Source organism: Triticum aestivum, chromosome 4B (genome assembly GCF_018294505.1).
Source record: "Triticum aestivum cultivar Chinese Spring chromosome 4B, IWGSC CS RefSeq v2.1, whole genome shotgun sequence".
Lineage (NCBI taxonomy): Eukaryota > Viridiplantae > Streptophyta > Magnoliopsida > Poales > Poaceae > Triticum > Triticum aestivum.
In genome coordinates, this window is record NC_057804.1 from 629,518,790 (window position 1) to 629,590,666 (window position 71,877).

At 45.9% G+C, this 71,877-nt stretch overlaps 3 protein-coding genes across 4 annotated transcripts; 2 read left to right on the forward strand and 1 right to left on the reverse strand.

The window, feature by feature from the left end:
- The first annotated feature begins 17,341 nt into the window (after positions 1 to 17,341).
- Positions 17,342 to 21,990, forward strand: LOC123093701 (uncharacterized). Of its 2 annotated transcripts, XM_044515713.1 has the most exons (3): positions 17,346 to 17,650; positions 17,756 to 18,162; positions 21,323 to 21,990. In XM_044515713.1, exons 2-3 carry the CDS (start codon positions 17,891 to 17,893, stop codon positions 21,378 to 21,380), a joined length of 330 nt encoding a protein of 109 aa, XP_044371648.1. In that variant the 5' UTR covers positions 17,346 to 17,650; positions 17,756 to 17,890; the 3' UTR covers positions 21,381 to 21,990. The 2 variants fall into 2 exon arrangements, with proteins under 2 accessions (XP_044371649.1, XP_044371648.1); XM_044515714.1 differs by having other exon boundaries at positions 17,342 to 18,162.
- Positions 21,991 to 22,335: 345 nt separating this feature from the next.
- On the forward strand, positions 22,336 to 24,142 carry LOC123093700 (eisosome protein SEG2). Its single transcript, XM_044515711.1, has 3 exons — positions 22,336 to 22,636; positions 22,761 to 23,778; positions 23,867 to 24,142. Exons 1-3 carry the CDS (start codon positions 22,473 to 22,475, stop codon positions 23,876 to 23,878), a joined length of 1,194 nt encoding a protein of 397 aa, XP_044371646.1. The 5' UTR covers positions 22,336 to 22,472; the 3' UTR covers positions 23,879 to 24,142.
- Positions 24,143 to 26,578: 2,436 nt separating this feature from the next.
- LOC123089481 (protein unc-13 homolog) lies at positions 26,579 to 30,334 on the reverse strand. The gene is made up of 3 exons (XM_044511154.1): positions 29,518 to 30,334; positions 28,124 to 29,437; positions 26,579 to 28,028 (listed from the first exon to the last, which is right to left on the reverse strand). The coding sequence occupies exons 1-3, from the start codon at positions 30,244 to 30,246 to the stop codon at positions 26,826 to 26,828; spliced, it is 3,246 nt and encodes a 1,081-aa protein (XP_044367089.1). The 5' UTR covers positions 30,247 to 30,334; the 3' UTR covers positions 26,579 to 26,825.
- Between the last annotated feature and the right edge of the window lie 41,543 nt (positions 30,335 to 71,877).

The following is a 71,877-nucleotide window of genomic DNA, read 5'->3' on the forward strand; positions in this document are numbered from 1 at the left end:
CGCTTTGACAAGACATGCCAAGGAAACCGCCTCGCTAAACGCGCTAAGGTGGAACGGTATAATGAATAAAAGCCTGGCTGTGGCGTGATGTCACGTTGTGTAATACGTCAGCAGATCTGATTGGTGCAAATATTATTCTCCCTACGGTGGAATGTGGAACTTATTTTGCAGAGCCGGACACTATCATGGTGTTCAACATCTTCTATGAAGTATTCGGAGGAGGAACCCGCCTTGCAATGCCGAAGACAACTTGCGCGCCGGACTCGTCGTCATTGAAGCCTGGTTCAGGGGCTACTGAGGGAGTCCTGGATTAGGGGGTGTCCGGATGGCCGGACTATGACCTTCGGCCGGACTCCCGGACTATGAAGATACAAGATTGAAGACTCCGTCCCATGTCCGGATGGGACTTTCCTTGGCGTGGAAGGCAAGCTTGGCGATACGATGTGAAGATCTCCTCCCATTGTAACTGACTCTGTGTAACCCTAGCCCTCTCCGGTGTCTATATAAACCAGAGAGTTTTAGTCCGTAGGACGAACAACAATCATACCATAGGCTAGCTTCTAGGGTTTAGCCTCTCTGATCTCGTGGTAGATCCACTCTTGTACTACCCATATCATAAATATTAATCAAGCAGGAGTAGGGTTTTACCTCCATCGAGAGGGCCCGAACCTGGGTAAAAACATCATGTCCCTTGTCTCCTGTTACCATCCGCCTAGACGCACAGTTCGGGACCCCCTACCCGAGATCCACCGGTTTTGACACCGACAGGTGGGCTGGCGGGGCTCCGCCTCGGCTTATAAGGTCGGCCGGGTCAGGAGTCCAAGTCGTACACGGCCCGGTAGGTCGGTAACTTTTTTTTAATAATTCTGACGCGCAGAAAAACAATTAAAAGAAATACTAAACGGACTCCAAAAACCCTGAAATAAATTTTCACCGTCCTCTAAAAATATAATGGACAAAGTGCACTTTTATTTGGGCCTCTAATGCAATTTTGAAAAATGCATTTTTTTCCTAATTCAAATAAAATAGGAATAAAACTCCAAATAAAATTCTTATTTGATTTTAATATTTTTCTTCCAATATTCCTTTATTTTGGAGAAGTAATTTTATCCCCTCTCTTTTATTTTCATATTGGAATATTCGGAGAGAAAAATAGTTAAAAACCAAATGATCCTCTTTTCAAAATTTGAGAAAACTCAAATATGAAAAATAACAGAATCCCCAACTCTCTCCGTGGGTCCTTGAGTTGCTTAGAATTTCTAGGATCAACCAAAATGCATGAAAATATGATATGTAATGATGATCTAGTATATAACATTCCAAATTGAAAATTTGGAATGTTACAAACCTACCCCCCCCCCTTAAGATGAATCTCGCCCTCGAGATTCGGGTTGGCTAGAAAATAGGTGTGGGTGGTCCTTCCGTAGGTCTTCCTCTCGTTCCCAAGTTGCTTCCTCCTCAGTATGGTGGCTCCACTGAACTTTGCAAAACTTGATAACCTTGCTACGTGTGACTCGACTGGCAAACTCGAGAATCTTCACTGATTTCTCCTCATAAGTGAAATCACTATCTAACTGAATCGCTTCCAGTGGCACTGTATCTCTCAGGGGAATATCGGCCATCTCTGCGTGGCACTTCTTTAACTGGGAAACGTGAAACACGTCATGAACTCCTGAGAATCCTTCTGTCAATTCCAGCTTGTAAGCAACCTCTCCCATATGTTCAAAACTTTGTATGGTCCCACAAAACATGGTGCTAACTTTCCCTTAACTCCAAAACGCTTAACTTCTCGAAGTGGTGACACACGGAGATATACTCTGTCTCCGACTTCGTAAACTGTCTCTTTGCGTTTAGAATCCGCATAACTCTTCTGCCTAGACTGGGCTACCTTGAGTCTATCGCGAATAAGTTTAATCTTCTCTTTCGACTCCTTAATCAAATCTGGTCCCAACAATTGACGGTGTCCAACTTCGTCCCACAATAACGGTGTCCTGCACCTTCTTCCGTACAAGGCTTCGAAAGGGGCATCTTCAAGCTGGCTTGATAGCTGTTGTTGTAAGAGAACTCTGCATACGGTAAATTGTCATCCCAACTAGATCCATAATCTGGCGCACAAGCTCTCAACATGTCCTCCAGAATCTGATTGAATCTCTTGGTCTGTCCATCCGTCTATGGATGAAAGGTTGTACTAAACTCTAGCCTAGTATCCAAAGTTTCATGCAACTGATTCCAGAACTTTGAGGTAAACTGGGTTCCTCTTTCTGATACAATGGTCCTCGGAACTCCATGCAGACATACGATCCTGGTCATGTATAACTTTGCCAACTTCACACTTGTATAGGTGGTCTTCACGGGGATGAAATGAGCTACTTTCGTCAAGCGATCGACTACAACCCATATCGAGTCATAGCCTGAACGAGTCCTAGGCAAACCCGTGATAAAATCCATGCCTAGATTGTCCCGCTTCCATTCGGGTATCGGCAATGGCTGTAACAATCCTGCTGGTTTCCGATGCTCTGCCTTTACTCTCTCGCATACATCACATACGGCTACATACTCTGCAATATCCTTCTTCATTCCGGTCCACCAGAAACTTCCCTTCAAATCCAAATACATCTTGGTGTTTCCTGGGTGAATCGAATACGGTGAATCATGAGCCTCCTGCAGAATCAACTTCCTGATCTCGGGGTCATTAGGCACGTATACGCGATCTTCAAACCATAAAGTATCGTGCTTATCCTCACGAAATCCTTTGGCCTTTCCTTTTCTCAGTCTTTCCTTTATCTCGACAATCTCCTTGTCCGTCTTTTGAGCTTCTCTGATCTTATCCATCAAAGTGGAATGAATTTCCAATGCTGCTACATAACCTCTCGGAAATCTCTGGTTATGAGCGTGTTGACATAACTCTTGTGACTCAATGCATCTGCTACTACGTTAGCCTTTCCGGGATGATAATGCAACTTCATATCATAATCCTTAATGAGCTCCAACCATCTCCTTTGCCTGAGATTCAACTCCTTCTGTGTGAAGATATACTTCAAACTCTTGTGATCCGTGTACACCTCACAATGGTTTCCGATGAGAAAATGTCTCCACGTCTTCAACGCATGCACTACGACTGCTAACTCCAAATCATGGGTGGCATAATTTAGCTCGTGAGGTTTAAGTTGTCGTGAGGCACATGAAACAACTCTTCCCTCTTGCATAAGCACTGCTCCAAGTCCTCGACGTGAAGCATCGCAATACACTTGATAATCTTTATGTTGGTCTGGAAGAATCAGCACTGGGGCTGTAACCAAACGCTTCATCAACTCCTGGAAACTGGCTTCACACTCTTCAGTCCAATTGACTTGGTCGAATAAAACCTTTATCCAATAACTCCTTAATATGCTTCTTAATCTCCTCCAAATCATGTGCGGGCATCCGATACAGTCTCTTAATATTGGCCCGGTGCCTGGCAAAAGTTCAATCAAAAACTCAATGTCTCTATCCGGTGGCATGCCAGGCAACTCCTCTGGAAATACATCTGGATAATCCTTCACCACGGGTACTTCCTCCTGTACAACTCCTGATAAAGAATTCACTTGAGTCCTCTTCGGCATATGTCGGGATACATACTTAATCCTTCTTCCTTCTGGGGTGGTGAGCATAATCGACTTACTGGCGCAATCAATGTTCCCTCCATACTTCGATAACCAATCCATGCCTAATATTACATCCAGTCCTTGTGACTCCAATACTATTAGGTCTGAGGGGAACACATAGTTACCAATCCTTAAGGGTAACCGATCACACCATAGGCTGGCCATATACTCTGCTACTAACATGGGTGACCTAAGGGCTTGGGTTGGCAACTTATACTTATCCACAAATTCCCTTGATATGTATGGATGCAATGCACCAGTATCAAAAAGAACGATTGTAGTAAATGACTTAACCAAAAACTTACCTATTACTGCATCCAAATGTGCTTCAACCTCCTCCACGCTAACGTGGTTCACCTATCCCCTGTTGAAAGGGTTGGGTTTCTTCCCAGAGCTTCCATTGCCATTTCCGTTCTTTGCTTCAGAACACTCCATGGTGTAATGTCCATTCTTCCCGCACTTGAAACAAGTAATGTGACTTAGATCCTTTTTGGCGGGCGTTACTGGGTTGGAACGATTCTGACCATTGCTTCCTCCATTCCCATTCCCATTCTTGGGGCCACTATGGTTATGAGGAATTCCTCCATTAGAATTATGGACTCCATGGTTATGGTGAATGTGTGCTCTCGAGTTCGGGGTAAAAATAGGGTCTCTGGTGAGCTCCAGAATTGTACTTCCCTTGTCCATACTTCCTCTTGCGGTCGTCTATCTGCTGCTGCTTCCCTTCAATAATAAGAGCTCTATCTACCAACTCCTGGTAGTTGTTGAAGGTTGCCACCATCAACTGCATGCTCAACTCATCATTCAGTCCCTCCAGAAACTTCTCCTGCTTAGCAGCATCTGTACCAACGTCGTCCGGGGCATAACGTGCTAACTTACTAAAGTCATCCACATACTGGCCCAATGTGCATCCTCCTTGGCGCAAGTTGCAAAACTTGCGCTTCTTCATGGCTATAGCTCCTGCTGAAACACGAGCAGTGCAGAAAGCCTGCTGGAACTGGTCCCATGTAACCGTGTCAATGGGGTAAGTGGCTGTGAAATTCTCCCACCATGATGTTGCGGGTCCATCAAGCTGGTGTGCGGCAAAACGCACTCTCTCCGCATCGGTGCATCCTGTAGTGGTCAGCTCCCTTCCAATCTTGCGGAGCCAATCATCTGCAACAATCGGCTCGATGCTACTGGAGAACACCGGCGGATTCAGCCTTAGGAAACGGGCTAAGTGATCAACAGGTGGTGTGGGGGTGGGTTGTTGTTGTTGTTGTTGCCTTGGTTCTGATTCTATACTGGTAGCTGCATCAGGGTATTCTGCTGCTGGATCCACTGGGTGAGCTCCGGTGGGAAGGCAAATCCATTGTCACATCTCGGTGGCATCTGATGGGTTTAGAAAAGATGAGAAAACAGAATAGAAATGAGGGCTAAATGGGAAAACACTACCCATATGCACATGAGACAAACGCAATCAATATCACTTCAATCAATTCAAACAAGGGCATACAATCGGTCTAACTATCATTACAAAAGTGCTCGGACTATACTATATACATGGGGGAATACTACTACTGATATGGTGGTCAACTAGAAAGTTTGATCGGTGGAAGACTCCATGATATCCGCTCCAGCTTCATCAACATAGTCATCATCGCTATCGTCGGGGTCTGAGTCGGTGTCGTCAATGATGATGTAGTCCTTGGATTCGTCGTCACTCCTCCTGGCGCAAGATCTCCCATGAATACTCCTAGCTTCCTTGTCAGGTCGTCATTCTTCTCCACTAGTATCGTCATTTCCTCCTCATATCCGTTGCGTGTAGACTTGAGTTCCTCTTCTAGTTTCGAAACCCTGGTCATTGCCTTCTTCTGGTCTATCATGCCTGCACACATCTGGTTCTCCTGGCGGCGAATGTGTTGGTTTAACTCCTGGATGAAAGCTGCAATGGACCTATCCCTCCTGGTGCTAATCATCTCACATTGCTCATCTCAGCGCCCACATATCTGGTAGATAGTGTCCTTGAGATCCTTGTGGTAAACTTCTCCAATGTGTCCCATGGCGATGTGGGTTGCCATGCTCTTTCCTAGACTCCAGGTTGGTGCATCAAAGGAAAACTCTATGGGCTCCGTGACTGGCATGAACGTCCTTCCCGGAACTTAAACTTGAATCATCCAACGCTCCTCTTCTGGTAAAGTGGCAATGTAGGTCCCGGTGAAGCTTGGTATTCCTATGTTCAGGTACCTAGTGACTTCCTTCAAGTGTCGTCCAAAAGGGGTATCTTCATACAGTTGTGCAAACTTTTTCCTTGCATCCTCCATCCTATAGAGTATAAAAGGGAGAGGAGTCAGAAATGAGTAGAGAAGAGTGACCTATGGTTCAACTTAGTGGCCATGTCCTACAGTCAGCGTGTGCTCTGATACCATCTTGTAGCGACCCGACCCGAATGGATCAAGTCTTTGTGCATCAGTGTCATCCCTGGATCAGTAATGCTGACATGCACAGTACTCAAGGATTTATAACAGAGTGGCAATCACACACTTATTACATCGAATGTCTCAAAAGAGAACTTATTACAATAACATGGCTTAAGACCATCTAAATACGATAACATCGAAAGGCTTGGAAGATAAAGTGAGTTCATCGACTCCAATGGCATAGCTGAGTGAACGACAATGACCTATGGCATCTTACTCGTGGTCTGAAAAGTCTGCAACATGATATGTTGCAGCCCAAAACGGGCCAGCACATGGAATATGCTGGTAGTGTAACACAAGGAGTAATGAACAGAATAAATGCTATCACTAAATGCAATATGGCTGGTGGAAAGCTCTATGGTTACAGGTTTTGCATAAAGCCAATTTTTCCCTACAACAAAGGAATAAATTTTATTTAACTATCATGGTGGTTGTTAAACATTGAGAAGGTTCCTCCAACTCAATCCCAATTAAGCAATCTCAATTACCCAACAAATTAATTTAGAGGATGAGATCAACATGATAATCCAAGAACTAGATACTCAAGAGGTCCATAATTGGGGACACGGCTAACCATGATTAGTTTATACACTCTGTAGAGGTTTACGCACTTTTCCCCACAAGACTCGATCTCCTCCGTTGAATTTCTCGCACTTCATGATGTTTGAGAAATGGATGACCGAGACACAGTCTTTTAGAAGCATTAACTATTTACTCTGGGTAGACAGTACCACCTACATCCCCTACATCTGCTAGTCTACCACTGAAAGAGGTCACACAACATACTCAACTATGCTAGAGCCCATAATAGCTTGTGGCTGCACACGGAAGTTTCTAGCATGAATAATCTTATGATCCCTTTGAGCCTGGGTGGCGGACCGTAGAATGATCACACGGGTTCTCCGGGATATTCTAGGACAACACTGGATTCTCCAAGTGCCCTAACAACCACTGGGTACTCCAGGGTGCCTCAAGCAATCCACCCAGATGTGTATTTAAGTAGCCATCTTAAGTTAACCATTAATTAACAAAACTCACATCTGTCATGGATACACTCATCCAATCCACGTCTACGAGCGTAGCATAGCAATCCTAAGCATAATGTAGAAGTAACTCCCAAAGGCTTGATAATAAAAGGAAAATAGGTTCTACCTCATCATCTACTTCCCAATCCCACATGTTATTCAGATCCTAATCATGCAATGTTTGAGGGTTGAACTAATGCATAAAAACTGGGTAATAAAGGATATGATCAAGTGTTACTTGCCTTGCTGATGATCCACAAAACCTAGAGACTCATAGTAGCATGCTTCGCACTCCGAGATTTCTATCGCAAACAAACAATTGCATACAATAAGCACTCAACTAAATGCACGGGTAAAACTCAATAAGAAGATCTAACCAGAAAGTTCAACTGAAGAACTCCGGTTTGCAAAAAGAATCAAATCAAATGGAGCAACGAAACTCAAACTATGAAAGAAACAAGATCTGATTACTAATCTAGACTAAAGTCAAATTTTACAGTATCAAAATCTTGTTCAAGTTGGTTAAACAGAAAGAGGGCTTCAAAATAAAGATCTAGTCACTTGAATCACCTGATTCCGATAAACGAGCGAAAAGATAAACTAAAACGAAGATCAGGGCAGAAATCACGATCGAAAATAATCATGGAAAACCCTGGAAAAAGAAAAATAGACGCACAGGCTAACGAACGAATGTTCGCTGTTCGTGCTAAACATACGAACAACGTTCGTTAAAACGAACGTACGGACGAATGTTCGCAAATTAACTAAACCGAAAAAACAAAACCGAACCGATCTCAAAAATAAACCTAGGGTTTCTAAAAAACCGAATGGTTTTTCTAACAAAACCGGCGGCGGCGGCGGTCATACCTCTGGCGAGGTCGGGTTCGGCGGCGGGGCGGCCGGACGGCGGCTCCGGCGGCGAGCGGCGGCGACACGGCTCCGGCGGCGGTGGTGGGTGGCGAAGGCGGGACGGGGCGGCGGCGGCGCCGCGGACGGCGGCTGCGCGCAGCAGCGGCGATGTCGCGGACGGCGGCTGCGCGCAGCGGCGGCGGAAGGCGGCGGCAGCGGCGAGTGGCGGCGGCGGCTAGGGTTAGGGGTCGGGTGGGCTGGCGGGGCTCCGCCTCGGCTTATAAGGCCGGTCGGGTCGGGAGTCCAAGTCGGACACGACCCGGTTAGGTCGGTAACTTTTTTTTTAATAATTCCAACGTGCAGAAAAACAATTAAAAGAAATACTAAACAGAATCCAAAAATCCTGAAATAAATTTTTACCGTCCTTTAAAAATATAACAGACAAAGTGAACTTTTGTTTACGCCTCTAATGCAATTTTGAAAAACACATTTTTTTCCTAATTCAAATAAAATAGCAATAAAACTCCAAATAAAATTCTTATTTGATTTTAATATTTTTCTTCCAATATTCCTTTATTTTGGAGAATTCATTTTATCCCCTCACTTTTATTTTCATATTGGAAATATTCTGAGAGAAAAATAGTTAAAACCAGATGATCCTCTTTTCAAAATTTGAGAAAACTCAAATATGAAAAATAACGGAATCCCCAACTCTCTCCAAGGTCCTTGAGTTGCTTAGAATTTCTATGATCAACCAAAATGCATGAAAATATGATATGCAATGATGATCTAATATATAACATTTCAAATTGAAAATTTGGGATGTTACATAGGTGGAGCTGAACATACGCTTCAACGAAGAAAACGATAGCGTAGGATCATGGTGAGAGATTATATGCGGACGCTATTAAATCTCATGCCTTCAAAAAAATACTTACTTGATTTGTTGGACGCAAAAATCATGGCCGAGCGATTCTCCCACGATCTAAAATTCACGGCCAATCAAGCGTTTTCCCCAGTTGATGGCCTACGTGCGTGCTGTGCTGAAATGGTCACTTCTGCCATGGCAGTGAAACCCACAGCTAGAACGTTGCCAGCGCCAGGTCGAGAACTCGATATTGTCGGCGGTGCATGCACGACATCAGCGGCGAGAGGCTATGGCGCATGAGGAGGAGAGGGGAAGCTTGACGACATCGAGGTTCACCCAGGGGCTGCCGCTCGCCGCGTCGACGAGGAACGGGCTGTCAAATTTGCAGGCCGATTATAGCAGACCGGACCATCCATTTCCTCTAGCGGTCCAGGACCGAGCGTGTAAGATTGAATAAGCCACGAGCGGGTACGTCCAGCCCTGCCCGCTGTCGAGGCGAAGCTCCTACGCCACGTGAAGCTGATCGGGCCGTAGCACTCGTTCGACAGGAGCCACGTGCACGACATGGTGAAGGGCTGAAGGCAGTGATCGAGGGTGAGACCTGGATGCTGGCGGCGCAGCTCACCATGGAAGTGATCTTCACCGGCACCAAAAAGTTCAAGTTGGAGGTGTTCAACAGCATGCAGAAGGAGCTAGACCAATTCGGCCTCTTCATCTACAATACCACCATGAAGCAGCTGGTGGACGTGCCAGGGCACGAGTACTTCTCCTACCTTGGCCAGAAGACACGATAGGAGGCAGCGGGCAGGGCCAAGGTGGATGTTCATATTTTTTCAAAAGTTTTTGATGCCTTTTAAAAAAAAGTACTTAGTGGGTTCAAAAAAGTGTTCACATTCTAAAAGAAAAAAATCACTTTAACTAAAAAATTCATATGTGTGTTTTTCAAAGAAAAATGAAAAACAAACATCAAACCTATAAAACCAAAACAATATCACAAGAAAATCGATAATATAGCTTCCCTGAAACAAGGGAGCGTCACAGTTTGTACGGGCGATATAATGGTCACTCTGTACTCATCTTGACAATGTGACACATGGTCACACTTTTCCCCACAAGACTCGATCTCCTCTGTTGAATTTCTCGCACTTCATGATGTTTGAGAAAGGGATGACCGAGACACAGTCTTTCAGAAACATTAACTATTTACTCTGGGTAGACAGTACCACCTACATCCCCTACATTTGCTAGTCTACCACTGAAAGAGGTCACACAACATACTCAACTATGCTAGAGCTCATAATAGCTTGTGGCTGCACATGGAACTTTCTAGCATGAATAATCTTATGATCCCTTTGAGCCTGGGTGGCGGACCGTAGAATGATCACACGGGTTCTCCGGGATATTCTAGGACAACACTGGATTCTCCAAGTGCCCTCACAACCACTGGGTACTCCGGGGTGCCTCAAGCAATCCACCCAGCTGTGTATTTAAGTAGCCACCTTAAGTTAACCATTAATTAACAAAACTCACATCTGTCATGGATACACTCACCCAATCCACGTCTACGAGCGTAGCATAGCAATCCTAAGCATAACGTAGAAGTAACTCCCAAAGGCTTGATAATAAAAGGAAAATAGGTTCTACCTCATCATCTACTTCCCAATCCCACATGTTATTAAGATCCTAATTATGCAATGTTTGAGGGTTGAACTAATGCATAAAAACTAGGTAATAAAGGATATGATCAAGTGTTACTTGCCTTGCTGATGATCCGCAAAACCTAGAGACTCATAGTAGCACGCTTCGCACTCCGAGATTTCTATCGCAAACAAACAATTGCATACAATAAGCACTCAACTAAATGCACGGGTAAAACTCAATAAGAAGATCCAACCAGAAAGTTCAACTGAAGAACTCCGGTTTGCAAAAAGAATCAAATCAAACGGAGCAACAAAACTCAAACTACGAAAGAAACAAGATCTGATTACTAATCTAGACTAAAGTCAAATTTTACAGTATCAAAATCTTGTTCAAGTTGGTTAAATAGAAAGAGGGCTTCAAAATAAAGATCTAGTCACTTGAATCACCTGATTCCAATAAACGAGAGAAAAGATAAATTAAAACAAAGATCAGGGCAGAAATCACGATCGAAAATAATCGTGGAAAACCCTGGAAAAAGAAAAATTGACGAACAGGCTAACGAACAAACGTTCGCTGTTTGTGCTAAATGGACGAACAACGTTCGTTAAAACAAACGTACGGACGAATGTCCGCAAATTAACTAAACCAAAAAAATAAAACCGATCCGATCTAAAAAAAATAAACCTAGGGTTTCTAAAAAACTGAATGGTTTTTCTAACAAAACCGACGGCGGCGGCGGTCATACCTCTGGCGAGGTCGGGTTCGGCGGCGGGGCGGCCGGACGGCGGCTCCGGTGGCGAGCGGCGGCGACAGGGCTCCGGCGGCGGTGGTGGGTGGCGAAGGCGCGACGGGGCGGCGGCGTCGCGGACGGCGGCTGCGCGCAGCGGCGGCGGAAGGCGGTGGCAGCGGCGAGTGGCGGCGGCGGCTAGGGTTAGGGGTCGGGTGGGCTGGCGGGGCTCCGCCTCGTCTTATAAGGCCGGTCGGGTCGGGAGTCCAAGTCGGACACGACCCGGTTAGGTCGGTAACTTTTTTTTAATAATTCCGACATGCAGAAAAACAATTAAAAGAAATACTAAACAGAATCCAAAAATCCTGAAATAAATTTTTACCGTCCTTTAAAAATATAACAGACAAAGTGAACTTTTGTTTAGTCCTCTAATGCAATTTGAAAAACACATTTTTTCCTAATTCAAATAAAATAGCAATAAAAGTCCAAATAAAATTCTTATTTGAGTTTAATATTTTTCTTCTAATATTCCTTTATTTTGGAGAATTCATTTTATCCCCTCACTTTTATTTTCATATTGGAAATATTCTGAGAGAAAAATAGTTAAAACCAAATGATCCTCTTTTCAAAATTTGAGAAAACTCAAATATGAAAAATAACGGAATCCCCAACTCTCTCCAAGGTCCTTGAGTTGCTTAGAATTTTTATGATCAACCAAAATGCATGAAAATATGATATGCAATGATGATCTAATATATAACATTTCAAATTGAAAATTTGGGATGTTACATAGGTGGAGCTGAACATACGCTTCAACGAAGAAAACGATAGCGTAGGATCATGGTGAGAGATTATATGCGGACGCTATTAAATCTCATGCCTTCCAAAAAATACTTACCTGATTTGTTGGACGCGAAAATCACGGCCGAGCGATTCTCCCAGGATCTAAAATTCACGGCCAATCGAGTGTTTTCCCCAGTTGATGGCCTACGTGCGTGCTGTGCTGAAATGGTCACTGCTGCCATGGCAGCGAAACCCACAGCTAGAATGTTGCCAGCACCAGGTCGAGAACTCGATATTGTCGGCGGTGCATGCACGACATCAGCGGCGAGAGGCTATGGCGCATGAGGAGGAGAGGGGAAGCTTGAGGACATCGAGGTTCACCCGGGGGCTGCCGCTCGCCGCGCCGACGAGGAACGGGCTGTCAAATTTGCAGGCCGATTATAGCAGACCGGACCATCCATTTCCTCTAGCGGGCCAGGACTGAGCGTGTAAGATTGAATAAGCCACGAGCGGGTACGTCCAGCCCTGCCCGCCGTCGAGGCGAAGCTCCTACGCCACGTGAAGCTGATCGGGCCGCATCACTCGTTCGACAGGAGCCACGTGCACGGCATGGTGAAGGGCTGAAGGCAGTGATCGAGGGTGAGACCTGGATGCTGGCGACGCAGCTCACCATGGAAGAGATCTTCACCGGCACCAAAAAGTTCAAGTTGGAGGTGTTCAACAGCATGCAGAAGGAGCTAGACCAATTCGGCCTCTTCATCTACAATACCACCATGAAGCAGCTAGTGGACGTGCCAGGGCACGAGTACTTCTCCTACCTCGGCCAGAAGACACGACAGGAGGCAGCGGGCAGGGCCAAGGTGGATGTGGTGGAGGTGAGGATGAAGGGTGAGGTGGGCGCCAAGAAGCAGGATGGCCTCACGCGCCAGCATGCCGCCAATGTGGGCGCCGAGAACAAGGTGCTCTCTGTGCGGCAGTAGGGCGAGGCGCTCAAGGAGGAGGCCAAGCTCAAGGCCGATCAGCTCAGCAAGGCCACCGTACACTACGACACACAGGTTGGTTATGCAATAAGCATGCTTAAAAATATAGTACCAAGGACAAGATAAATTCATACTTATTAATATATAGAGAATAACCACTCTCTTGACATCTGCATTTTATATTGTAGAAAACATTAACTAGTTCTGTGGGAAACCTTAAGATATAGAGAATAACCTTAACTAGTATGAATTTAGGGGACAAGATAAATTCGTACTTATTAATATATAGAGAATAACTAGGAAGGGGACAAAAATTCACCAATTGTTTTACAACAAAAAGATGTGCAAGTGATGATATCCCATAACAACGATGCACTTGAAATAAAGCAACCCGACTGGAATTATGTCAATGTTTATTTTCGACTGGTATTCTAATAATCATGTTCAACGATGTTCACATAAGAAAATATTTTAAAAGCTCATGGCAACGCACGGCATTCTATTAGTACATATTAATAAACGAATGTGTGTTTCTTTGATTTTTTTTCCGTTCACCATATAGAATTATTTTCTCCCGTACCTATATGAGGTAGTACTGAAATTTTCATCTGTCCACACATAAATAAAATTTTGGGTTCAGCCTCCAAATCATTTAGTCAAGGGGTCTGCTCCGCATTTTTTCTTTTGAATGGGTTGAAGGGAGTGGTCCTCTACGTGGGCCAAGGGGCCTGCAACACTTCGAATAGGTCGGCTGCAATTACATAACGCATGTTGCGTTGGGCCTCTGCTAGGCCTAAAAAACACCAACTCAATATTCAGATCTTTCTATTATCAATAAATAGTATCACATCGCCCTTTTAGAGCCAAAACCACCAATTTATATACATCTTCGAGTTACCTATTATCGATCAACTCAATAAGTAGGCTTGAGAGTCAATAAGTAGGCTTGAGAATCAATAAGTGGAGGATGGGGATGATGCCATGAGAAGAAGAGAATGAGTCCCACTAAAGGAAGAAACGGATATGATGTCCTATGTGGGCTAATTAAGTGGTGCGCAATAACGGCTTTCTGCATAATTAAAGAAGGTTACACGTCATGCATATTAGGATTTAGTAAGTGATGTATAATTAAATGGAGGTGGACGAAAGACTATATTGATGAAGGGCGATGTTAGGCGCCGGCGCACCGGCCCAAACGGCTCGGCCGGTCCAACCCCAGCCACCCGATCCAGCGAGCAACCGTCCGATCTGTGCGTTGACTTCTCTCTCTCCTTCATCCTCTCCGCGCGCAGCGCGAGCGCGGCTCCCTGTCGCCTGGCTGCCCCCTGGCCCGCCGGCCGCTACCCCCTCATCTACAACCCCTCTCTCCGCCACTCCCGTGCTGCTGGATGCCGCACTCGCCGCCGGTCGCCGCCGTCCAGATCCACGCATGCAGCAAAAACTTCGCCTGTGGGTTGCAGCTCCTCCTCGCTGGTGATGGCCGTGGCTCCGGCAACACCAGTCGCCGGTTGCAGCTCGACGTTTGCCGTTGCCGCTGGCATATGGCTCCCATGGCGCCCGTTGCAGCTTTCTATTGCACGGTCGTAGCAAACGGGGAAAACGGTTGCAGCAAAAAAGTCTGTCACCGTCGTCGCCGTTTGTAGCTCATCGTTGCACGTAGCAGCCATTGCGTTCTAGAAAAAGAATTGATGTCGCAAAACGTGTTGTCGGTTGTAGCAAAAAGTGATGCTAGTTGTAGCAAAACTGCGACACCGGCTATGTGTTGTAGCAAAATGCGATGTCGGTTGTAGCAAAATGTTGTGCCGGTTGAAGCATTTAGCAAAAATTGCGACATTAGTTTTTTGCTAGGAGCAGCGCGGCCCCATCCTCGCCGTCCAGCGTGTGCCCTGTGGTTGTAGGCTTACAGCTCTGGTTGCAGCACCCCGATAGATGCTTTCGTAGCTTCACCGGCGGGGACTCGAAGTTGTAGTTGGGCGGAGGCCATGGCTTTCTGCATAATTAAAGAAGGTTACACGTCATGCATATTAGAATTTAGTAAGTGATGTATAATTAAATGGAGGTGGACGAAAGACTATATTGATGAAGGGCGATGTTAGGCGCCGGCGCACCGGCCCAAACGGTTCGGCCGGTCCAACCCCAGCCACCCGATCCAGCGAGCAACCGTCCGATCTGTGCGTTGACTTCTCTCTCTCCTTCATCCTCTCTGCGCGCAGCGCGAGCGCGGCTCCCTGTCGCCTGGCTGCCCCCTGGCCCGCCGGCCGCTACCCCCTCATCTACAACCCCTCTCTCCGCCACTCCCGTGCTGCTGGATGCCGCACTCGCCGCCGGTCGCCGCCGTCCAGATCCACGCATGCAGCAAAAACTTCGCCTGTGGGTTGCAGCTCCTCCTCGCTGGTGATGGCCGTGGCTCCGGCAACACCGGTCGCCGGGTGCAGCTCGACATTTGCCGTTGCCGCTGGCATATGGCTCCCATGGCGCCCGTTGCAGCTTTCTATTGCACGGTCGTAGCAAACGGGGAAAACGGTTGCAGCAAAAAAGTCTGTCACCTTCGTCGCCGTTTGTAGCTCGTCGTTGCACGTAGCAGCCATTGCGTTCTAGAAAAAGAATGAATGTCGCAAAACGTGTTGTCGGTTGTAGCAAAAAGTGATGCTAGTTGTAGCAAAACTGCGACACCGGCTATGTGTTGTAGCAAAATGCGATGTCGGTTGTAGCAAAATGTTGTGCCGGTTGAAGCATTTAGCAAAAATTGCGACATTAGTTTTTTGCTAGGAGCAGCGCCGCCCCATCCTCGCCGTCCAGCGTGTGCCCTGTGGTTGTAGGCTTACAGCTCTGGTTGCAGCACCCCGATAGATGCTTTCGTAGCTTCACCGGCGGGGACTCGAAGTTGTAGTTGGGCGGAGGCCATGGCTGAGATCCGAGGGGTGTAGACGGCCATGGCCGCGGGGAGCTAGCGGGGATACAAATTAAGGAGGAGGATGGCAGAGGGGCTCGCCGGCCATGAAGGAGGGGCGGTGTTGCGCGCCGTCGCACGCGAGCACTCGCCGCCGATGAGAGCTTCTGGAGGTTGCGAGCAGCCTGGGAAGGCTGTGTGGAGGAGCAGAGCTGCGATGGATGGGCTGGAGGTGGAAGAAGAGGAAAAGTCGTGCGGGACCCACCATGTACACGCGTCTCACGCGGGGATGGTTGTTTGCGTGTTCGTGTGAGCCAGCGTGGCCCGCGAGCCGGCGCAAAGTTCGGCCGGCGCACCGGCTCCAATCGTTTTCCATTGATGAATACGAGTAAGAGACAAATAGGAATTGCCGTATATGTGAGCAGACTTGCTTGCACGGAAAAACATGGCTCTGCTCCCATAGTCTCACAAAAATAAAATAAAACCAACCACACAAAAGAAGTCTTCCAAGTGACCTAGCACAATAGCGGCATTTATTTGAGAAAATAAAAAGCGAACGGGCGTTATTTCTACGGAAGAGACCCATCCATATCCTTTTTTTTTTGCAGGAGAGAGACCCATCCCTATCATCGCCAATCATTACGTGGTTGTCACGAGCTTGATCCTAGCATATTGCTAGTTCTTAATATTCACTAAAACACTAGATTAGATATCAAGGGCATTATAAAAATAATTAAAATCTTGATAGAGGTAAAAAAAAGAGGCGAGCAGGTCGAAGGTAATGCACCATGTTCTTACAAAAAGTTACAGATGTATTTTTTTGCGCTTGTAAACACCTCCATCATACCCTTTCATATTTGTGCCTCTCGTGACCCAGCCGATTAGGGTTCCTTGCCTTCCGACCGCTGCATCGCTGGTCTACCTTTGTCTCCCGACGTGCGTTCGACCCCGGCCCTGGTCGGCAGAAGGGCTCCTGCTCCTTTTTAGGTATATTTTTGTGTTTGTTTAGGATTTGTGTCCTGAAGGACTCCCTGGCTAGCACCCGTTCCGGGGGTGTATCTTTTGTCATTGGACGACATGTGGAGGTTGTCTCCGGTGGATCTCATGGAATTTAATTGGTGTCTTGGATTGTGTCTTTGTTGGTCTGCATTTGTGTGTCTCCATCTACTTTTTTATGTGAGCGTTGCGTTTATACCGTGTTTAAAAAATCAGCATCCTTTTTTATAAGAAAATAATAATAATATCCTAGTGTCATTCATATATCAGGATCATATAAAGAAGGGAAGTTGACAATGATGATATGATTGCCACCCTGGTGATCTTGATTCAAACATGTTGCTCCCTCGTGGGAGTAATTTTTTATACAAGTAATAAAGTTGGATACACGTACAAGAATATCCCCATCATCAGCAATAAAAAGAAAACCAGTTATAAATAAACAGGAACTAATAAACGAGATGGTAACAAAGAAGGGAAGAGACAGGGGAGGGAGGGAGGTCCGGTCGGGTCCGGTGGTTATTTGGCTGGGGGAGCCAGCCAAGGAGAGCCAAGGACGCGCAGGATCGGGTCTGCCGTCACCACCACCGGCTCCGCCCGCCTGCGTCGCTCTCCGGCCCCGTGCCGTCCCCCGCCCCCACCCCCACCACCACCATTCCTCCTCTCCGGCCCCTCCAATCCAATCCCGCCGAATCCACTCCTCCTCCTCGTCGTCCCCCTCCCGCGGCCTCGCCTCGATCCGGAAGGAAGGAAGGAATCTCCCTCCAATTCCGCGCCCAACTCCCCAGGTCCGTTCGCTCTTCTTGCCGTCCGCAGATTCGTTCGGTTCCTCTGCTCGTTTCCGCCCCCGAGATTCACCGATTCCCGTCTCCCTTTCCGTCTTCGTTTATCAGCTTGGGGGCATTTCGGAATCCTCCTCCTTCGAGGCGTCTGTCTCGGCCCCAAAGATCCAATTTGGTTGGATTTCTGCTCCCGAGCCGGAGCCCGGCCGGAGGCGCACGACCTTCAGGAGTTGATGCCACCCGGCGATGGATCGCCGAGCCTTCAGGAGTAACTCGTGCAACAGCAAGAACCCGGCGCCTCCCTCCTCGCCCTCGGCGGCGGCGTCGGCGGCGGTGTACCGGACGTCCTCGGCGCCGGTGGGGGGCTCCAAGGACAACGTCGGCGAGCGCAAGGCGCTGCTGCCCCGGCGCCCCGAGGGCGGCACGGCCCGCAAGGCCTACAAGGGGCCCAAGCGGCGGGTGCAGTGGAAGGACACCCACGGGAAGAAGCTCGCCGAGGTCTTGGAATTCCAGCCTAGGTAAGCAAACCAAGCAACCTCCGTGCATCATTTCAATGTTAATTTTTGTGCTGCCGTAAATGTGCTAGATAGACGCACCATGCTTCTTTTGATCCTGCACTACATGATGCCGATGCCGATGCCGATGTTTCCTTGTTTGGCTACCCAAATTAGCTGCATAGGGGGTTGCTTGGATAGTTGGAACTCTTAGGTGGGCGTCTCTTGTCAAGCAGGAAAGGGGGAAACGATTGCTCTAGTCACGAGGTTCGGTGATCAAATGATATGTGTCCTGCCAGGATACCACTTTAGAACATGTGATCATGTGATCCATTTGGGGTGTTACAATCTGCCAATTTCAGCTAGCTAGGTGAACTGAATTATTGTGCCTGGGGGCTTTTCAACATCCAATTCAAGTAACTGGGGTCTATGCTTCCCTTGAACTCTTCCGAAGTAACATGTGGCTATAATTTCAGTTCTAGTTTGTCGTTTACCTAACCTATAAATTCACCCCGAGTCCGCTGTGAACTGATTAGACAGAAACATGTTCTACTTGTGGTGCCGTAAAAGTTAAGTACGAACCGGTGTTGCAAAATGATCGCATAAAGTCTTAGGCAACTAATCCATAATCGTGCTGGTGCGCAATTATGGACCATTTGTTGGAGTAGAGATTGGTCATTATTGATGTATCAAGGACTGGAAATGAAACAGCCCTTCAAAGTGGAAAAGGATGAGAATTTATGATGAGGCTGCTTCATTTCTTGGCCTCAGTGGCAGTATTATGTCTCCATTAGCCTATAAGAAAAACTGTGTATTGGTCTACTATTACTTTTGGTACGCTCTTCTTATAGGGATACAAATGATATGTGCTGTCATATGTGAAGGTGGTTTGTATATGTTTCTCAGTTGATACTGTAACTTTTGGCAATATAATTCAATCTGTATGCTAGTTCCTTATTTTTTTAACTTTAGTTCCTGATTTCTAGTCAAGCCATGATCAGTAGACTTTTGGCGATTTTATTTTCTGAGAGTAGACTTTGGCGATTTGATTAAACAAATTGTTGAAATTTTGATCAGTATCAGTAGACTTTTGGAAATTTTATTGAAAATTTAGACGAGTTAAACCTCGTCATTTATCAAAATTTATTTATTAGTTATGCATGTTGGGGTGGGGCTGCACATGTTAATGCTAATTAGCAGTAGATTATTGAACATCTGATTCCTCAAATTTTCAACTAATAAATGTAGATCCAAATGTAATTATTAATGTTGATTATTATGATTTATCTTCAGTAAATTGGGCAATTATACATTATACTGTTATGAGCTAAAGTGGAAACCTATCCCGTTCAGAAGCCACTCTTCCACGTCAGGGGTTATCCCTGTCACTGTTTTCTAGTGCCCCATCCTTGCTCTTCGGACCTTTACCCTACCCATGACGTAGACTTCGTTAAAAACCTAGCATTGATGACACATATACGTAACAAGGAAACAGTAATTAAAGTGGCAATACAGTATGGTTTATTTATTTCATTTCATAACAGCTGTAGTTATGTAACTTGTTCTAAGGCCTCCTGCATTGGAACAGGAAATGTTGAACTTATCCGTAACATTTCTGGATGCAAAATTCAGTTACGCTGCAAGCAAGTTTAGTAATATGGTAGTCTAATTGTCGGATTGAGGTAATATGTGATATCTGGCGGTTCAGGACTGAGGACTTGAACCACCCCATATGAATTGAAGACAGTTCACCTGAAAATGCCCTGTTTCCGCCTACACAAGACCATTACATTAGTCCAAATTAATCTGCATCGGAACATTCATTTATTTTAACAACCATGAAATTACACAACTGTAATCTGATCTTAGTTGAACAAGCTTAGGTAAGCTCTGTTACTTTCATATTGATATTAGGAAACCCTTGTTTATGTTCTTCACAGTTGCAGTTTGATTAGTCCCGTGATGGTACCCTACCCTACCCTACATCTTTGTTCGGTGTAAGTTCAGTTTAACCAAGTGAAACTTGTTGGCACATGACTTCTTTTGTTCACCTTTTTTTCCATACGACCCCCAACCAGGGACAGGGTTCTCATTTGTCGCACTGTGTAGCAATTGCTTACAGTTCCAAATTGCTTATTTTTACACGAGCAGTACCTTTTATAGGATTTGGAGTTGCAGAGGCGTAATGAATAGTTTGTTTTATCAGTCTGTAAGTTACAGTGGACCTTAATCTTTACTGCTGAAGTATACTTCTGTAAGAACTTCAATTACCTCAGGTTGTCTTTCTTTGTACTGGCATCAGCTTTACAATAGAACTGACATGAGGTGCGATGATATGTGTTAATTGAAAATGTTGTTCTCTTTTGGGATGCTAGATGTTTTTAAAATATTTTGAAATAGACCTAATACAATACATAGCCCCATGCATCTAATGAGGTTGTATTTAGATTCTAGAAATCTCGAGTCACAGTTTCATGGGGCCAGTATAATCAGAGCAGTATTAGTATATTACACATTAATTATCCCAGTGAAACTTGCTGGCATATGATTTTCTCTCTCTCTCTCTCTCTCTCTCTCTCTCTCTCTCTCTCTCTCTCTCTCTCTCTTCTCTCTTCTCTCTCTCTCTCTCTGTCCTCTCTCTCTCTCTCTCTCTCTCTCTTCTCTCTTCTCTCTCTCTCTCTCTGTCCTCTCTCTCTCTCTCTCTCTCTCTCTCTTCTCTCTTCTCTCTCTCTCTCTCTGTCCTCTCTCTCTCTCTCAGTATATTTACTTCACCTGACTGCAGTTGCATATTTGTTGCACCCTTTAGTCCTCGGAGATCAGTTTACAGTTCCAAATTTTGCTTATTTTTTAAAATGACCAGTACCTTTATAGGCTTTAGAAGTTGCAGGTGCGTAATAAATAATTTGTTTCATCAGTCTTTCTTTCTGCTGCCATCAGCTGACAGTAGAATCCACATTGGGTACAATGGTATGTGTTCATAGAAAATGATTTCTTTTGGGATCGTAGTATCTTGGCCGAGATACAATACGTTAATAACCCCATGCATCTAAAGAGGTCGTATCTAAAAAGGGCGCGTTGAACTGTAATTATGTTGGTAGTTCAAGAAAGTCCATGCTGACATTTGCTTGTCTTCTTGATTTTCTTCCTCTAATTGCTCTGCCATTTTTTTTGTGACAATTTGCAGTGATTCAAGTGACTCGGATGATGATTATTTGGATACTTGCATATGCTCAGTCATGTAAATATCGCAGGGCTGAATCTCCGGTGCATCTTGCGCAGGTGGAGAGTATGAGTGTTTAGCAAGAGCTGTATCTTAATGTTATGCATTGGCCTAACAGTCTTGTATAGAAAAAAGGTTCACTCCAACAGGCTCAAACTATCTCATGTAGTGCAAGTCAGGGCTGCGACCTAGCAAGGACTGGCGACGACGAGCCCATATAATCTGTTGAGTGCGCAAGCAGCTGGAAGTTGCGTCAGAATTTTGAGATATCGCCACACATCAGACTAGAAATGGAAAAAAGTGACCCGCGGCGTTCGCAGCAGCAGCCTTGCTCTTATGTGTGATAAGCAAAATGCTCTTAGAATCAGACACGGGCATTTTTGCGGGGCTGGAATTGCGACCGATTTTTTGTCAATAGTATCTGCCTCTTGGCATGTTAACTAACTAGCTGATGTTCCTGTCTGTCAGTCTGATGCTGTCATCGCACGCTTAACATTATTTTTGCATGAATTGATGCCCAATGGATGGTGTGATGGCAAAGTGCAAGGTTTGTAACATTCTTGTGCCCTGTTGGGCAGTTCACTGTCATCAAAAGGGACCTCTTTATTTTCGGCACAAGATGAAGTTGCTCAGAGCCCAGTACTACCTTTTTTTTTACACCCTTTTCAAACATTTTGTGTATTGATTCTTTTTTGTTAAAAATCATCACTTCCTGCCATGTGCACGACAAGAAAGCTAAAGTCTACAAATTTACTGTTTCCTTGTTACGTATATGTGTCAGCAATTCCCGCCACACACACACACACACACACACACACACATACGACGGCCCGGCCCATTCTGGTCTCGGTCCCCACGGGTCAGGAGCCTCCGTCCTCGGATCCCATCCGTTCCGTCCGCCCATCCAACGGTCACATGCCAGCTGGGTCAACACGACCGTTACCACTCGGGCTCTGCCCTTTTCCCCCAACGGCAGCCTCTCTCCTCCCCCAAATGCCGCGCCCCCTTCACTACTACTCCTAGCCGCTGCCGCTGCCGCTTCTCCTCTCTTCTCCCCGAAACATCCACCTCACCGCCGCTTCTCGCCGCCGACGACCGACGCGCCAGGCCAGCCATGGGCTGCTTCCTCGGCTGCTTCGGGGGCGCCAAGTCCAAGAAGGAGCGCCGCCACCGCCGCCGCAAGCAGCGCTCCCCCTCCCACTCCCCCTCCAAGGCCGCCCGCGACGCTGAGGCCGCCGCCGCCGCCGCCCCGCTCCTCGCCACCCTCCTCGAGCTCAGGTTCGTTCCTTGTCCCATCGAGGGTTACTGCCAGACTCACTCACTGATTGATTGGCCGTTGTTGATCTGCTTCGTGATTGATTGATCGATCGATCTCGGTTTGATTTTCTTCCTGGTTGATTAGGGATTCGGCCGATGACCTGTGCCTGGCCGTCGTCGCCAAGAAGAAGGTGACGTTCGACCCCAACGTCACGGCCTACGACGCGCCGCCCATACCCGAGGGAGGAGAGGAGGCGACTGAGGCGGAGGAGGAGGAGGGCCGCGCCGCGGCGAAGGCCGAGGAGGCGTGGACGCTGCTGGGGCCCGAGTGCGCCAAGTCCGAGGCGTTCCCGCTCAACCACAGGTACGGCAACTGCGCCGGCGCCGACGACGACAGCGACTACGAGGACTGCTACGACGACGACGACGATGAGTACGAGTACGAGGACGACGAGGAGGAGGAGGACGATGATTTGGACGGCATCGACGAGTGCGCGGTGGACGACGACGAGGAGCACGGCGGGCTGCTGGGCATCGCGCGCGGCGAGGAGGACGCGTGCGACTCGCTCTTCCTGCTCCCGGCGCCCAAGACGTACGCCAAGGACAATGCCGCTACCGGCGCCGGCCAGACTGGTGCCGCAGCTGAGGCGCCCGCAGCCGAGGTGCTCAACTCGGTGGAGAACTTCAGCCAGTGGAAGGACACCACCAAACCTCACACAGCCGTGACAAAGGATTCAGAGAAGGAGAACTTGGTCACTCTCTCCGACGACCCGGCGACCGCCCCGGCCATGAAGCAAGAGAAGCCGGCGGTGAGCTGGGACTACACCCCCAGGACGCCGAGCAAGCAGGAGGCCTCGGTGGACGCGAGCCTCTCCACGTGGCTGGGCTCCTCGGGGACGCCGGAGAGCAACTACTCGGTGCGGTCCTACTCACCGATCAGCCGGGAGGACCGGCCCATCCTCGGCGCCCTCACCGTGGAGGACATCAAGATCTCCTCGGCCAACTCGTCGCCGAGACGGTCGCGGTCCCCGAGCCCGAGCCCCGACGACATGCCGATCCTCGGCACCGTGGGGGCCTACTGGAACTGCAGCGGCGCCAAGGGCGGCAGTGATGATTCAGTGACGAGAGGCGGGTTCCTGAAGACCAGGAGCAGATTTGGGCAGGTGAGCTCTTAGCGATTTGAGCTTTGGTTGATGCATTTGCGGGCTCCAAATGTGTGGCGCTCATGATGTTACTTTTTACCCAATGCAGAACTTGGCTTGATGGAAATGGTGAACTGCCCTCCAGAATTATGATGAAATAGGCTAGAAAGAAGAGCTGTGAATTAAGAGAGAAGATACAGTGTGAGTGAGTGAGAGATTGTTCCATGAGTGAGAGATTCTTTTATGTGTTTGTAAACATGTCATGTCAGCATTCTATATAGCATGGTAATTCTTTTTGTGTGGCACTGTCAATATGATGTAGTACTATTATTTCACCCTTTGTCAATAATCAATATTTTGCACTGCTTGCAAGCTTTTCTTCTTCTGAACTTCTGTTATCTGCAGCACCTCACAACACTATCTTGGAGGCTTAAGATTAACATCATGATGATCTGTACATACATGCAAGCTCTATAGCTCACAACATGAATATGGACCTAGGTGGTTTATCATTAACATCTGAGCACAAGATTTCAGATAATATCATGCAAACTTGTCTTCCCCTGCAGTGGAAAATGAGAACTATACAGCTTTTGCATTTCAGAGGTGTGTGGCATTGTCAATATGATGTACTATTATTTCACCCTTTGTCAATAATCAGTATGATGTACTAAAGTTAGTACAAAGTTGAGTCATCTATTTTGAAACGGAGGGAGTACATTTGAGTTCGTTTTCACCTTTCTGAACTGTACCTGCCTGCTTTTCATGTTGTGAACTTCAGTTATTATCTACAAAAAGGATTCCCTCCACCCGGACAACTGCCCAGATTTCCCCGCGACCCGGTTTTCTCTCTGGTGAGCGACGAACAGCGCGGGGATCCACTTCCCATCTTCAACAGCCGCCGGCGAGCCTGTGGGATCTCCCTCCTTCCATCTGCTGCTCCGGCAGCAGGGAGGGATGGAGATCCCGGTGCTTCGGCTTCGGCCTATAGATAGTTTAGGAATGAGAATAGTATGTTTTTGTCACTCAAATTCCCCAAAAGTATAGACTTCGTTCATCAAGTTTTTTGGTATACATTTGGTCCTTCAAGTCTCAAAACCGGATAAAGTTTGGTCCAAAACTAGATTTTAAGCACGTTGACCGGGTTTGACCATGTCGACCAGGTTTGAGGGACGAACAATAAACTAAAAAAATGGCAAAACATAAAATAATAAAACTCACAAATTTTGTGGCAAGCAAGATGCTTGGGTGCGTGAAAATTTGTGTGGTTATTTGACATCCAAGGAGCTCGTGGCGAAAAAGAAAAACTATTTTGGCTCACAATAAAAAGCCAAAACTTTTTTGGCTAGAGATCATCGGATGTTATTTGACAACAAACATTTACGTGCACCAAGCGCACCCAAGCATGTTGGTTGTCACAAATTTTCAGATTTTTTTGCTATTTTTTTTGAACTTACTGTTCATAGGTCAAACATGGTCAAACCCGGTCAAACCCCGGTCAACATGCCCAAAAATCAGGTTTTGGACCAAGCTTACCCGGTTTTGAGACTTGAAGGACCAAATATATACCCAAAAAATCTTCAGGGACAAGTCTATACTTTTGGAGAACTTGAGGAATCAAAAGCATATTTTTCTCTCTAGGAATGGTTTTGGCGGCTTCCATGGTGACGGCAGCGTTGCTTCGTCGAATAAATTTGCCCATCTCGATGGTGCGGGCAGCGCCGGCAGGTCGATGGCTCGTGTTCCTCTCTGGTTAGTCGGATCAGTGAGGCTAGTCTTTTCACATTCGCGGTGGACGTGTTCTTCGGCTGACAAAGCGACTCTGGTTGCGATGGCGCTCCTTCGGATTTGGTTGTGATGGATCTTCATCTCCTTCCACTCCGGCGGTATTTTGTCGACAGTGGATGACAATGGTGGATGGTTGCTTTTGTGTGCAGAGGGATAGAAAGAAGAGCTGTGAATTAAGAAGATACAGTGTGAGCGAGTGAGAGATTGTTCCATGAAGGAAGAGCTTTCAATTCTTTTATGTGTTTGTAAACATGTCCGCATTCTACTCCCTCCCTTCCCAAATATAAGTCTTTTTTAGAGATTTTAACAAGGGACTATTATACAGAGCAAAATGAGTGAATCTAACAAGGGACTATATCTGGAGTATTTAGGAACGGAGGAAGTATATAGCATGGTGATTTTTTGTGTGTGGCATTGTCAATATGATGTATACTATTATTTCACCCTTTGTCAACAATCAATATGATTACATTTGAGTTCGTTTTCACCTTCTGAACTGTACCTGCCTGCCTGCCTCTCATGTTCTGAACTTCAGTTATCTGCGGAACCTCACAATACCATCGACTATGCGGCCAAATCCGGTGGTAGGGGTGGGAGATGTGCGACGGTTTGGATGAAAATCCTGCTCGTCTTCAGTCGGAGCTGACGACGACGGCGCCAGTGGGTGTCGTTTCCCTCCTTAGAGGCATCGTCAAGGTGTGTCGGCATCTCCCCTTCTTGATCGGGTTGGGGTCTCTGGGCGAAAGTCTTGGTCTGTTGCAGGACCGGCGATGGTGGCGTTTGGCGTCGTTACATTGTTGAGAGCATCGAGGGTGGAGACTTGGCCTTATGGTCATGTGAGGTGGTTCTCCGGTGCTTGCCGCTGGTTCAAGTTGATCTTCGAGGGCGCTAAGTACACAGCTGCCGGTGCTCCAAGAGGATGCCTTTTTCCGGTCCCGACCAAGTCCCGCTATCCACTTGCCGTCTCCTTTTAGGCATTCAAGGGTGGATAGTGCGTTGGCAAAGTATGGCCGGCTGAAGTTATTGCTCCTTGTAGTGTTTGGCGTTTGTGTGACGCGGCTAGATGATTGATTTAGGACAGGCCCTTTGCGTTGTGTTTGTACTTGTTGTGGTGGCTAATCTTTTGATTAACTTTCAGATATGAGGCGAACTTCTCTTCCCGTGCAGAAGCTTTTGCGAACGCTTGAAGCGATCAATTATTTGTCTCCCACACCACACACACATAATCCACACGAATTAGAGTCTGCAACTGGCTGCAAATAGCGGCGCAAAGCGTAGCGTCACCGCCTCTTGGGGAGCTGGAACGCGCGCTTCAGGAACTGGCTGGCGGCCTCGTCGTCGCGGTGGCAGAGCACGCGGAGGATCGTGTCCGGGTCCGTCCGGCACCACCGCCGCGTCGTCAGCGGCATCGGCAGCGCGGCCCGGGGCGACCCGCCGCACGCCGCCGTCGCCGCCGTCGTCGCGATGCTCAGCTCCTCCACCACCCGCTCCGCCGTCTGCCCCATGAGCGCCACCACGCCCTCCGCGGCCTCCGCCTCGCTCTCGACAACCTCCTCCGCCACCAGGCCCTCCCCGCGCGTGCAGAAGGCCCGCTTCAGGCTCCGCAGGTCCTCCTCCACCATGCCGTGGTCCTCCCTCGTGAAGCTCCGCTGGTTGCCGCCGGCGAGCAGCACCATCAGGAACGCCTGGAACGAGGCCTTCATCACCTCCCGCACCGCCACCGGCTGCGCGCGGTCCACCAGGATGGACACGAGCAGCGACAGGTTCTGCTTCAGCGTGCGGAGCGCCGGCCGGATGCGCGCGTCGGCCACGCCGCCCGCGTACAGCCCGTCGTAGAACGAGTGGTGCGAGTCGTAGAAGATGAGCCGGTACGCGGCCACCTCGGCGACGTGGGCGATCGCCGTCTGGGCCGCGGTACGCGCGTGGTCGAAGTGGCAGCACGGTGCGGCGAGGAGCCGGCTCGTGGTGGTGGACGGCGAGGTGCATCCGCCGCCGCCCGCGGAGAAGAAGGAGAGCGACTTGTCCAGCGCCTGGATGTGGCTGAGGATGTAGTGGATCGTGTTGAGCCGGACGTAGAGGCGCTGCGTGCCGCGGCTGGTGGACGGCCGCGGGTTGTGCCCGCCGGCCGCGCTCACGCTCTGGCCTCCGCCGTGGTACGGGGCGTTGCCGCGCCCGCCGCTCGTCAGGGGCACCCGGCACGGCGCCACCGCCGCCCTCTTCCACAGCCGCTTGATCGTCGAGTCCTGGTTGCACCTCGTCAGCGCCGGCAGCGGCGGGAGGTAGCTCTGCTTGTTGCCGCAGGAGGCGAGGAAGGAGACGTAGTCCTGGAAGACGGCGCCGAGGCCGTCGGCGAGGTCCTGCAGCATGCCGCCCCTCGCGCTCACCGGGATCGCGAAGAACTCGTCCAGGGTGGCCTTGGCCAGCTTCATCAGGTCCACCGCCGACTGCGCGTACGGCTCATTCTTGGACCTCGCGGTCCAGCTCTACGTGACCATGCCATGCCACGGCAGAGTTAGTTTGAGACACTTTGCAGGAATGGGGCGTGAACATGATGTGTGATCAATGGAGGCAAGCTCACCTCGGTGTCTTTGGCTCTGAGGAGGCACTCCCTGGCGACCCTGAGCCGCTCCTCGACCCACGTCCGGAGGAAGCCGACCACTACGGACTCGACGTCGTAGGGCACCACCTCCCGCACCACCGGCTCGCCGTCGTCGTCCGCCACCATCTGCACCAGGGCCTTCTCGAGCCTGCCCGCCGCGTGCAGCACGCGCACCAGCTCGTCGGTCAGGCAGACGGCCTTGCCCAGGTACTGCTTCAGCACCACGCCGTAGCAGCCGTGCAGGGTCACCGCGGCCACCGCCGCCGGGAACGGGTGCCACCGCCTCAGCTCCGGGCTGAAGCCCTCGCGCTCCCACTGCGCCAGCTCCTCCGTGTCCCTGGCCAGCTGCGTCAGGATCCCGCTGGTGTCGTCGACGTCGCGCTGGTGGCCGGAGACCTCCTGCCCGAGCCCGCTCTCGAGGACCTTGGCGAAGGCGCTTCTCATCGAGCAACGGATGTAGTAGTCGACGCGATCGCCGCCGCATTCGTGACCCGCGTGCACACTTTCGGCGATGATCTTGCCGGCACCGAGCGCCAAAGACAGAGCGCACTCCAACGCCGCGGTGCTGCCGGTGCCGGCGCCGCCATTCCCGTACCACTCATGGTAGTCAAGCAGGCGCTTCTCGGACCAGTCACGTATCGCGCCAAGAGCGGTGGAGAGCACCCGCGCGTACACGGGGTCACGGGGGCTGTCTTGCCTGGCGCCGGCGTCAGCGGCCACCTCCGCAAGCACCGCGAGCGCCGCGCCGGCGAGGTCCGGCTCGACCTGCCCGGTGGCCACGTACTGCTGGAAGAGGACCCAGGCGAAGCACACGTTGTGCAGCATCCGGTTGATGCCGAGCGTCGCCCACGTCCTCCTCATGAGCTCCAGGAGCTCGTCCACCTCGTCGAGCACGACGGTCTCGTCCCTGAGGTCGAAGATGCCCTGGAGGAGGGAGACGTATAGGATCACATTGAGAGGGTACCCGTCGGCCCAGTGGCAGGCCTCGCCGGCGGGGGCGGAGCGCCAGGCGAGCGCGAGCACGGCGTCGCAGAGGGCGCGCATGGCGTCGGAGGCCTTGCCGGTGTCGATGGCGCGTGCCTCGGCCGCCTCCACGACCTCGCGGAACCGGAGCACGGAGGCGCTGTGGCGGTGGTCGAGCGGGACGGAGGTGTGCGTGATGAGGCCCGCCTCGAGGAGCTTGAGCTGGCGGCGCTGCCACTGGTGGTGCTCGGCGCCGTCGGCGAAGTCCGGCAGCTTGAGCTGCCGCAGCAGCTCCAGCGGCAGGATGATCGTCTCCGCTCTTCTCCCCACCTACATCGGATCGAAGTATCGAACACATGCATTGCACGAAACCGGCTCGTCAATGGCGGTGCATGCATGAACGGACGGACCTGTCCGACGAGGGTGCGCATGAGCGTCTTGCGGAGGCGCGCGTCGCCGGGCTCCGTGACGCGCATCTGCTGCCGCATGATCTCGGCCGAGGTCATGGGCCGCCTGGCCCTGGGCGACCCGGCCGGCGCTCGCACGGCGCGGCCGGGGGAACCGGGCGCGGAGGAGGCGTTCAAGCTGCCGCTGCGCAGGGCGGTGGAGGGCTGCGTCGCCCTGCGCGCCTTGAGCCCGAGCGCGCGCTTGACCCGGCTGTTGACGACGTTCATCCCGGTGCCGCCCCTGGGCCCGGCGCCGATCCTGGGCGAGGCGTCCCCGCCTTCGGCGCCGTCGCACGCGGCGCCCTTGGCGTTGCCGCCGCCGCCGGCGCGGCAGGACATGAAGAAGACCTCGTAGGCGGCCTCGCGGACGTCGGCGCGGGAGAGGCCATCGAGGCGGCCGAAGGGGCAGTCGAGGGCGTCGGCGGCGGTGCCGGGGCTGCCGTGGAGGGCGTCGGCGTCCGGGGAGCGCGCGTAGGAGGCGGAGCGGGAGCGGTAGTGCAGCAGGAGGCGCGGCCCCATGGGCATGGATGTCCCGGCCGAGCGCGTGGTGTCTCGGGCCGAGGCAGAGGCGGGGGCGACCCAGAAATGGTGGAGGGGAGGGAGGGCCACGCGCGCGGGAAGGAGGCGCCCCCCGAAACCGCCGCTCCGCGCACGCTTCCACGTCTGGTTATTCTTGGCCGGTTGCCGTGCCATGGTGCTACTAGCAAAAGCTTAGCCCCGTGCTGATGCTGCCGCTCCAGCGATTTTGCCACAAGAGAGTTTTTTTCCCCCGGTGTCTCAACTAGGGTTTAGGGCTCCTCTGGCGCCGCCGCCGAGAGTTTCGATCTACCCTAGCGAGATCTCTCTTTTCATCATCCCATCTACCTCGGACAGTTCGGGCTGATTCAAGGGAAGCCTGGGTTTCTTGCCGGCCTTGGCTGTCGAGGTTCTTTGGTTGCAATCGGGGGAGGAAGTGCCAGGAAACATCAGGAGATGGCGAGTGGAAGCAGCAGTGGAGGGAAACGTGGAGCAGAAGATGTGGAGGAACTGATTAAGAGGTTGGACCTCCATGAGGATGATGGGGACGACTTTGTATGAGAGGATGATCCGGATGTGCCGAAGATCCACGCAAAGTGGCTGGCCATGGTTAAGGTGCATACAATCAGAGGTTTTAGCCCGTCGGCCCTATACGCGGATATGAGAGCTGCGTGGAATCCGGCGAAAGAGGTGCGGTGGCGCATGATTGAAGAAAATCTTTTCACTGTACAATTTGCATGCTTGGGAGACTGGAACACGGCGATGGTGAAAGGTCATTGGCTGTTCAGAGATCAAGCAGTAATCTTGGTTGAGTATGATGGTTTTACAAACCCTAAAGAGATGGTACTGGACAAAGTAGCAGTGTGGGCAAGAATTCTCAAGTTACCGGACAATTACCTGCATGAGGCGGTGATTAAGGGCATGTGCAGAAAGATGGGAGAAATCCTAGAAACCCAGATACAGCTGCCAACGGGGTATGTTGGGGCTTTCGTCAGGGTAAAAGTTAATCTGGATGTGAACAGGAAACTAGAGCGATTTGTCTCGATCACAAAGGGGGGTAAGAAGGACTGGTACCAGGTTAACTATGAGAAGTTACCAATGTTTTGTAACCAGTGTGGTCTGCTTGGACACTGGTTCGAGGAATGTGGCACAGGAGAGCATGATACCACGAAGTTTGAGTGGGGTGATTTTATTCTTGCAGAGGAGTGGAAGAAACGAGATGGAGGTCGTGGGGGGTGGAAGAGGAGCTGGGAGAGGATGATCAGGAGGAATTTTTGGAAGAGATGCTGGACGGGGTAGAGGAGAGACCCCAAATAATGCAAGTAGAGCTACAGGAGGAACACAAACAGAATATGATCCAAGAAATAGTTGGCGGTGGAATGCAGCAAGGAGTAATCCAGATTCAACTAACTCTGAACATCCACTCGACGGGCGTACAGCGGAGGCAGAACCCAAGAGAGATATTATCATTAAGGAGAAGGAAAATGGAGTTAGAAAGAGGTTGGCCATGGATTCTGTGTCTACAGGAGGAGGTGGTGCGAATTTGGATAAAGCATTGGTGTTAACAGATACCTCAGCAACAGTAGCTAACATGGTTGAACTGTTTGGAGGAAATGAGAAGGACCCTGCAGCTACACCACAAAAGAATGCGCACAAGAAGAAGCTGAAAGGGGTTGATGGGGAAGCAGTGAAAAGTGGTACTAGCACGGAAGTCACAGCGGGATCGGCGACACCTCTAGAAGGTGACCACCGGAAGCAATGAATGCCCTGGCTCTGAACTGTCGGGGATGCGGACGGCCCGAGACAGTTCAAGAAATTCGCAACATGATTCAGTTGCATCTTCCGAGTTTGGTCTTTCTCTCGGAGACCAAACTGTCTGCTACGAGAGCGCAAGACTTGAGGTTTAGATTGGGGTTCAGACACACGTTTGGTGTTAAAACTGAGGGACTCGGTGGAGGACTTGTCCTGATGTGGAATGGTGATTCAGTAGTCAGCCTGAAATCTTACAGCAGATCTCATATTGATGTACTGATCTGGAATGAAAACACGGGAGATAGGGAGTGGAGATTTACGGGGTTTTATGGAGAACCAGTAAGATACGGGAGGAAGAAAAGCTGGGAACTGCTAAACTATCTGAGGAGGGAGTATGATAACCCGTGGCTTTGTGCGGGGGATTTTAATGAGATACTGGAAGATTCTGAACAGTTTGGTGGTGCACACAGAGAGGAGTGGAAAATGGAAGGATTCCGGGAGGCGGTAAATAACTGCCGGTTCACTGATTTGGGTTTTACGGGGCTACCCTATACTTGGGATAACCGGCAGCAAGATGATAGAAACATTAAAGTAAGATTGGACCGTGGCCTCGGAGATGATCGGTTCATGGACCTGTTTGATAATACCTCAGTAACTCATGTGCAAACTACAGAGTCTGATCATTGTGCGCTCGTGATAGGTATTTCTAAATCAGATTGGACATCTGACGGAGGAACGAACAGACCTTTTAAGTTTGAAAATGCTTGGACTAGACATGAGACATACTCTCAGACAATTGAGAATTTATGGGTTCCTTCGTGTGGGAACCTGCAGCAAATGACAGAGGCATTGGTGGTTGTTAAACAAGGACTCCAGAAATGGAATAGGGAGGAGTTTGGATCGGTGAAGAAACAACTTAAAACACTGAGGAACAGATTAGAGAACCTGAGAGAAAACTCTCTATGGAAGGGGCCCTCGACTGAAGAGAAACAGCTTGTGAAGAGGATTTCGGAACTTTTGGCTAGAGAGGAAATGATGGAAAAACAATGATCAAGAGTGAGTTGGCTGCGGGAAGGAGACCGAAACACTGAGTTTTTTCATGCTCAAACTAAGGAGAGGGCTCGAGTAAATAAGATTAAGGCATTAACACTGGATGATGGCAGCACAGTGACAAAACAGCCTGAACTGGAGGAGGTAGCCATTAATTTCTATAAAACACTCTTCACTGCTCAGGAGGAAACAGTTCTGGAGGAGATAACGGCGCATGTTGACAGGAAAGTGAGCGAGGAGATGAATGTAAAATTGTGTGGCCCAGTTCTGATACGGAGATTGAAAATGCCCTTTTCATGATGCATCCGAGTAAATCTCCAGGTGTTGATGGGTTCACGGCTGGGTTCTATATTAAGCATTGGAACATCCTGAAGAGCTCAGTATGTCATGCTATCCGAGAGTTTTTTATAACAGGAATATTGCCAGATGTGGTTAATAATACGGTGTTGGTTCTCATTCCCAAGATTAAAAACCCACAGAACCTGGCTCAATACCGACCGGTATCTCTTTGCAACGTCTTGTATAAGATAATTGCTAAGGTACTTGCTCTCAGGTTGAGGCCTTTTTTGGAAGAGATTATTTCGAAGGAACAAAGCGCCTTTGTCCCCGGAAGACTTATATCAGACAATGTATTAACTGCATATGAGTGTATACACTACTTGAAAAGGAAAAAAAGGAAAAAGTGTTGATTGTGCGATGAAGCTTGATATGACAAAGGCATACGACCGGGTGGAGTGGTTGTATCTAAGGGCAATTATGCATAAACTAGGGTTTGCGGAGTGGTGGATTGACAGAGTGATGGCATGTGTGGAAACTGTTTCATTCTCAGTCAGAGTAAATGGTGTCTTCTCTGAATCCTTTAAACCATCTAAAGGTATACGGCAAGGGGACACCATATTCCCTTACCTATTTCTGATCTGCTCGGAAGGACTGACGTGCTTGCTGAGGAAAGTTGGAGAAGGTCATCTAACCAGGGGAATTAGAGTGGGAATTCATGCACCATGGATCACACATTTGCTTTTCGCGGATGATTGTTTAATCTTTACGCGGGCCACTGAAGCTGGAGCAACTAGAATACATGATATACTAGAAACGTACAGGAGGGGCTCTGGACAATTAGTAAACAGAGCAAAATCTGCAATTTTCTTCAGCGCTAACTGTCCGGATGAGGTGAAGCAGACAGTACAACAGAGGGTTGGCATTGCGACTGAGGCACTGAGGGAGAAATATCTGGGACTCCCTACTGCCCTAGGGAAGTCAACAGACTCACAATTTGAAGGTATTGTATCCTCCATCAAGAAGTTCTGCAATGGATGGTTACCATTGTTATTGAACAGTGCGGGCCGAGAGGTTCTTGTAAAACCAATCTGCCAAGCCATACCTACCTTCTCCATGAGCTGTTTCCGTCTATCAAAAAACATGTGTAAGAAGATAATGAGTGTACTTGCGCGGTTTTGGTGGGGAGGAGATGACAAAAAGAGGAAAATGCATTGGAAGAAATGGGCTGATATTGCAATACCAAAAGGGGAAGGAGGAATGAGATTCAGGGACATACAACTATTCAATCAGGCAATGTTGGCAAAACAGGGCTGGAGGTTATTAACAAAGCCTGATTCCTTGTGTGCTAGAATTCTGAAGGGGAAATACTTTCACGACAGAGATTTTATGGAAGCTAGGAATAAACAGAACTCATCTCACACGTGGAGAGCAATATTGCACGGACGAGAACTCCTTAACAGGGGATTAATCAAACGTGTAGGGGATGGAAGCATCACTAGAATTTGTGGATGATCCTTGGATCCCGAAAGCAACAGTAAGAGGCCTATCTTTAGGCGACCAACTGCCAATGTATCCCGAGTGGATGAACTGCTACAGCCTGACCTTAGTGGTTGGGATATGGAGAAACTAGAAGAAAATTTCTTTGAACCAGATATATCTATGATTGCTAGAATTCCAGTGGGAAGAGTGCAGGAGGATTTCTGGGCGTGGCACCCGGATCGGCTTGGTAACTTTACAGTAAGATCGGCCTATAAACTAAGTGTGCAACTCAGAAGAAATGATGAAACTCCGGCTAGCTCAGGGGGACAAGATAAGAAGTTTTGGAGGAAATTATGGAGCCTTCCCGTCCCTCCCAAAGTTCGGAATTTTTGGTGGCGTGTCATAAAAGGCTTTGTCCCAGCAAGAGCTGTCTTGTGCCAAAGGCATATTGAGCAGATTGGTTTTTGCCAAGCATGCAGACAGCAGGAAACCATACATCATGCCTTGTTTGAATGTACATGGGCAAAAATATTTTGGCAGGAGATAAAGAAATTTACATCAGTAAAGATACCAACTCTGCACCCTGTAACTTGGGCGATGGACATAGTAGAAGGAGATAAGGTGAACTAAACTGCGGCATGTATATTATTATGTGGATCCTGGGCTGTTTGGACAGAGAGGAATGCGCGAAGTCATGGCGAAACTACTCGGTCCATAGCACAATCTGTTAAATGGGCAATAGATGTAACCACTGATCTAGCAGTTACAGGAGAGCAGAGTGCAGTCCGAGCGAGCAAAGAAGCTCACAAGTGGAAGCCGCCAGAAGAGAGTTTCATAAAAATCAATGTGGATGCAGCTTTTTGTGCAGAAACTCATGAAGGTGGGACCGGGGTGGCTGTGAGGAACCATGAAGGTAATCTGATCAGAGCACAATTCTTATGGTATGAGGCGGGGCTTAATGCAAGATCACTGGAAGCATATGCAATCAGAGATGGCGTGCAGTTGGCTGCAGACTTGGGGTATCGGAAAGTCATCATTGAATCCGATGCTCAGCAAGTTATAAAACAGTGCAACTCTCCAGGTCTAGACCGTTCGGAGATAGCGATCACTGTGACAGAGATACAAGAGCTTTGCGGGATGTTTGAGGAATTTTGTTTGGTTTATACTCATAGAGAAGCAAATGAAATGGCGCATCTTTGCGCTAGACAGTGTAGTTCCTCTAGGAGAAGATGCCTTTGGATAAACTATATTCCATCCTTCCTTACGGCTTGTGTAATGAAGGAATGTAACCCCGCTGTTTAAATAATAAAGCTCTTAAATTCCAAAAAAAAAGAGTTCCAATTGCCAGCTGCTTGTGAATTACCTTCTTTTACAAGATATATTCCTTTACCGATGTGTCATAATTTTTGAACCATGGAAGCATTGTTCTTGATGCACAGAAGCATCATTTTCTGGTGTGATGTTCGCATGTCAGGACACATTTTTTTCAACTAAATGAATGCAATTGCAAGTTCTTTAGAAGCATCATTTTCTAGTAAGATGGAACATATAAAGAGCAGAGAAGCAGGTGTGTGGAAGCACAACAAGAAGCACAAGAATTGAAACAAAACCCACTTGGTGTGACAATAATTTACAATTCTTTTGTTTAATAAAAATACAAAAATCCGATATCAACACTATTTCCACTTCCACTCAGCTGAGATCGCAGTGCCTACTAAATGGCTTGATTATGGATAAGCATTACACACGACGCAAGATCCTTGTGGCCAACACGGTAGTCGTCGACGTATAGTGGTTACTCCTAGTCACATCACACTTAACATCAACGTATCCTTCTTGGCGTTGTGCAGAAACAGAAGGCATGGCTGAACTCATCAGGTGTAACAAAATGTCTCTGTAGAAAAAATAATAAGAAACAAGGAAGCACACACTTGCACTTGCAATAAAAAATGTATATCACTTTGTGCATATAAACATTTATACAATAGAAATATATGCGTGAATTAATGGAAGCACATTCATTCGAAATAAAAATGCGAGAAAGAATGAAGCATGCTTGCTAATGATTTGAGGCTTTAAGGTATGCTTAGAAATTGATGAACAAGCTAAACAAACTATGCGAAGGTAAAATTACCCATCTTGGGATGAAGCTTAGAACATTGATAATGGAGTACAAACTAAGCTTGCTACTAACAGGACGATGCATCTTTTGTGTCACTTAGAAAGATATTAACCGATTTTCTGTTGATAAATGGAAGCAGTTTCCAGTCAAACAAAATTGAAGGATTACAATTTAGATGCATAATGGCAAAAACAAGAAAAATGCACTGGGTATATAAGTAGTGTCACCTATCACCTGAAATGTGGAATTTTGAAAATGAAACATAAACAAATATTTTCACCCACCGGGCAGTCATATTCGTGGAAGTCTGGAAGAAGCATGTAAAGGTTGCTATGTCACCAATTATTCCTTTACCCCATATTGTTTTTTTCGGCAAGTACTACACATAGGGTTGTTAAAAAGTGTTGGCTATCAGTATTGCGAAAATAGGATGATAATAAGGAAGCATGATGACATAATAGTAGCAGCTAGAAATTAAACTGGCGGGAGCATATAAAAAAGAATGGAAGCATAACTTATGTTGAGAAGATTAGTTGAAGCTCTATCAAAACAACAAAGGAGCACAAAGTATATGCCATCGAAGCATAGGAACACAAAGGGCAGCCCAGTCAACTGGCCTGCGGCATATCGGCTCTTCAGTACACACTCAAGCTTCAAATTGCTTGGAATTTAGAAGCAATTTTGTGTGATGGAGTCATGAAATTCAGGGTGCATTTTTAGTCTTAGATGGGAGCATGGAATTTCAAAAGGGGTAAACATAACAAATTTAGCGCCAATACGGGGGTACGTTATGCTCTATTTACAGGAAGCACTGTAGGATGCATTGCAAAGGAAGTGTCGCAGCAATTCTAAATACTCCTAGATTAGAAGCACGGACAAAAAATTGAAACAACTGAATAATCAGAACAATACTAGGCCGGCAATAAACATAAATAACAATTTTCATCCAGCTGATGGATGCATTACACATCAAAATCTGTTGCAAAAATTACAAATCCCCAAATGTGGGGCACTCCACGAAGTGCACATACCTTTGATTCATGATTGGGGAGCTTTCAAATAGGGTTGCAATTTTGAAGTCCAAAGGCCAATACTCAGGCTGGCCGATCCAAAATCGATGGGGGTGAGCCGATTCATTAGATGGGATAGCCTAGTGACTGAGAAAACTCCGCAGAATCGCACTGGGTAGCGTCGGTGGAGTGGACTAGGTGGTAGCCATGCTGCTCGGCGGGGAGGCTCTAATGAGGAACAATGGGGCAGGAGGCTGGGCGTTGCGGTCCACCGATGCGAGGCGGAGCTGGAGGTGCGAGGCGGATGGAGCGGGCTGGAGAGGTGGAGCTGCGAGGTCGTGTCGGTGGCCGGTGTGGTCGCGGAGCGGAGAGGCGTCGTTGGCTGGAGCAGTCGCGGTGAGACGGCGGCGGAGCAGTGGATCTGGTGAGCGAGCTGGCGGCGAGGCAATTCAGGTGGGAAGCAGAGCTCGTCGAGGGCCAGCAATTAATGCTGTAGAGATACTAGGGGAGGTGATTGCGAGCGGGGCCAGTGATATGCACGGATCGGTGTTTCCGGTTTTCCGTTTCTTCTTTTTAAAACGAGACGAAATCTGGAGCGTAAGCTGTCCAACGAATCGACAGGGGTCGAGTGGTCTGGCGATGGCGTTTCCTCAGACTACAGATACCAAGCGTTTACCCAAGATATATGTACTGGTGTAAAAGAAGCTATCACTCAGGCACACATGCATGCATGGATGGAGGAGCAACATAATTAAAAAGAAAAAAAAAGATTTCCATCAAACCAAGAAACCACAGTATTAGTGTCAAAAACACTCGTATTATATGACGGAGAAAGTACCAATTAAAGGTTCACTAGCACAACACACACATGGGAGCAAAACCACCGACAAGCTTCCCAGCCCGCCGGTCAAAGGAAGCAAAACAAGAACGGAGGCGACCTCCCCAGCCAAGGCTAGCAGCAGGCAGCACACATGAATGATGGACATGAGTTTTGGTTTCAGCAGGCATGTCCAAAGGAATAATAAGGACAAAGATGAATTTCATACTTGCGCCACTACTACTGTCAATGTGACTTTACAGGCAGCACAAAAAAGTGCTATAAATATGCCTTGTCTTGCATATGTAATTGCCACCAAATATTAAACCATTAGCCAGGGAATATATTATAAACAAGATAGATCCGTGCATCAAAGCGCTCAAGCAGGAATTACATAACACTTTCATGGGTATGCAGTTTCCCTTCTCAATTAAACTACCACTAATAGTTAAGAATTCCTAGGTGTTTCGTTGATTCTACTCACCAAGACCAGTCCAGTCTCATTCAGTCCTTGCTGCCAGATAAGCTCCCCTAGCCGCAATCCACCAAAAAAACGAGTTCCTGATCCAGTAAATGAATGGTAAACTTTAGGTCAAATCTTGATTGCACATGCAAATTCAAGGGCGCACAACATAGATAATGTAGCACAAGTGCAAACTATGGTACAGAAAAACTCAATATTGCCATCCAACAACAGCACCCTCGGCACCAATGTCCTTATAGTATGTGCAATTTCTCACATGAGTACTGTGCACCGGCAACTGTTAGACGAATTCGGAAACATACATCTCGTCGTGGCTCTTAGAATATATAAAGAAGGGAGATTCCACACAATTTGATTTGTTATTCTTATAAACACATGGACAGCTGTATTAAACAACCGTACTAAATGAGCCTTTACCATCACTCTTCTTAGCTTCAGAAGTGCCTCAAATCCAGATGCATATGGGGAGGGAGATAGATTAGTAAACAAGGGCCGTAAACAAAATGTTGACACATAGCGGTGCAACTCATGCAATATGTACAGATGATGGTCTTATTAAGCTTCTGAAGAAGATAGAAATTATCGGAAAAAAGAAGAAGAAGAAGAAGAAGAAGAAAAAGAAGGAGAGGATAGAAGAAAAGACTAACCTACAAGTCAGCGCACAAGTAGGCTGACATCACTCCTTGGCTTTCTCCTCCTTATTGCACTCAACCTTTTGATTTTTTTCATCCTGCTCTAGTCGATCAGCAAAGTCGGATCTCAAGGTACGGACATTTTCTTCGGTCACGTCTGTATGTATCATTTGTTTCCAATGCTCCCTGGACTCGGTTCTGCTTTTCCACCATGTAGTGATACTTTTTGCCAACGCCATGACATATATTGCACAATCAAACGAATTTTTTTGTGTTGGTGTGGGCACATCCACAACACCGGGTGCATCAGGGAAGACTGCACCGAGTGCTGTAGCAAGACGATCTGCAGCAGGACGATTTACTCCACCCAGAGAATCCATGTGGTAGAACTGTGGTGGTGGCCCGTTGATGGCATCAATAAGGAATAAAGACCAATGTGTGCCCATGTCAGCCCGCCCAAAATTGGTGTTGTTGTTAACCGGCAAGAGCACAAGGCGACGTCGTAGTAACTCGACATTGATGGCTGAAGCATCTTGAGCATACGCCGAAGACACCGTTGCATCAGCAAGATACACTTCATCATCATTATTGAGCTTAGTAGAAGATAAATGTTTCAAGTACTTGGTGATAACACCGTCTGCTACGAAATTGTTGGTACGAAGATCCACAATGTCTGAGCTGACCTTGTCCACCACCACCACTTTCTCTCCTTCAAATTCCTTTTCATTGTCGCCACTAGCTATCAACGAATCAAACTGAAAGTTGTCTTCTTCTTCTTCTTCTTCTTGATACAGAGGCACATACGGCAACCCCCCTACACCTCCCCTTAGTCCCACCGACGAATCAAACTGAAAGTTGTCTTCTTCTTGATCCAGAGGCACATGTGGCAAACCCCCTACACCTCCCCTCAGTCCCACTGACGAATCAACGTGCTCCTCGTCGACTGGATGCCAAATCTGCGACCTTGGGTTGAGTACGTCCTATTGAAAAAAAGAAAAACCTATAAGATCAAGAACCATCTGATTTCGTAAAAGTGCACATAGCTTTTGAACTACCAGGTATAAATTTATGAACAAAAGTTTTTTCTTTTGCAACATGAATGATAGCTCAATTTTCAGTCAAACTGAATATATTGAATTGAGTCATACCTTCCATTGTTTCCCCGCCAACCACTTATACAATGCATCTTGTAAATATTCTGATCTCACGCCGAACTTAAAGTCAAAAGCCTTTCCACATTGATTAACAAATCCAACAAGTTTTCCATACGTATCGAAGACCGGAGCTCCAAGAACGTAATCTCTCAAGTAACAAAACTGCTTATCATGAATTTCATATTCGTCTTTCCGTTGTTTTCCTGCCACTGGAAGGTTGAAGCTGAAGGTCTGCTCGCTTCCAGGGACCTTGTGGCCATTGGCAAGGACAGCAGTGCATCTTGGCGAACTGCAACACAAATGCAACAACTAACTGAGTTCCGAAATATAAAGGTATAATAACAAATGAGGAAACACAAGGTTGTTTGAACGTACATAATACGACATACACACGGTAATCGCCAATACATTAGGGAGAAAATGGAGAGCACAATCTGAGAATACCCATCCTCTTTGATTTGGTCATACCGAACTGCTTTCCAATCACCATGAGGAATATTTGCCACAATAAGGTTCATGGGCCCATTCAGTTTAATCACCCTTGTATCGGTAGCTTCCGTTCCATCCCAGAACTTCACAACTGCGTTTTGGCCTTGGAACTTGAAAGATGTATGCACTGTTACAACCGTGAAATTATTGCTGCAGTGAACTACAAATCCGGTCCCAGCAGCTTTCCGTTTGTTTTCCTCCTTTTTGACGTTTGTGACATCCTTATGTTCATCTGCCGATGGCAATGTTTCCTCTTTGATGACAGCCTTGGCATATGCTTCAATAGAAACAACACATGGTCTTACTTTGTCAAATAGAGGACGTATGACATTCTTATAGTCTGCTGGAACCTGAAAAGAACAGAGAGAAAAAAAGACCACCTCAGTTAGCTAAAACTGAGCTTTCAAAGAACGGAAAATTCACTAAAGAAACCTAATATGTTGGACCTAAGTTGAAACAGTAATTAAATAGAATGAGGTACTGGATTGAATGCGCTAAAAAATGAATTACTGCCGGTGGTTTACTTCCAGGAGGAAAATGTGCACTAAATATCTATACTATTATATAGTGTATGAATATCAAAGCATATAGGCCATTGAATCTTTCCTATCGGACGGCTGGCAATCAGTGTGTTGAAATCTTGAACAACGTGGCAGTGTAACCACCACCGGAATTTTGTGATCCCGGCCAGCGTCAGAGGAATTCGTGGTGGGCCTTAGCGCTGCACTGTGCTCCTGTGTCAGGTGGCAGGCTTTGGAAAGAAGATATAGAAAACGACTGAAAGAATCGGGAGTCTTCTAGGAGTCTCGGACCATGGCAATCACTGATTACGAGTCGAAGGACTAGTCGAGACTAGTCGATGGACTAGTCTATGAGTCGCAACTGTGGTGTCGACTGCGAATCTCGTGTAGACTAATTCGATGAGTCGAACGGTCAAGAGACTAGTCGACTAGTCTGGACTAGTCCTGTTGTCTGAGTCGCTCGACTCAAATTTGGGAGGGGAAATTTGGAGAGCGAGCTATGAAAACGAGCCGCCTGGACGAGGCCACCGCCAGCACCCACTGACCCGCTACCGGAACGGCGGATGGTGAAGCAAGGCGCGACAGCCGGCCGGAGCTCGTGCTCGGGCGGCGGCCATGGCCGTGCCCCGTAGGCGCGTGTGGCCCTGTGGAGAGAGAGAGAGAGAGAGAGAGAGAGAGAGAGAAAGGGAGAGGGAGGGAGGGAGGGAGGGGAGGGGAGGGAGGGAGGGAGGGATGGGATGGGATGGGATGTAGGCTGGCTACTTGGGCCCAAATGGGCCAGGTGGGGGTGGCGTGCTGAGCTGCACTGGGCTGGGCCTGGCGAGCGTTGGCTAGCACTGTTGGTTTTATTGTATATACTGTAATGTGCTGTACAGTTTACTACATACTGCTACTAGGTATTAGTAGTTGACTACTACAGTACTTTGTCGACTAGTCTAGCACTAGTCTAAGACTAGTTCGATTAGTCTATGAGTCTCAACCTCGGAACGACTCAACGACTCGTCGACTCGTAATCCTTGATGGCAATGCATACAGGGCAGAGCCCAGATAAAAGGGAGTGCGCTAATATTAGCACCTGAGATATACAAAATGTTTCATCTATAAACAATAAAGAAAGGCGGAAATGGAGGAAAACACATTTGCTAAGAGAATGTGTACATGGTTAAAAAAAAGGTGTACGCCAATTTAACACGCCCGAGAGTATATCCTGAACAGAAAGTTCCGGGTGTACGTATTGTTGCAAGCTTGAAATACGATATAAAAGCTTGAAATACAAGATAATTAATATTGTGCATGCAGACATAAATAAGAATTATATGTCAAACAAAATTTTGTTCTTTGCCGCTTCAGAAATTGCAATTTCTTAATGAGGCGACTTGCACATCACGAGGCTCTACAAAAATGTATACACCGACCCAGCTTTGCATATAGTGCATCTACCCGTTGTGGATTGATTGAGTATATAACATTTTTGATGCAAATTTATTTATAAAAAGTAATCAGTCAACATAGAAATAGTACCTCTTGCATTTAGAAATATAACTTGTTGTCATACAAACCATTGCAAAGTGTTTGAGTTTCTCTAAATTTTCTATTGTAGAACGAGAGAGGCATACCCGCATACATGTGGTTTGGTGTGTCTGGCGGCTGACTCCTACTCCCGTGTGTCACACACGCATATAACTCTGGTTGCTCTCATCTAGGTCACACACATGGGCTTGGGCCCTATACTAACAGTGAAGATGGGCCAGGCCTTCATACCGGTCAACACTCCCCCTCAAGATGGGTGGTAGATATCTATCATTCCCATCTTGTCACATGCTGAACTGCATTCTCTAGTTCCCAGTCCTTTAGTCAAGCAATCTGCAATTTGTTGTCCTGAACTCACATACTCTATCTTGATAATCCCAGCATCCAGTTTTTCTTTGATAAAGAATCTGTCAATCTCCACATGTTTGGTTCTATCATGTTGAATTGGGTTGTTTGCTATGCTAATTGCCGACTTGTTGTCGCACCATACATTCATACAACTGGTCTTCAATATCTTCAACTCTCCTAATAGATTTCTTGTCCATAACAACTCACTCAATCCCTGAGACATGGCTCTATATTCAGCCTCTGCGGTTGATTTGGAAACAACGGGTTGTTTCTTGCTTCTCCAAGACACTAGATTTCCTCCTACGAAAACACAATGGCCTGAGGTTGATCTCCTGTCATCCAGACAGCTGGCCCAATTAGCATCACAATAACCATCCACGACAAGATGTCCATGACTCTTGTATATCAATCCTTTCCCAGGAGAACCCTTCAAGTATCTCAGGATTCTATATACTGCCTCGAGATGTTCACTCCTAGGCTCATGCATATATCTGCTCACAACACTTACTGCAAATGCAATGTCTGGTCGTGTATGACACAAGTACAATAATCTTCCCACCAATCGTTGATATTTTTCTTTATTCACCAGATCACCTGATTGGGCGGTCACTTTATGATTTTGATCAATTGGGGTTGCAGCAGCTCGACAACCCAACATGCCAACATTACAGAGGAGATCCAGGGTATACTTTCTTTGAGAAAGAGCTATTCCTTTTCCAGACCTTGCCACTTCTATACCAAGGAAGTACTTGAGTCGACCAAGATCTTTAACTTCGAATGCCTTACTCAGACACCCCTTTAACCTTGCTATCTCTATGTCATCATCGCCGGTGATAATGATATCATCAACATAAACTGCAAGGATGGTCATTTTTCCTTTAGAGTGTCTATAAAACAATGTATGGTCACCATTGCATTGTCCATACCCCATGCCACGCACAGCCCGTCTAAATCTGTCAAACCAAGCTCCTGGAGACTGTTTCAGTCCATAAAGAGCTTTCTTTAGCCTGCATACCTTACCAGCAGTCTCAGAAGTTGAGAACCCAGGTGGAATATCCATGTATACCTCCTCCTTCAAGTCCCCATGCAAGAAGGCATTCTTCACATCAAGTTGGTGTAAAGGCCACCCGAAATTTGCTGCACAGGAGATCAGAATCCTCACAGTGTTCATCTTTGCTACTGGAGCAAAGGTCTCATCATAGTCAATGCCGTAGGTCTGGCTGTACCCCCTCGCCACAAGCCTTGCTTTGTACCTTTCAATCTTCCCTTCTGCATTCTGCTTCACGGTGTATACCCACTTGCAGCTAACTGCCTTCTTTCCTCTTGGAAGAGGTGTTAGTACCCATGTCTTGTTCTTACTTAATGCCTCCATCTCCTCTATCATAGCTGCTCGCCACTTTGGATCCACTTTTGCTGCCTTCCAATCAGTTGGAAGAGACAACAGCTGAAGAGATGCAACAAATGATTTGTGGGCTGGAGATAATGCTTCATAGGAAACATAATTTCCAATATCATTGGCATCGAACCCATACTTTGGCCCGGGTATCCCTGCTTTTTCTCGAGTACCTTTTCTCAAAGCAATTGGCAAGTCCTCTGTGTCAACTGAGCTTGCATTGCTGCCTTGTTGCTCCCCCTGCATCTGTGTTGGCTGCTCCCCTGAACATGATGCTGTCGTCTTGAATATACTTGAGGATTACGCTCCTCATTCACCTTCTGCCACCTATGAGAAGCATCACCTTGCTTCCGTGAATACACCTTTAGCTGCTCCTCTTGCTCTACCGTCCACCTCGGTACACAACTGATCTGGGTGGGAGCACCGCTTGCCTGACTCGGCACCCCATCAGTCACAATCGGCCCTTCACTCTGTGGTGTTATCATTTTTTGGGGCTGCTGTTCGCTTCCCTGTACCGGAATATCACCCTCGATTGGTTGCTGCAGCACTGAATCGGCACCACCACAGTTATCATTATCACTATCACTGCTCTCCCCCTCTTGACCAATTTCCGGTTGGAGACATTGGTCAAGTTCTTCAAACAAGACGTTTAGGTCAGTTTGCTCACCATAAAAGGGTTCCGATTCACGGAACGTAACATCCATGCTCACAAATGTCCTCCTCTCAGACGGACTCCAGCATTTGTACCCTCTTTGTCCTGAAGAATACCCAATAAAAATACACTTGACTGCCCGAGGATCCAGTTTGTTGACTGATGGCCTGTGATCACGAACAAAACAAGTGCAACCGAACACCTTGGGGGGAACTGGGAATTTATTTTCTGTGAAAACCAACTCACACGGTGATTTCATACCTGTCACCCGGGATGGTGTGCGGTTGATCAAGAAGGTGGCCATCATGACAGCTTCACTCCACAGAAACTTGGGCACATTCATGGTGAACATCAATGCACGGGCCACCTCCAGCAGGTGGTGATTTTTCCTCTCTGCCACCCCATTCTGAGGAGGTGTGTTCGGGCAAGATGTTTGATGCAGGATGCCCTTGTCTGACATGAAGGAACCAATGGCCTTGTTAACATATTCGGTGCCATTGTCAGATCTGAGTGCTTGAATTTTCACATTAAATTGAGTCTGAACAAGTGCATAAAAGACTTTGAAACACTGAAACACTTCATCTTTATGTTTCATAAGATAGACCCAAGTCATCCGAGAATGACAATCAATGAACGTAACAAAGTACTTCATACCACTGACAGATAACACTGGACATGTCCATACATCAGAATGGATCAACACAAAAGGAGAGATGCTCCTGATCCCCTTACTCACATACAAGTTTCTGGTATGTTTAGCAAACTCACACGCATCACATTTCAGCTTGCTCTTGTCCACACCACTCATTACATCAGGAAATACTTGATACATTTTGTCAAAAGACACATGTCCCATCCTACAGTGATGGATCAATGCTCTAATCTCCTTATCCTCAGCAATTGCAGCTAGCATGTGCAATCCCTCCTGGCCCGGCATGCTGCGGTCCATGTACCGCAGCCCCCTACGCCTTGTTCCAGTCCCAAGACTCCTGCCCGTCAATCTCTCCTGGATCAAGAACACAACTTTGTCAAGAATTATTCGGCAATCTATTTGGTCAACCAAAGCACTCAAGGACACTAAGTTCACAGGAAAAGTGGGCACATGCAACACTGAGGATAATTCAAGACTCGGCGTGCAGTTGACTGTCCCAACACCTATGGTGGGTTGGGCTGTGCCATCTGCTGTGTGAATGTTTTTCTGATGTGCAAGAGAGTGTGGAACATAAGATGTAAACTCATTAAAGTCTCCAGCAACATACTGTGATGCTCCAGAGTCAAGCACCCATTCAGAGTTTATTTTATGGGCTACGATTGATGCGTGTTCAATGTTACCTTCATTTGTATCAACAAAGTTGGCATAGCTGGGAGCAGTCTCCTGTCCTCCTACAGGCTGCTTCCCTGCAGCTGAAGCAGCTACATTTGCCTTAGGAGCATTCCAATGGGGAGCATTCCAAGAACTGCCACTCCCATTCCGACCACGACTCACATTCCAACCACCTCGGCTGCTACTGCCACCATTGTACCCTCGGCCTCTGACATTCCTAGGTCCAATGCAGAAACGGCTGATATGCCCTGGTTGACCACAATTGTGACACACCCCTCGCTGGTCAGCCACCCTATAAGCAGATTCATTTCCAACTCCCCTTCTCGACTGCAAGCGTACCTCTTCTTGGGACATCGCAGCAATGGCCTCATCAAGGGTCACAAGTGTCGGCTGATGTAGCATCGCAGCATGTCTACTCTCAAAAGCTTGATCTAGGCCCTTTAGAAACTGCACCACACGCCTGCGCTCAACCCACTTCCTGGCAAGCTCCATGGACTCTGCATGTGGAATCTCAAGGGGATCACACTGATCCAGATCTGCCCAAAGGTGTTGCAGCTCATTCACATACACCAGCACGCTTCTGTCACCTTGACGAACATCATGAATCTTGTCTTCAATTTGAGACATGAGCATCAGGTTTCCCTTACCGGAATACCTTGTGAACAACATGCTCCACACAGCAGAAGCAGTTGGCAATGCCTCAACAGACATGGCAATGGCTGGAATCAAGGAGTTCAACATCCAGGCCAAAATCAGAGAGTCGGTGACACTCCACTTCTTCCATTCTGGGCTCGCCTTGTTAGCCGGTTCTTCAACCATTCCAAGAACATACTCCGTCAGACCCTTTGTCTTCAAGATCAACAAGGCGCGCCTCGACCAGCTCAGGTAGCTGCTCACGCCATTCACCTTGACATCATTTGGCATGAGCTCAAGCTTGAACACCTGATCTGCGTGGGGCACAATGATGGCGCCACTTGCAGGAGGTAACCCCTCGGCCTTCGCAGTCATGAGCTGCGCAAGTTTCTCTAGAGCAGCAGTGAGTTCAGCCCCCATGATTGCCTCCCCTCTTCTTCTTCTTCAATCAGCAGCGGAAAAAAAAACTTACACCAACAGCACCCAGCACCTGCAAGCAGCAGCACCACCTGCAGTTCAGCCAGCCTCCTCCTCTGGCGAGCAGCAGCAATATCACCTCCTCTTCTTCCTCTACCAACCCCCAACAGCAGCCGCACCCAGCTCCGCCACCTTCGTCCTCCGCCGGACCCCGCCACCTCGCTGGCGACTCTACCGCCGGCGCCTTCCTCCCTCGCCCCAGCTCTCCGATACCATGTAGAATGAGAGAGGCATACCCGCATACATGTGGTTTGGTGTGTCTGGCGGCTGACTCCTACTCCTGTGTGTCACACACGCATATAACTCTGGTTGCTCTCATCTAGGTCACACACATGGGCTTGGGCCTATACTAACAGTGAAGATGGGCCAGGCCTTCATACCGGTCAACATCTATTGATGTTGAATTGTTTGTACAATGAAAAATCCAAAGCAAATGGAGGAGTAAAATCCAAGCCTGCGGTTCCAGGATCGCCACTGCCGACGTACCAGAGGCATTGACGGCGTTGGGGGAACCGCGAAGATTGAGGGACCGAGGAAGAGGGGGGACGACGCGGCAGGGGAGTCTCTGCAAGAGGGGGGCGACGGGGCAGGGAAGTCGCTGCAAGAGGGCGGCGGCAGGGCAGGTGGCGGCGGCTCTAGGTTAGGAGTTTTCTTCTTCTTTGCTGTTTGCGAATTACGGAGTTCACCCTCACGTCTGAAATCTTAACTCCGTGGGCCGGCCCAATAACGTCCCACATTCCTTTTCCTTTCTTCTTCTCGTTCTCTTTATGCGTTGCAACGGGCGATAAAATTAGCAGTACTCCGTCCTTTTGTCATTCCGCAACATTTTTTATATTAAATTTTGGCAAACGTCAGTAAACAGGTATTCTTGAGTACCACTTTCCAGTAAAAGCCTCCCTAACATCATTCGTCAGGATGTATTTCAGCTCGGCACTTTCATCTGATGAGAAAGTAGTGGTGCATGGAATGGTCTTTCAATTGATATGTAATTGTTCAAAATAACACTAATATTTTTTTTTGTAATTTTAAAAAAACTTATCTGAAAATTTTAAATATTTTTTAGTTAATTTCTTTTCTATGACTAACAATTTAATTTATAATTTTTTGTACTGTTTGGGCTTCGACGAACCATAAGGACTTGGTACACTCACAGAAATAGATGTGAATATTTCTCAAAAAAATGAGAATAATGAGATTTAATAAATATTTGAGATGATGAGAATATTAATATGTAATAGTTCCAACTCAGGATTCATGAAAGTTTGTATACTTTGAAGTATATGAACCTCGTTTATATTCCGGCCAAAAAATTCTATTTGCTGAAAAAAAATGTGTGAGCAACCATAAAATAGGAAAAAAGATTAAAAACAAGAGAAACACACTCAAGAGCCAGCTCCGGCTCATCTTTCTTTAAGCCTACTAAAGCCGGCACACCCGCAACGCCAACCTCTTCTCGTAAAGAAAAAAAACGCCAGACTCTTCAATGCTGTCTCCTCCTTCTCGATGGAGAACATCTCCGGCACTCTTCTAGCACTCTCGCCTCGCTTTGTCTCCTCGATCCGCCTGGGATCCTCCTGCACGCAGCCTACTTGCTCTCCTCTGCCTCTGCTCGCCGCCCCCCTGCCGTCGCCCGGCGGCGTTCCTCCCGCCGACATCCTCTCCTCCCAGATCTCTGCAGAGCGCGTCCTCCTGGCCTACCTCACGTGTGTGCCGCCTGCCGCTTCACACACCAGCGCCGCCACCTTGATGCCGTCCCGGCGAGCCTCCCTACAGCCGCCGCTGGCCTCTTCATCCTCCCCCGCGCCTAGCTGCCCTCCGCCTCCCCTGCTTCCGTGACATCGCCTGCAATATTGCAAAGGCAATGTCTGCCATTTTCCCTCTTCTCTCTTCTCTTCCCCATTCTGATTGCAATGGAGATTAAGTAATTGCATCATGGATCTGGTTTAGTGTTTTATAACCGATTTGGTCTCAGTTGGTAGATTTAGTGATAACCTCACCTCAATCGATGATAGTTCAACTGTCTCTGCTCCAAATCTGCAGGTCTCTGCTTCAAATGTCTGCTGAGTATCTTCTTCAATGAGCCAAAATCAATCGCTTGGTGCAGTTCCAATTTGTGCTTACTATCCAATACTAATTTCTAAGAGGCTACATCTCAAGGAGGTACACATTTCTATGCCACCAGTTTCTGCAGGCCCGTCTGCCTGTCTCAAGCACACTAACTTCTTTGTATGCTCTAGGTCTGAATAACACCGTGTAGTGTGTGAACAAATTTTAAACCAATGTTTGTAGCAAACCAAAAGCATTAGCCTCGTCTTCACATAGTAGGTTCATATTCAGTCTGGTTGATACAACAATCCAGAGCCACAATATAGTATGAAAAAAGGACTGCAAGTTGCAAATGCAAGTATACATGCTCAGAGCTGCTAAATTTGCACACATAGTTTGCACAATCATAATGGAGATCATCAATGTAATCAAAATTTAATCCATGTAGTAATTGGACACATCATAAAGAAATAACTATGAACGAGTGAGTGGTTCAAGACATGAAGATATGCTCCTTGAAGATGCTGAAGTAGTTTTGAATTCTAACTCCGAAGTTGACTTTTGGATTGTTATGTAGAATCAATGGTTCTGTAGAATTGAAATGATGAATGTAAGGTTAGAAAATTAGCAATGCAATGTGAAACTTCAATGCGTAAGTTGTTAGTAAATGAACCTAATTTTTTTGAAAAAAGATTTCAAAGGTTTCATTACCTATTTGACTTCTGTGTAGACAATATTTTTTGTGTATGCCTCCTTTGTAATGATTGTTTGATTCTTATTCTTTGTGTCCTCCTTTGTGTTTGTAGCTTTTGTACCGATCTTCTTATTATTTCCCGTCTTCTTCTCCTTCTTCGTTTTGTTCTCCTTTGTGTCTGTGTCTCCTGCACCGATCTTCTTATCCATCCCCTTGTTCTCATCATGTGTTGTAGTTAATACTTTTATGTTTGATGTCGCGGTCGCTCTAGAAAGAGCGACATATAGTTGACCATGTGAGAAAACTGATTCAGGCAGGTAGACGCCGACATTTGGTATTGTCTGACCTTGCAATTTGTTTATTGTCATTGCAAAACTTAGTCTCACTGGAAATTGTTTCCTCTTGAAATTGAACGGGAACATGTCGTCGTCAGATGGGCATAATGGTATTCGTGGCAAGAAAACTTGCATTCCAGAGTGCTGCCCTACTACAATCTCTGCATCAATTGCATTTTTCTGGAATCCACGTACGACCAATCTTGTGCCATTGCAGAGTCCATTAGCGGGGTCGATGTTCCTCAGTAGTATGATTGGACAATTTATTTTCAGCTTTAGCATATGTGGAGGCAGTCCATTTGGGGTGAGGGTGTTTAGGAATTCTGGTGGATAGTAGTTATGTGGGTCGTCTTCTACATAGTCGAAGCTGTGGTACACCATCTCCTCTCCTTTGAAGCGATCAATCATTTTTAGGTTTACTCTGTCTACAGAGTCGTTCCTTGTGGATAAAATTGCTCTTGACGTGATGTACTTTGGATCTTTTAGGGAAGAATTGTCCGTTTTGTAGATACTGTCGATGAGTCTATCTAGGCCATTATCATCCGTCTTATTTGGCACGCATATACTTGTAGGTAGAAGTATTTCACTATCATAATTTGTCTCCTCGGTTTCGTTTCCAATACGTAGTAGGTATTCTGCGAACCACTTGTCGTTTTGAGCCCTCATGTTGTGCACAAGCTTCAATTGACACATGGAATTCTAGAGCTCGGACCCGCGTAGTGATGCATCTACTATCTGGGCTCTTGTTCCCTTTCGAACAACAGGGAGCACTTGCCTAAAGTCTCCTCCAAATACGATTGTTTTTCCACCGAATGGAAGATTTGGTCTGTCCATTATGTCTCGCATGCTTTTGTCTAGCGCCTCCACTGTCTGCCTCTTAGTCATAGATGCTTCCTCCCAGATTATTAGTGATGCTGCTTGGAGTAGCTTGGCTGTCCCACTTTGTTTTGTAAATTGATACGTTTCCAACGTATCTACAATTTATGAAGCATTCATGCTATTATATTATCTGTTTTAAATGATTACGAGCTTTATTATACACTTTTATATTACTTTTGGGACTAACCTATTAACCGGAGGCCCAACCCATATTGTTGTTTTATTGCCTGTTTCAGTATTTCGAAGAAAAGGAATATCAAACGGAGTCCAAACGGAACGAAACCTTCGGCAGTGTGATTTTTGGGAAGAATATGATCTGAGAGACTTGGAGTGCAAGTCAGGGGAGCGTCGAGTAGGCCACGAGATAGGAGGGCGCACCCACCCCCTGGGCGCGCCCCCCTGTCTCGTGGGCCCCTCAAGCACCCCCGACCGACTTCTTTCGCCTATATAAGCCCACGTACCCTAAAAACATCGACAATAAAGATAGATCGGGAGTTCCGCCACCGCAAGCCTCTGTAGCCACCAAAAACCTCTCGGGAGCCTGTTCCGGCACCCTACCGGAGGGGGGAAGCCATCACCGGTGGCCATCTTCATCATCCCGGCGCTATCCATGACGAGGAGGGAGTAGTTCACCCTCGAGGCTGAGGGTATGTACCAGTAGCTATGTGTTTGATCTCTCTCTCTCTCTCTCGTGTTCCCTCTATGGCATGATCTTGATGTATCCCGAGCTTTGCTATTATAGTTGAATCTTATGATGTTTCTCCCCCTCTACTCTCTTGTAATGGATTGATTTTTCCCTTTGAAGTTATCTTATCGGATTGAATCTTCAATGATTTGAGAACACTTGATGTATGTCTTGCCGTGCTTATCTGTGGTGACAATGGGATATCATGTGCCACTTGATGTATGCTTTGGTGACCAACTTGCGGGTTCCGCCCATGAACCTATGCATAGGGCTTGGCACACGTTTTCGTCTTGACTCTCCGGTAGAAACTTTGGGGCACTCTTTGAAGTAGTTTGTGTTGGTTGAATAGATGAATCTGAGATTATGTGATGCATATCGTATAATCATGCCCACGGATACTTGAGGTGACAATGGAGTATCTTGGTGACATTAGGGTTTTGGTTGATTTGTGTCTTAAGGTGTTATTCTAGTACGAACTCTTGAATAGATTGATCCGAAAGAATAACTTTGAGGTGGTTTCGTACCCTACCATAATCTCTTCATTTGTTCTCTGCTATTAGTGGCTTTGGAGTGACTCTTTGTTGCATGTTGAGGGATTGTTATATGATCTATCTATGTTATTATTGTTGAGAGAACTTGCACTAGTGAAATTATGAACCTTAAGCCTTGTTTCCTACCATTGCAATACCATTTACGCTCACTTTTATCGCTTGCTACCTTGCTGTTTTTATAATTTCAGATTACAAATATATTTATCTACCATCCATATTGCACCTGTATCACCATCTCTTCGCCGAACTAGTGCACCTATACAATTTACCATTGTATTGGGTGTGTTGGGGACACAAGAGACTCTTTGTTATTTGGTTGCAGGGTTGTTTGAGAGAGACCATCTTCATCCTACGCTTCCCACGGATTGATAAACCTTAGGTCATCCACTTGAGGGAAATTTTCTATTGTCCTACAAACCTGTGCACTTGCAGGGCCAACAACGTCTACAAGAAGAAGGTTGTGTAGTAGACATCAAGCTCTTTTCTAGCGTCGTTGCCGGGGAGGTGAGTGCTTGAAGGTATATCTTTAGATCTTGCAATCGAGTCTTTTAGTTTCTTGTTTTATCACTAGTTTATTTTATAAAAGAAAACTACAGAAAAATGGAATTGAGTTTGTCTCATACGCTTCATCTTTTTAATATCTTTCGTGAGAATGATGGTAAGGAAAATTGTGCTCAAGTGCTAGAAGAAGAAATCTATAAAATGTTTGTCACTAAATCTTTGAATGATGAGCATGATTGCAATGTTATTAGTATGAATTCTTTGAATACCCATGATGCTAATGATATGCAAAGCCACAAGCTTGGGGATGCTACGCTTAATGAAGATGATATTTTTAGCATCCCAAGTTTTGATATGCAAAGTTGTTATGATGATAACATGCCTCTTACCTATGATGATTATATTGATGAAAGTGGGTTTGGAAGAGTGTCAACTTTAGGAAGTAGTGATCCCACTATTTTGAAAGATGTTGAATCTTATTGTGATGAATATGAAAGTGGATTTCCAAGAGTGTCAATTTTATTTAGTGATTCCACTATCTTGGGAGAGGTTTCAATCGATTATGATGAGAACGAAGTTGCTACTTATGATGATTATTGTGATGAAACTTATGCTATAAAAGTAGTGATGATTATATTTATACAACTTGTCATGATTATAATTACCCTTTTTCTGAACATTACTCTTTTAATGTGCAAACAATTTATAGTATTCAAGTCTCTTATAATACTCTCACCATTCCGAATGAGAAGAATTTTGCTTATGTGGAGAGTAGTAAATTTTCTATGCTTGTAGATCATGAAAAGAATGCTTTAGGTGCTGGTTATATTGTTGAATTCATTCATGATTCCAATGGAAATTATTATGAGGGAGGAACATATGCTTGTAGGAATTGCAATAATATCAAGTTTCCTCTCTATGTGTTGAAAATTTTGAAGCTATGCTTGTTTACCTTCCTATGCTAGTTGATTATTGTTCCCATAAGTTGTTTGCTCACAAAATCCCTATGCATAGGAAGTGGGTTAGGCTTAAATGTGCTAGTCATATTCTTCATGATGCTCTCTTTATGTTTCAATTCTTATCTTTTATGTGAGCATCATTGAAATCATCATGCCTAACTAGAAAGGCATTAAAGAAAAGTGCTTGTTGGGAGACAACCCAATATTTAACCTTACTGTTTTTTTGTGTCCACATGATTATGCTACTGTATTAATCATGTTTTATATCTTTTGTTTCAATAAAGTGTCAAGTAGAACCTTTGGGAAGACTTGGGTGAAGTCTTTATGATCTTGCTGTAAAAAAACAGAAACTTTAGCGTTCACGAGATTAGCTGCCATTTTTTTTACAGAAGAGCGCTTTTAGGTTGATTCTTTTTGCAGATGATTAATAGACAAATTCCTCAAGTCCACCAATTTATTTCATAATTTTTTGGGTTCCAAAAGTATACGTTTGATACAGATTACTACAGACTGTTCTGTTTTTGACAGATTCTGTTTTCAATGTGTTGTTTGCTTATTTTGATGAATCTATGGCTAGTATGTAAGGGTATGAACCATAGAGAAGTTGGAATACAGTAGGTTTAACACCAATATGAATTTAGAATGAGTTCATTACAGTACCTAAGTGGTGATTTATTTTCTTATACTAACGGAGCTTACGAGTTTTGTTTTGAGTTTTGTGTGGTTGAAGTTTTCAAGATTTGAGTAAAGATTCAATGGACTATGGAATAAAGAGTGGCAAGAGCCTAAGCTTGGGGATGCCCAAGGAAATCCAAGGTAATATTCAAGGACAACAAAGCAACTAAGCTTGGGGATGCCCCGGAAGGCATCCCCTCTTTCGTCTTCGTTCATTGGTAACTTTACTTGGAGCTATATTTTTATTCACCACATGATATGTGTTTTGCTTGGAGCGTCATTTTATTTTGTTAGTATTTGATTTCTGTTATTTAGAATTATGTTTTCCTTCTTTATTTTCAATAAAAATGTCAAGGATAGCCTTTACCATGCTTATTTTGCTAGTATACATGTTGCTGTTTGAAAATACAAAGTTTACCGCTGTTGCAAAATTCCCTAGAAAAGTCAGAGAGTGATATAATGTTGAATCTTTTTGCATAATGAGCTCTGATAAATATTTTACAGCGTAGTACTTTTCTAATAATTTTTTGAGTTAGGGAAGTATGATGAATCTTGCATTCTTTACAGACTATACTGTTTTGGCAAATTGCTGTTATGTTTGCATTGTTTGCATATGTTTGCTTGTTTAATGATTCTATTTGAGGATAGGAGTATTAAATATGCAGAGACATTTAGTATGCAATGTTGACTAATAATTTTAGTGATTTGTTACAGTAGAAGATGATAAGCTTTTTGCATGATTTTATACTAACTTATCTCACGAGTTCTTGTTGAGTTTGTTGTGGATGAAGTTTTCGAGATTTAGGAAACAAAGATATAAAAGGAATTAAGGAGACACAAAAGCTCAAGCTTGGGGATGCCCAAGGCACCCCAAGATAATATTTCAAGAAGTCTCAAGCATCTAAGCTTGGGGATGCCCCGGTAGGCATCCCACCTTTCTTCTTCAACAACTATCGGTTAGTATCGGTTGAGCCTAAGTTTTTGCTTCTTCATATGAGTCGTGCTATCCTTGCAATGCCATTTTTGTTTTACTTTGCTTGCTGTATGAATGAAATACCAAGATCTGAAATTCTTAAATGAGAGAGAGTCTTTTCATAGTTACGCAATTATTTAGCTACTCATTGATATTCACTTATATCTTTTTGGAGTAGTTTTTCATTAACTCATGTGCTTCACTTATATCCTATGAGTAAATGGTTGAATGAGTTGAATGTCATAAATCTGAAATTATATATGTTTCATTTGCTTATCCCATGGGGAGTAATGACTTCACATCTAAGAAGTAGAGGTTGTAAATTTATTGACGGTTAGCAAGCATTGTATTGGTCATTTGAACAATTCATGAAAGAATATTGAAGGAAGAGAGATTTTACATATAAATATATTATCATAGTCATGTTTTATAATTATGAGCACTCATTAAGTATGACATGCTAAAGATTTGATGTTGGACAAGGAAGACAACGTGATGGGTTATGTTTCCTCACATCTCAGTTAAAGTATATTGTCATGGATCATTCAAACATGTTGAGCTTGCCTTTCCCCCTCATGCTAGCCAAAAATTCCTAGCACCAAGTAGAGATACTACTTGTGCTTCCAAATATCCTTAAACCCGGTTTTTGCCATGAGAGTCCACCATACCTACCTATGGATTGAGTAAGATCCTTCAAGTAAGTTGTCATCGGTGCAAGCAATAAAAATTGCTCTCTAAATATGCATGACTTATTAGTGCAGAGAAAATAAGCTTTGTACGACCTTGTTACGGAAGCAATAAAAGCGACAGACTGCATAATAAAGTTCCATATACAAGGGGCAATATAAAGTGACGTTCTTTCGCATTAAGATTTTGTGTATCCAACCCTAAAAGCGCATGACAACCTTTGCTTCCCTCTGCAAAGGGCCTATCTTTTACTTTATGTCTTTTACTTTATGCAAGAGTCAAGGTGATCTTCACCTTTCCCTTTTTCATTTTATCCTTTGGCAAGCACTTTGTGTTAAGGTGATCCCGATATATATATCCAATTGGATGTAAGTTAGCATGAACTATTATTGTTGACATCACCCAAAGGTTAATACGTTTGGAGGCAACATTATAAGCCCCTATCTTTCTCTGTGTCTGATTAAAACTCCATAACCACAAGTATTGCGTGAGTGTTAGCAATTGTAGAAGACTATATGATAGTTGAGTATGTGGAGTTTGCTAAATCAAAGCTCTAACATAGACCCTTCCTGAAAATAAGATGAATTGCAATTGTTTGATGACTAAGAATGAAGTTTGCTAGTTTTCAAGAAAGTTTATGGTCTATGCTTTAACATGTGAATAGCTTGTTACTTGATCATGAAAAGTTTTATGAGATGAACTACTATTATGATATATAAACATGATAGAAAAGGTGATTGAAATTATCATTGATCAAACTTGTGCACCTGCTAGCATTCACACTTCATAAATTCTTTCTTTTATCATTTACCTACTCGAGGGCGAGCAGGAATTAAGCTTGGGGATGCTGATACGTCTCCAACGTATCTATAATTTATGAAGCATTCATGCTATTATATTATTTGTTTTGAATGATTATGGGCTTTATTATACACTTTTATATTACTTTTGGGACTAACCTATTAACCAGAGGCCCAGCCCATATTGCTGTTTTATTGCCTGTTTCAGTATTTCGAAGAAAAGGAATATCAAACGGAGTCCAAACGAAACGAAACCTTCGGCAGCGTGATTTTTGGGAAGAATATGATCCGGGAGACTTGGAGTGCAAGCCAGGGGAGCGTCGAGGAGGCCACAAGATAGGAGGGCGCGCCCAGCCCCTGGGCGCGCCCCCTGTCTCGTGGGCCCCTCGAGCACCCCCCGACCGACTTCTTTCGCCTATATAAGCCCACGTACCCTAAAAGCATCAACAACAAAGATAGATCGGGAGTTCCGCCGCCGCAAGCCTTTGTAGCCACCAAAAACCTCTCGGGAGCCCGTTTAGGCACCCTGCCGGAGGGGGGAACCCATCACCGGTGGCCATCTTCATAATCTCGACGCTATCCATGATGAGGAGGGAGTAGTTCACCCTCGAGGCTGAGGGTAGGTACCAGTAGCTATGTGTTTGATCTCTCTCTCTCTCGTGTTCTCTCTCGTGTTCTCTCTATGGCACGATCTTGACGTATCCCGAGCTTTGCTATTATAGTTGAATCTTATGATGTTTCTCCCCCTCTACTCTCTTGTAATTGATTGAGTTTTCCATTTGAAGTTATCTTATCGGATTGAGTCTTTAATGATTTGAGAACACTTGATGTATGTCTTGCCGTGCTTATATGTGGTGACAATGGGATATCATGTGCCACTTGATGTATGTTTTTGTGACCAACTTGCCGGTTCCGCCCATGAACCTATGCATAGGGGTCGGCACACGTTTTCGTCTTGACTCTTCGGTAGAAACTTCGGGGCACTCTTTGAAGTAGTTTGTGTTGGTTGAATAGATGAATCTGAGATTGTGTGATGCATATCGTATAATCATGCCCACGGATACTTGAGGTGACAATGGAGTATCTAGGTGACATTAGGGTTTTGGTTGATTTGTGTCTTAAGGTGTTATTCTAGTACGAACTCTTGAATAGATTGATCCGAAAGAATAACTTTGAGGTGGTTTCGTACCCTACCATAATCTCTTCGTTTGTTCTCCGCTATTAGTGGCTTTGGAGTGACTCTTTGTTGCATGTTGAGGGATTGTTATATGATCTATCTATGTTATTATTGTTGAGAGAATTTGCACTAGTGAAAGTATGAACCTTAGGCCTTGTTTCCTACCATTGCAATACCGTTTACGCTCACTTTTATCGCTTGCTACCTTGCTGTTTTTATAATTTCAGATTACAAATACCTTTATCTACCATCCATATTGCACTTGTATCACCATCTCTTCGCCGAACTAGTGCACCTATACAATTTACCATTGTATTGGGTGTGTTGCGGACACAAGAGACTCTTTGTTATTTGGTTGCAGGGTTGTTTGAGAGAGACCATCTTCATCCTACGCTTCCCACGGATTGATAAACCTTAGGTCATCCACTTGAGGGAAATTTGCTATTGTCCTACAAACCTATGCACTTGCAGGCCCAACAACGTCTACAAGAAGAAGGTTGTGTAGTAGACATCATAAATCCACAAATAGCCCCATCGTCTATTTTTAGTGGAATCTTGAACCTCGAGTGTGCAGTCCTACCTCCGTGCATTATGGAAGCAGCAACACCGGAAGTGGCCGTCGCCACAACAATCTTGCCTTGTCCGCGTATTGTGGCCAAGAGTGCCCTGTGCCTCCCGGTCCATCGACAAAGAATATGCCTCCTCTTTGGCGGTCAATTGCATGTAGGATTTCATCATAGGCCTTTCTCTGCTTGTTGTTTAGGTTTCTATGTAAAGATGTGTCTTCCGGGTCCACCTCGATAGAGGTCTCCTCGATGATCTCCCTAGGTACGTCGTCTGCCGTCTCATGTTGTTTCTCGATCTATGGAAGAGGAAATGATTTTATGTCTTTTCCCATTGAGTGCAACATGTCTCTGATATTTCTAAGCAACATCTGTTCGACCGTGTGCTTGCATTTGCAGTTTCTGCTATAGTCTTATGACATTGACTCGAGGTGTTTGTTCCAGAGGCTACGGATGTTGCTGGGCTCGCAAAACACTAGGATTATCGCAAATAGCCTTCGTAGCGATGATGGCATTCGAAACAACTCCGCTTATGTCATGCAATCATCCAATGTGTCAGCCTCAATGAGCCCCCGTTTTTCTGCAGCTTCACGGATGGTTGGCATTAGTTGTCCTTCGACCGTTCTTAGGTCTTCGTAGCTGGTGGCGCCTGCCACATGGTTTAGGAGAACTCGAAGATAGTACGTTCTCCTTCAGTCGGGTGTGCTGAGACGATTCTGCCAACTTGGAACAGCGCTGTAATGCCCCGAATCTGATGCGCCAGGTGTCTTCCAGTTATTCGTCATTGTTGCCATGTCATTTGCTTGCGTGTTGCATTTTGCCATGTCATCATATGCATTTCATCTGCATGTTTTCTCAAAACTGGCATCCGTTCGGGTCTCCCCGGTTCTCTCCGTTGTTCGTTCTGAGCCCAATCACACTCGCACGCACTCGTCGCCCCTCTTAGACCTTGTTTCGTGAGCGGGAGAAAAACGTTCTTGGAATAGGCCGAGATTTGCCGAGTGGCCTTGGTATATGTCACGCCCAATATGCGATACTATCCTAAAGAGACTCGAAGGTCCCACCAAGGATAGAACCGCATATTGAAACGCTTTTTCAAGGTGGATATCATTACATCAACATTACATAATAGATGGGGATACATCCAATACATCCAAAGACACATGAATACAACAATATATCATACATGAGAACAACATCCGACTACGGATGAAACACAAACAGAAGCTCAAACGACATCCACCCTGCTAGCCCAGGCTGCCGACCTGGAACCTATCCCCTGATTGAAGAAGAAGCAGAAGAAGAACTCCAAAACAAGCAACATCGCTCTCGCGTCATGATCATCACATAACCTGTAACTGCATCTATTGTTGTAGTAATCTATGAGCCACGAGGACCCAAGAGAGATATTATCATTAAGGAGAAGGAAAATGGAGTTAGAAAGAGGTTGGCCATGGATTCTGTGTCTACAGGAGGAGGTGGTGCGAATTTGGATAAAGCATTGGTGTTAACAGATACCTCAGCAACAGTAGCTAACATGGTTGAACTGTTTGGAGGAAATGAGAAGGACCCTGCAGCTACACCACAAAAGAATGCGCACAAGAAGAAGCTGAAAGGGGTTGATGGGGAAGCAGTGGAAAGTGGTACTAGCACGGAAGTCACAGCGGGATCGGCGACACCTCTAGAAGGTGACCACCGGAAGCAATGAATGCCCTGGCTCTGAACTGTCGGGGATGCGGACGGCCCGAGACAGTTCAAGAAATTTGCAACATGATTCAGTTGCATCTTCCGAGTTTGGTCTTTCTCTCGGAGACCAAACTGTCTGCTACGAGAGCGCAAGACTTGAGGTTTAGATTGGGGTTCAGACACACGTTTGGTGTTAAATCTGAGGGACTCGGTGGAGGACTTGTCCTGATGTGGAATGGTGATTCAGTAGTCAGCCTGAAATCTTACAGCAGATCTCATATTGATGTACTGATCTGGAATGAAAACACGGGAGATAGGGAGTGGAGATTTACGGGGTTTTATGGAGAACCAGTAAGATACGGGAGGAAGAAAAGCTGGGAACTGCTAAACTATCTGAGGAGGGAGTATGATAACCCGTGGCTTTGTGTGGGGGATTTTAATGAGATACTGGAAGATTCTGAACAGTTTGGTGGTGCACACAGAGAGGAGTGGAAAATGGAAGGATTCTGGGAGGCGGTAAATAACTGCCGGTTCACTGATTTGGGTTTTACGGGGCTACCCTATACTTGGGATAACCGGCAGCAAGATGATAGAAACATTAAAGTAAGATTGGACCGTGGCCTCGGAGATGATCGGTTCATGGACCTGTTTGATAATACCTCAGTAACTCATGTGCAAACTACAGAGTCTGATCACTGTGCGCTCGTGATAGGTATTTCTAAATTAGATTGGACATCTGACGGAGGAACGAACAGACCTTTTAAGTTTGAAAATGCTTGGACTAGACATGAGACATACTCTCAAACAGTTGAGAATTTATGGGTTCCTTCGTGTGGGAACCTGCAGCAAATGACAGAGGCATTGGTGGTTGTTAAACAAGGACTCCAGAAATGGAATATGGAGGAGTTTGGATCGGTGAAGAAACAACTTAAAACACTGAGGAACAGATTAGAGAACCTGAGCGAAAACTCTCTATGGAAGGGGCCCTCGACTGAAGAGAAACAGCTTGTGAAGAGGATTTCGGAACTTTGGCTAGAGAGGAAATGATGGAAAAACAACGATCAAGAGTGAGTTGGCTGCGGGAAGGAGACCGAAACACTGAGTTTTTTCATGCTCAAACTAAGGAGAGGGCTCGAGTAAATAAGATTAAGGCATTAACACTGGATGATGGCAGCACAGTGACAAAACAGCCTGAACTGGAGGAGGTAGCCATTAATTTCTATAAAACACTCTTCACTGCTCAGGAGGAAACGGTTCTGGAGGAGATAACGGCGCATGTTGACAGGAAAGTGAGCGAGGAGATGAATGTAAATTGTGTGGCCCAGTTCTGATACGGAGATTGAAAATGCCCTTTTCATGATGCATCCGAGTAAATCTCCAGGTGTTGATGGGTTCACGGCTGGGTTCTATATTAAGCATTGGAACATCCTGAAGAGCTCAGTATGTCATGCTATCCGAGAGTTTTTTATAACAGGAATATTGCCAGATGTGGTTAATAATACGGTGTTGGTTCTCATTCCCAAGATTAAAAACCCACAGAACCTGGCTCAATACCGACCGGTATCTCTTTGCAACGTCTTGTATAAGATAATTGCTAAGGTACTTGCTCTCAGGTTGAGGCCTTTTTTGGAAGAGATTATTTCGAAGGAACAAAGCGCCTTTGTCCCCGGAAGACTTATATCAGACAATGTATTAACTGCATATGAGTGTATACACTACTTGAAAAGGAAAAAAAGGAAAAAGTGTTGATTGTGCGATGAAGCTTGATATGACAAAGGCATACGACCGGGTGGAGTGGTTGTATCTAAGGGCAATTATGCATAAACTAGGGTTTGCGGAGTGGTGGATTGACAGAGTGATGGCATGTGTGGAAACTGTTTCATTCTCAGTCAGAGTAAATGGTGTCTTCTCTGAATCCTTTAAACCATCTAAAGGTATACGGCAAGGGGACCCCATATCCCCTTACCTATTTTTGATCTGCTCGGAAGGACTGACGTGCTTGCTGAGGAAAGTTGGAGAAGGTCATCTAACCAGGGGAATTAGAGTGGGAATTCATGCACCATGGATCACACATTTGCTTTTCGCGGATGATTGTTTAATCTTTACGCGGGCCACTGAAGCTGGAGCAACTAGAATACATGATATACTAGAAACGTACAGGAGGGGCTCTGGACAATTAGTAAACAGAGCAAAATCTGCAATTTTCTTCAGCGCTAACTGTCCGGATGAGGTGAAGCAGACAGTACAACAGAGGGTTGGCATTGCGACTGAGGCACTGAGGGAGAAATATCTGGGACTCCCTACTGCCCTAGGGAAGTCAACAGATTCACAATTTGAAGGTATTGTATCCTCCATCAAGAAGTTCTGCAATGGATGGTTAGCATTGTTATTGAACAGTGCGGGCCGAGAGGTTCTTGTAAAACCAATCTGCCAAGCCATACCTACCTTCTCCATGAGCTGTTTCCGTCTATCAAAAAACATGTGTAAGAAGATAATGAGTGTACTTGCGCGGTTTTGGTGGGGAGGAGATGACAAAAAGAGGAAAATGCATTGGAAGAAATGGGCTGATATTGCAATACCAAAAGGGGAAGGAGGAATGGGATTCAGGGACATACAACTATTCAATCAGGCAATGTTGGCAAAACAGGGCTGGAGGTTATTAACAAAGCCTGATTCCTTGTGTGCTAGAATTCTGAAGGGGAAATACTTTCACGACAGAGATTTTATGGAAGCTAGGAATAAACGGAACTCATCTCACACGTGGAGAGCAATATTGCACGGACGAGAACTCCTTAACAGGGGATTAATCAAACGTGTAGGGATGGAAGCATCACTAGAATTTGTGGATGATCCTTGGATCCCGAAAGCAACAGTAAGAGGCCTATCTTTAGGCGGACCAACTGCCAATGTATCCCGAGTGGATGAACTGCTACAGCCTGACCTTAGTGGTTGGGATATGGAGAAACTAGAAGAAAATTTCTTTGAACCAGATATATCTATGATTGCTAGAATTCCAGTGGGAAGAGTGCAGGAGGATTTCTGGGCGTGGCACCCGGATCGGCTTGGTAACTTTACAGTAAGATCGGCCTATAAACTAAGTGTGCAACTCAGAAGAAATGATGAAACTCCGGCTAGCTCAGGGGGACAAGATAAGAAGTTTTGGAGGAAATTATGGAGCCTTCCCGTCCCTCCCAAAGTTCGGAATTTTTGGTGGCGTGTCATAAAAGGCTTTGTCCCAGCAAGAGCTGTCTTGTGCAAAGGCATATTGAGCAGATTGGTTTTTGCCAAGCATGCAGACAGCAGGAAACCATACATCATGCCTTGTTTGAATGTACATGGGCAAAAATATTTTGGCAGGAGATAAAGAAATTTACATCAGTAAAGATACCAACTCTGCACCCTGTAACTTGGGCGATGGACATAGTAGAAGGAGATAAGGTGAACTAAACCGCGGCATGTATATTATTATGTGGATCCTGGGCTGTTTGGACAAAGAGGAATGCGCGAAGTCATGGCGAAACTACTCGGTCCATAGCACAATCTGTTAAATGGGCAATAGATGTAACCACTGATCTAGCAGTTACAGGAGAGCAGAGTGCAGTCCGAGCGAGCAAAGAAGCTCACAAGTGGAAGCCGCCAGAAGAGAGTTTCATAAAAATCAATGTGGATGCAGCTTTTTGTGCAGAAACTCATGAAGGTGGGACCGGGGTGGCTGTGAGGAACCATGAAGGTAATCTGATCAGAGCACAATTCTTATGGTATGAGGCGGGGCTTAATGCAAGATCACTGGAAGCATATGCAATCAGAGATGGCGTGCAGTTGGCTGCAGACTTGGGGTATCGGAAAGTCATCATTGAATCCGATGCTCAGCAAGTTATAAAACAGTGCAACTCTCCAGGTCTAGACCGTTCGGAGATAGCGATCACTGTGACAGAGATACAAGAGCTTTGCGGGATGTTTGAGGAATTTTGTTTGGTTTATACTCATAGAGAAGCAAATGAAATGGCGCATCTTTGCGCTAGACAGTGTAGTTCCTCTAGGAGAAGATGCCTTTGGATAAACTATATTCCATCCTTCCTTACGGCTTGTGTAATGAAGGAATGTAACCCCGCTGTTTAAATAATAAAGCTCTTAAATTCCAAAAAAAAAGAGTTCCAATTGCCAGCTGCTTGTGAATTACCTTCTTTTACAAGATATATTCCTTTACCGATGTGTCATAATTTTTGAACCATGGAAGCATTGTTCTTGATGCACAGAAGCATCATTTTCTGGTGTGATGTTCGCATGTCAGGACACATTTTTTTCAACTAAATGAATGCAATTGCAAGTTCTTTAGAAGCATCATTTTCTAGTAAGATGGAACATATAAAGAGCAGAGAAGCAGGTGTGTGGAAGCACAACAAGAAGCACAAGAATTGAAACAAAACCCACTTGGTGTGACAATAATTTACAATTCTTTTGTTTAATAAAAATACAAAAATCCGATATCAACACTATTTCCACTTCCACTCAGCTGAGATCGCAGTGCCTACTAAATGGCTTGATTATGGATAAGCATTACACACGACGCAAGATCCTTGTGGCCAACACGGTAGTCGTCGACGTATAGTGGTTACTCCTGGTCACATCACACTTAACATCAACGTATCCTTCTTGGCGTTGTGCAGAAACAGAAGGCATGGCTGAACTCATCAGGTGTAACAAAATGTCTCTGTAGAAAAAATAATAAGAAACAAGGAAGCACACACTTGCACTTGCAATAAAAAATGTATATCACTTTGTGCATATAAACATTTATACAATAGAAATATATGCGTGAATTAATGGAAGCACATTCATTCGAAATAAAAATGCGAGAAAGAATGAAGCATGCTTGCTAATGATTTGAGGCTTTAAGGTATGCTTAGAAATTGATGAACAAGCTAAACAAACTATGCGAAGGTAAAATTACCCATCTTGGGATGAAGCTTAGAACATTGATAATGGAGTACAAACTAAGCTTGCTACTAACAGGACGATGCATCTTTTGTGTCACTTAGAAAGATATTAACCGATTTTCTGTTGATAAATGGAAGCAGTTTCCAGTCAAACAAAATTGAAGGATTACAATTTAGATGCATAATGGCAAAAACAAGAAAAATGCACTGGGTATATAAGTAGTGTCACCTGTCACCTGAAATGTGGAATTTTGAAAATGAAACATAAACAAATATTTTCACCCACCGGGCAGTCATATTCGTGGAAGTCTGGAAGAAGCATGTAAAGGTTGCTATGTCACCAATTATTCCTTTACCCCATATTGTTTTTTTCGGCAAGTACTACACATAGGGTTGTTAAAAAGTGTTGGCTATCAGTATTGCGAAAATAGGATGATAATAAGGAAGCATGATGACATAATAGTAGCAGCTAGAAATTAAACTGGCGGGAGCATATAAAAAAGAATGGAAGCATAACTTATGTTGAGAAGATTAGTTGAAGCTCTATCAAAACAACAAAGGAGCACAAAGTATATGCCATCGAAGCATAGGAACACAAAGGGCAGCCCAGTCAACTGGCCTGCGGCATATCGGCTCTTCAGTACACACTCAAGCTTCAAATTGCTTGGAATTTAGAAGCAATTTTGTGTGATGGAGTCATGAAATTCAGGGTGCATTTTTAGTCTTAGATGGGAGCATGGAATTTCAAAAGGGGTAAACATAACAAATTTAGCGCCAATACGGGGGTACGTTATGCTCTATTTACAGGAAGCACTGTAGGATGCATTGCAAAGGAAGTGTCGCAGCAATTCTAAAATACTCCTAGATTAGAAGCACGGACAAAAAATTGAAACAACTGAATAATCAGAACAATACTAGGCCGGCAATAAACATAAATAACAATTTTCATCCAGCTGATGGATGCATTACACATCAAAATCTGTTGCAAAAATTACAAATCCCCAAATGTGGGGCACTCCACGAAGTGCACATACCTTTGATTCATGATTGGGGAGCTTTCAAATAGGGTTGCAATTTTGAAGTCCAAAGGCCAATACTCAGGCTGGCCGATCCAAAATCGATGGGGGTGAGCCGATTCATTAGATGGGATAGCCTAGTGACTGAGAAAACTCCGCAGAATCGCACTGGGTAGCGTCGGTGGAGTGGACTAGGTGGTAGCCATGCTGCTCGGCGGGGAGGCTCTAATGAGGAACAATGGGGCAGGAGGCTGGGCGTTGCGGTCCACCGATGCGAGGCGGAGCTGGAGGTGCGAGGCGGATGGAGCGGGCTGGAGAGGTGGAGCTGCGAGGTCGTGTCGGTGGCCGGTGTGGTCGCGGAGCGGAGAGGCGTCGTTGGCTGGAGCAGTCGCGGTGAGACGGCGGCGGAGCAGCGGATCTGGTGAGCGAGCTGGCGGCGAGGCAATTCAGGTGGGAAGCAGAGCTCGTCGAGGGCCGGCAATTAATGCTGTAGAGATACTAGGGGAGGTGATTGCGAGCGGGGCCAGTGATATGCACGGATCGGTGTTTCCGGTTTTCCGTTTCTTCTTTTTAAAACGAGACGAAATCTGGAGCGTAAGCTGTCCAACGAATCGACAGGGGTCGAGTGGTCTGGCGATGGCGTTTCCTCAGACTACAGATACCAAGCGTTTACCCAAGATATATGTACTGGTGTAAAAGAAGCTATCACTCAGGCACACATGCATGCATGGATGGAGGAGCAACATAATTAAAAAGAAAAAAAAAGATTTCCATCAAACCAAGAAACCACAGTATTAGTGTCAAAAACACTCGTATTATATGACGGAGAAAGTACCAATTAAAGGTTCACTAGCACAACACACACATGGGAGCAAAACCACCGACAAGCTTCCCAGCCCGCCGGTCAAAGGAAGCAAAACAAGAACGGAGGCGACCTCCCCAGCCAAGGCTAGCAGCAGGCAGCACACATGAATGATGGACATGAGTTTTGGTTTCAGCAGGCATGTCCAAAGGAATAATAAGGACAAAGATGAATTTCATACTTGCGCCACTACTACTGTCAATGTGACTTTACAGGCAGCACAAAAAAGTGCTATAAATATGCCTTGTCTTGCATATGTAATTGCCACCAAATATTAAACCATTAGCCAGGGAATATATTATAAACAAGATAGATCCGTGCATCAAAGCGCTCAAGCAGGAATTACATAACACTTTCATGGGTATGCAGTTTCCCTTCTCAATTAAACTACCACTAATAGTTAAGAATTCCTAGGTGTTTCGTTGATTCTACTCACCAAGACCAGTCCAGTCTCATTCAGTCCTTGCTGCCAGATAAGCTCCCCTAGCCGCAATCCACCAAAAAAACGAGTTCCTGATCCAGTAAATGAATGGTAAACTTTAGGTCAAATCTTGATTGCACATGCAAATTCAAGGGCGCACAACATAGATAATGTAGCACAAGTGCAAACTATGGTACAGAAAAACTCAATATTGCCATCCAACAACAGCACCCTCGGCACCAATGTCCTTATAGTATGTGCAATTTCTCACATGAGTACTGTGCACCGGCAACTGTTAGACGAATTCGGAAACATACATCTCGTCGTGGCTCTTAGAATATATAAAGAAGGGAGATTCCACACAATTTGATTTGTTATTCTTATAAACACATGGACAGCTGTATTAAACAACCGTACTAAATGAGCCTTTACCATCACTCTTCTTAGCTTCAGAAGTGCCTCAAATCCAGATGCATATGGGGAGGGAGATAGATTAGTAAACAAGGGCCGTAAACAAAATGTTGACACATAGCGGTGCAACTCATGCAATATGTACAGATGATGGTCTTATTAAGCTTCTGAAGAAGATAGAAATTATCGGAAAAAAGAAGAAGAAGAAGAAGAAGAAGAAAAAGAAGGAGAGGATAGAAGAAAAGACTAACCTACAAGTCAGCGCACAAGTAGGCTGGCATCACTCCTTGGCTTTCTCCTCCTTATTGCACTCAACCTTTTGATTTTTTTCATCCTGCTCTAGTCGATCAGCAAAGTCGGATCTCAAGGTACGGACATTTTCTTCGGTCACGTCTGTATGTATCATTTGTTTCCAATGCTCCCTGGACTCGGTTCTGCTTTTCCACCATGTAGTGATACTTTTTGCCAACGCCATGACATATATTGCACAATCAAACGAATTTTTTTGTGTTGGTGTGGGCACATCCACAACACCGGGTGCATCAGGGAAGACTGCACCGAGTGCTGTAGCAAGACGATCTGCAGCAGGACGATTTACTCCACCCAGAGAATCCATGTGGTAGAACTGTGGTGGTGGCCCGTTGATGGCATCAATAAGGAATAAAGACCAATGTGTGCCCATGTCAGCCCGCCCAAAATTGGTGTTGTTGTTAACCGGCAAGAGCACAAGGCGACGTCGTAGTAACTCGACATTGATGGCTGAAGCATCTTGAGCATACGCCGAAGACACCGTTGCATCAGCAAGATACACTTCATCATCATTATTGAGCTTAGTAGAAGATAAATGTTTCAAGTACTTGGTGATAACACCGTCTGCTACGAAATTGTTGGTACGAAGATCCACAATGTCTGAGCTGACCTTGTCCACCACCACCACTTTCTCTCCTTCAAATTCCTTTTCATTGTCGCCACTAGCTATCAACGAATCAAACTGAAAGTTGTCTTCTTCTTCTTCTTCTTCTTGATACAGAGGCACATACGGCAACCCCCCTACACCTCCCCTTAGTCCCACCGACGAATCAAACTGAAAGTTGTCTTCTTCTTGATCCAGAGGCACATGTGGCAAACCCCCTACACCTCCCCTCAGTCCCACTGACGAATCAACGTGCTCCTCGTCGACTGGATGCCAAATCTGCGACCTTGGGTTGAGTACGTCCTATTGAAAAAAAGAAAAACCTATAAGATCAAGAACCATCTGATTTCGTAAAAGTGCACATAGCTTTTGAACTACCAGGTATAAATTTATGAACAAAAGTTTTTTCTTTTGCAACATGAATGATAGCTCAATTTTCAGTCAAACTGAATATATTGAATTGAGTCATACCTTCCATTGTTTCCCCGCCAACCACTTATACAATGCATCTTGTAAATATTCTGATCTCACGCCGAACTTAAAGTCAAAAGCCTTTCCACATTGATTAACAAATCCAACAAGTTTTCCATACGTATCGAAGACCGGAGCTCCAAGAACGTAATCTCTCAAGTAACAAAACTGCTTATCATGAATTTCATATTCGTCTTTCCGTTGTTTTCCTGCCACTGGAAGGTTGAAGCTGAAGGTCTGCTCGCTTCCAGGGACCTTGTGGCCATTGGCAAGGACAGCAGTGCATCTTGGCGAACTGCAACACAAATGCAACAACTAACTGAGTTCCGAAATATAAAGGTATAATAACAAATGAGGAAACACAAGGTTGTTTGAACGTACATAATACGACATACACACGGTAATCGCCAATACATTAGGGAGAAAATGGAGAGCACAATCTGAGAATACCCATCCTCTTTGATTTGGTCATACCGAACTGCTTTCCAATCACCATGAGGAATATTTGCCACAATAAGGTTCATGGGCCCATTCAGTTTAATCACCCTTGTATCGGTAGCTTCCGTTCCATCCCAGAACTTCACAACTGCGTTTTGGCCTTGGAACTTGAAAGATGTATGCACTGTTACAACCGTGAAATTATTGCTGCAGTGAACTACAAATCCGGTCCCAGCAGCTTTCCGTTTGTTTTCCTCCTTTTTGACGTTTGTGACATCCTTATGTTCATCTGCCGATGGCAATGTTTCCTCTTTGATGACAGCCTTGGCATATGCTTCAATAGAAACAACACATGGTCTTACTTTGTCAAATAGAGGACGTATGACATTCTTATAGTCTGCTGGAACCTGAAAAGAACAGAGAGAAAAAAAGACCACCTCAGTTAGCTAAAACTGAGCTTTCAAAGAACGGAAAATTCACTAAAGAAACCTAATATGTTGGACCTAAGTTGAAACAGTAATTAAATAGAATGAGGTACTGGATTGAATGCGCTAAAAAATGAATTACTGCCGGTGGTTTACTTCCAGGAGGAAAATGTGCACTAAATATCTATACTATTATATAGTGTATGAATATCAAAGCATATAGGCCATTGAATCTTTCCTATCGGACGGCTGGCAATCAGTGTGTTGAAATCTTGAACAACGTGGCAGTGTAACCACCACCGGAATTTTGTGATCCCGGCCAGCGTCAGAGGAATTCGTGGTGGGCCTTAGCGCTGCACTGTGCTCCTGTGTCAGGTGGCAGGCTTTGGAAAGAAGATATAGAAAACGACTGAAAGAATCGGGAGTCTTCTAGGAGTCTCGGACCATGGCAATCACTGATTACGAGTCGAAGGACTAGTCGAGACTAGTCGATGGACTAGTCTATGAGTCGCAACTGTGGTGTCGACTGCGAATCTCGTGTAGACTAATTCGATGAG

What these genes read in the sequence shown, in the direction of transcription:
- LOC123093701 (XM_044515714.1), top strand. Translation starts at nt 17,891, where the DNA reads ATGGATCGCCGAGCCTTCAGGAGTAACTCGTGCAACAGCAAGAACCCG. An exon ending in GTCTTGGAATTCCAGCCTAG is followed by an intron (nt 18,163 to 21,322) that starts GTAAGCAAACCA and finishes GACAATTTGCAG; the next exon opens with TGATTCAAGTGACTCGGATG.
- LOC123093700 (XM_044515711.1), top strand. Translation starts at nt 22,473, where the DNA reads ATGGGCTGCTTCCTCGGCTGCTTCGGGGGCGCCAAGTCCAAGAAGGAG. An exon ending in GCCACCCTCCTCGAGCTCAG is followed by an intron (nt 22,637 to 22,760) that starts GTTCGTTCCTTG and finishes CTGGTTGATTAG; the next exon opens with GGATTCGGCCGATGACCTGT.
- LOC123089481 (XM_044511154.1), bottom strand. Translation starts at nt 30,246, where the DNA reads ATGGCACGGCAACCGGCCAAGAATAACCAGACGTGGAAGCGTGCGCGG. An exon ending in TGCGCACCCTCGTCGGACAG is followed by an intron (nt 29,438 to 29,517) that starts GTCCGTCCGTTC and finishes GATCCGATGTAG; the next exon opens with GTGGGGAGAAGAGCGGAGAC. An exon ending in TCAGAGCCAAAGACACCGAG is followed by an intron (nt 28,029 to 28,123) that starts GTGAGCTTGCCT and finishes ATGGTCACGTAG; the next exon opens with AGCTGGACCGCGAGGTCCAA.